Genomic DNA, 72,089 nt, shown 5'->3' on the forward strand with positions numbered 1-72,089 from the left:
GTAATACCTCAATCACAAAGTTGCCCAATTTTACCGCATACTAAAACATGTTATACATCTTATTGCTATGATTATGAAAATCCTAGGCGTCTGTGAGGTTTTAAAAGTAGGAGGTTAACGTCCCTCAGAACCGAGCTATAGATCCAAGCCTCGCAGTGGGAGGGGAAGGCAAAAAAATATAATATCTTCCTTCCTTTTAAGGGCTTCTCCATTCTTCAGCAGTTATCCTGTATTCCCATTCGCCAGCTTTTATGATCATGGCAGTCTTTCCGTTTCAGATCTCTCTTCCTCACCATTCCAATTACTCCCGCTCTCCATATTAATCTCGGCTGTCCACGAGTCCTCTTTTCTCGCAGCGACCATGCGAGGTGCCGGGGCTAGCAGTGTATTTAACACTACATTCTTCTAGAATCTTCATATGGAAATGATGCTATAAGCCCCCCTTTTCTAACTCCGGCTTTTGGTGTTGCGCATGGATTAAGAAGAAATGCGAACTGACTGTAATAGACCCTGCAAGTGGAGTAGAAAAGAGTTTGGCACCTGCAATAATTTAATTTGATAGAAATTAATTTGATAAAGGAAAGTTTCATTAACATAGTGAGAGATGAAAGGGTTGCTCTACCGATCAACAGAATGAAAGTTCTGTCCAAAATAACAATTTGATTTATTATGACTCAACTGAAAATAATAAACAAAACACATGAAACATTTACAATACGTCAAATTGAATACTCAAATAAATGCTGTGAAGGTGAAGTTGTCCATAAACTAGATTGTGACATTTATGACCAAGTGGTATGTGGAGCCAATTGGCTTGGTTCAAATGGCTCTGAGCACTATGGGACTCAACTGCTGTGGTCATAAGTCCCCTAGAACTTAGAACTACTTAAACCTAACTAACCTAAGGACAGCACACAACACCCAGCCATCACGAGGCAGAGAAAATCCCTGACCCCGCCGGGAATCGAACCCGGGAACCCGGGCGTGGGAAGCGAGAACGCTACCGCACGACCACGAGATGCGGGCTGTGGAGCCAATTCCTTGCAACTGAAACCTTAAGAGAAACACCCAGCCAACCCAACATTACTTGCTGCTACTGTAGTGAGAACTCAGACAATGAACACCCAAGACAGAACCACGTTAGAAAAGACGGGAACAGCCGCGCTCTGCTGATTGTCACGTAGCTAAATTCCCTAATCTGCCGGTGCTGCGGACATACATTACCAAGTTCTGTCCAAAATAACAATTTGATTTATTATGACTCAACTGAAAATAATAAACAAAACACATGAAACATTTACAATACGTCAAATTGAATACTCAAATAAATGCTGTGAAGGTGAAGTTGTCCATAAACTAGATTGTGACATTTATGACCAAGTGGTATGTGGAGCCAATTGGCTTGGTTCAAATGGCTCTGAGCACTATGGGACTCAACTGCTGTGGTCATAAGTCCCCTAGAACTTAGAACTACTTAAACCTAACTAACCTAAGGACAGCACACAACACCCAGCCATCACGAGGCAGAGAAAATCCCTGACCCCGCCGGGAATCGAACCCGGGAACCCGGGCGTGGGAAGCGAGAACGCTACCGCACGACCACGAGATGCGGGCTGTGGAGCGTTCTGCGTACAAGCGGCCTATGTTGTCCGTCTTGAACATTTTTGGCTAAAGTTGACAGTATCGGAGTTACTGTGTGACTTCACTTGTTAAAATCAATCACTGTACCGTCAGTGATTGTGTAGCAAACCTTCTTCCTCTCCCTCAGAAGCGCATTTGTGTTGCTAGGAAGTCTTCAGTCTGAAACAACCAGACCAGGATTTTCTGCAAGGACACGACATGGCATACCGGAGGCGATGGCTGGTTGCTTCGACATCCCGTTGTGATGATGATAATGTTGCGAGTATAGCCCGAAAATCCTGGTCTGGTTGTTTCAGACTGAAGACTTCCTAGCAACACAAATGCGCTTCTGAGGGAGAGGAAGAAGGTTTGCTACACAATCACTGACGGTACAGTGATTGATTTTAACAAGTGAAGTCACACAGTAACTCCGATACTGTCAACTTTAGCCAAAAATGTTCAAGACGGACAACATAGGCCGCTTGTACGCAGAACGCTCAATTTCCAACTGTACTCGGAAAGTTACGTTGAAGTCGAAACTTCAGCAACTTCGTCAAACAGTTACAGTTAAATGAAAGTATATTAGACAGCCAACAGAAGGCAGGTTGTCCAGAGCAGCAAGAGCCCAGTCTTGTAAACTACTCCCACAAAAAGTGAGAGCCGATTCTACCAAGAGCACCCATACAAGCCGAACACAGAACAATCCCGTCCCCACGACCGTGGCCGTGGTTAAACGTTCCAATCAGCAACTCGAAAAGCGGCGTAAAATTCCACTCTACTGCCGAAGCACTACTATTCCACCAATGGAGATACTTGGCGCCAATTTCTGCGCCGATTTTGCTACGTCACGGAGCTATCCCCTGAGAAAGCCAATCACAGTTATGATTTTGCAGAAAACGCGGGATTTTGCCCGCCAAGACTGCCTGGGAACACAAGTCATTCCCACGCCTCGCTGTATCCCGTCAGAAAGTGTTTTCACTAAGTTTCTGCGAAGTAACGGAATCTCTAGCCCCAGCCGCTACTTCAGGCCCCTGTGGGCGTGTCGCCCCCGCTCTTATGACAATGTTGGCGTCTGGACAGGATCCACTCGACTCCCTCATACCCGTCAGCATAACACTTTCAAGATCAGCAGTACCCGCCTGTCACCGGACCACCCCGGTGACGAGAGATGCTGCGTGGGAAGTCCGTGTGTGAAGTGAAGGAATAGCAACTTTCCACTGCATGCAATTAGAGAGGAAAATATTCATATCTTCTGAGTTCTCAATACTAGCATTGTAATGACAATACTCGGTCATACTTCCCAAAATCGAATTACTCAGAGTAAGATATAAATATGAGAGGGGGCAAGTCACTGTGCATTGTAAAGACATGCTACCTCTCAACCATTCCAGGATTGCTTTTGGCCATTGTCCTTGCTCTCTTCGGCGCACACGACCATTCCAATGCAGGGCTATGCTCTCAACTCTTTGCACGAGTTGTTATTCCATATCTATTGTCTCCCTAATTTCCTCATTTCGTCTCCACTCTGTTCTGGATATCCCGACCGCCCTCCTTATTCCATTTATTTCTACTGACTGTGCTCTGCTTCTCTGCTGCTCTCTCAGGGCCCATCCTTCTGCACTGTATGTTAGTATATTTTCCACTACTGTTTGCAGAATCCTCTTCTTTTTTTATCACAAAGCTCCACGTAACTCCATTTAGCATTTTAATTGCTCATCTACTGGATCCTACTGTATACATCTGCTTCACTGCTTTCCGAGTAACAGATATCTATCCTAAGTTTTTAAAATGCTTTACAGTTTTTATAGTTCCTTGCGGCGGTACTATATCAATTCCACCTCCTCCTACTACTAGACGTTCTGTTTTGCTCATATTTATCCTAAGCCCACCTCGTTCAAATACTTCCGTTAACATCTTTATCACGAAATTGAAGTCCTCTCTACTTTGTGCAAATAATTATGTGCAGGAATTCCCGAATTTCCGCGTGACTGATTCCACCTTTCCGATATATACTGCATTGTTATTTCATAGATCCTGAGAAATCAGTACCCAGAACAACTATCCCTGGCCGTAATAACGGCCTTGATACGCCTAGGCATTGAGTCAAACAGCGCTTGGATGGCATGTACAGGTACAGCTGCCCATGCAGCTTCAACACGATACCGCAGTTCATCAAGAGTAGTGAAATGCGTATTGTGAGGAGCCAGTTGTTCGGCCACCATTGACCAGACGTTTTCAATTGGTGAGAGATCTGGAGAATGTGCTGGCCAGGACAGCAGTCGAACATTTTCTGTATCCAGAAACGCCCGTACAGGAACTGCAACATGCGGTCGTGCATTATGCTGCTGAAATGTAGGGTTTCGCAGGGATCGAATGAAAGGTAAAGCCACGGGTAGTAACACATCTGAAAAGTAACGTCCACTGTTCAAAGTGCCGTCAATGCGAACAAGAGATGACCGAGACGTGTAACCAATGGCACCCCGTACCATAACGCCGGGTGATACGCCAGCATGGCGATGAAGAATACACGCTTCCAATGTGAGTTCACCGCGATGTCGCCAAACACGGATGCGACCATCATGATGCTGTTAACGGAACTTGGATTCATCCGAAAAAATGACGTTTTGCCATTCGTGCACCCAGGTTCGTCGTTGAGTACACCATAGAAGACGCTCCTGTGTGTGATGCAGCGTCAAGGGTAACCGCAGCCATGGTCTCCGAGCTGATAGTCCATGCTGCTGCAAACGTCGTCGTGCAGATGGTTGTTGTCTTGCAAACGTCCACATCTGTTGACTCAGGGATCGAGACGTGGCTGCACGATCCGTTACAGCCATTCGGATAAGATGCCTGTCATCTCGGCTGCTAGTGATACGAGGCCGTTGGGGTCCAGCACGGCGTTCCGTATTACCCTCCTGAACCCACCGATTCCATATTCTGCTAACAGTCATTGCATCTCGACCAGCGTGAGCAGCAATGTCGCGATAGGCTACAATCCGACCTTTATCAAAGTCGGAAACGTGATGGTACGCATTTCTCCTCCTTACACGAGGCATCACAACAACGTTTCACCAGGCAACGCCGGTGAACTGCTGTTTGTGTATGGGAAATCGGTTGGAAACTTTCCTCATGTCAGCACGTTGTAGATGTCGTGACCGGTGCCAACCTTGTGTGAATGCTCTGAAAAGCTAATCATTTGCATATGATAGCATTTTCTTCCTGTCGGATAAATTTCGCGTCTGTAGCACGTCATCTTCATGGTGTAGCAATTTTAATAGCCAGTAGTGTATATAAGTGTCACCAATCTGAGCGGGCCCATATTTCCACAGTTCCACCACAACTCGTCCCGGTCAATTTGCCCTTCCATTTCTTGCCTTTTTTAGCATCTCTTTTACTTCATCCTCTAGTATACGTTTTGTACTACCTAAGGTACTGTTTTTGTTGTAGACTTCCATGACGTGGTCTCTTCTTTTTTCTACTAGAACGTCTTCAAAGTATTTTTCCCACTGTCCAATGGCTGTATATTGTATTGAGGTTGCGAGATTACAAGCCATTTCTATTTTACTTATAATCGTCTATAACTCTGCCGGTCTCCTATATCCAACCGGATGCTCTATTTCCGCACACCCTCTTTCCCATTCCTCTTCATTACACTTCTCCGAGTGAAGTGGCAGAGTGGTTAGCACACTGAACTCGCATTCGGGTGGACGACGGCTCAAACCCGCGTCCTGCCATCCTGATTTAGGTTTCCCGTGATCTCCCTAAATCGCTTCAGGCAAATTCTAGGATGGTTCCTTTGAAAGGGCAGAGCCGACTTCCTTCCGCATCCTTTCTTAATCCGATGGGACCGATAACCTCTATGCCTGGTCCCCTCCTCCTAATTAACCGGCGAACCATACAGTTTCTCAATACAACAAAAAACCAGTCCAGGTCGCAAATATATTTTTCCTTCGATGACTAGTTTTGGGCCGAGACCCATTTTCAAGTCATACACAGTGGATACAGTTGTCTGTGTGCACTGTACATAAACATTTACACATTTTCTTCAGTTAAAACTTCCGGGCTGAGAGGCCGTGGTCGATGTATACAACTTCCACCTAACGTTTCGTCTCCATCTGCGGGAGACATATTCTGAGGACATCTTCAGAAATGCTATTTTCGACTTTGTTATATTGATTTGAAAATGGGCCTCGGCCCGAAACTAGTCACTAAATGAGAAAAAAAATATTTGCAACTTGGACTGGCTTTTCGTTCTATTAACAGAAGTTGCTGACCCAAGTTACTCCAGCATGCTGCAAGTTCATCCTTACTGTTTCTTGTGAATTTTTATTTTTTTTATTAGAGGTGGAGCCCCTCCACGCCCACACCGGCATGATGGCCAACACAAAAGGTCTACTGCCATCTCTGCATAAGGGTTAGTATTCACTAAAGTGAGGTGTCGCAGGATGTGGGTACTGCGATGTTTGCGTACGTCTGGTTAGGATTAACCATTAATACGCGCTCATCTGGAGATAGATTGGTCGAAGTCTGACGAAGGGTAGCGGTTTGAAGGGCAGAGGAAAAAAAGTGCCAAGGCAAGAGCCAAGGGAAAAAAACCTCTGCGAAAGTTAGGTCGGGCGGCAAGAGCAGTAGCGGTTGTCTTGCTGCCTGCGATAGGTTGTACAAGGATAGGATTTGTTAGTAGTGGGTATCATGCATGTCGATACCTTGATGTCGTGCGTTTGTGCTGCTCGGCGGCTGGTGCTGGTACAGAGTCCTCGTTCAGCGTCCTGCAACCTGCAACAGTTAGTTTTGTTATCGGTCTCGTGTCCGATGGTCATATACCGGAGGCACAGTGTGAGGGAGTGTTGGGAGATTGTTCGTGCGTCTGTGGGCGAGCTCGTCGGTGTCCCTGCTGTGGCCTGTTGGTCGGCTCTAATAGCAGCTGGTAGTTGCCAGTCAGTGTTGCTGATATGCAGGGGCTTACCGACGTTTGTCGCTGTTTGCGTATGTTAGTTTACCATAGGTGGTTATGCCCTAGCAAGCAGTGTCTTTGGCCGCTTGTGTTTCCACCTGTGGTTGTGATCGTAGTTTCCCAGAGTGAGGATGAACGGATTGTTCGAGTGTCTCGAGTTCCTGTATCCTTCTTAGCCCTCTTTTTATACACCTTCCACCTATTCCATTCGACTTCAGTCCCAGAGCTTAACCATAGGCGATGTAGTTCCTTCTTCCCCTCAACCACCTCCGAAGACACCGTGGTCATCTATTCAGTTCTGAAATAGTTGAAGTGGGTGGCAATTGCGTCTCATCTATTTTACTTGCGGCGATCACAAGAGGATGACGTCAAGGCGGTGTGTCAGGGACGTGGGAGAGGGCGTATTTGCGTCCGTGAGCCACGATCGGCGCCGTCGGCAGCTCCCACTCGCAGCCGGCCAGGTTCGGAGAAGAGCGGAAGCGGCGGGCGCATCCCACGGCAGCGCCAGCGGCGGGGAACAATCGCGGGCCCGCATCTGGCGAAGCGCCGTAGTGGAGAAAGCCGGCCGGGATTTATGTGCTGTGCCGTGCCGTGTGGCTGTGTGGCGGGGCAAGGCAGAGCCGCCTCCACGCGCCCGCGGCTCTGCTACCCCGCAGGCAGCCGACGGCCTTCAGCCACACCGGGCCCAGCTGCTCCACCCCAGTAATCGTCCGTACTGTGTCGCAAGTTCACATGCTGAGACGGGGGCTCGAAAGATTAAGGAAAGGCAAACCTACGTTTCTAGCATTTGTAGACTTAGAGAAAGCTTTTGAAAATGTTGATTGGAATACTCTCTTTCAAATTATGAAGGTGGCAGGGGTAAAATACAGGGAGCGAAAGGCTATTTACAATTTTTACAGAAAGCAGATGGCAGTTATAAGAGTCGAGGGGCATGAAAGGGAAGCAGTGGTTGGGAAGGGAGTGAGACAGGGTTGTAGCCTCTCCCCGATGTTATTCAATCTTTATATTGAGCAAGCAGTGAAGGAAACAAAAGAAAAATTTGGAGTAGGTATTAAAATCCATGGAGAACTAATAAAAAGTTTGAGATTTGCCTATGACATTGTAATTCTGTCAGAGGCGGCAAAGGACTTGAAAGAGCAGTTGAACGGAATGGATAGTGTCTTAAAAGGAGGATATAAGATGAACATCAACAGAAGCAAAACGAGGATAATGGAATGCAGTCGAATTAAGTCGGGTGATGCTGAGGGAATTAGATCAGGAAATGAGACACTTAAAGTAGTAAAGGAGTTTTGCTATTTGGGGAGCAAAATAACTGACGATGGTCGAAGTAGAGACGATATAAAATGTAGAATGGCAATGGCAAGGAAAGCGTTTCTGAAAAAGAAAAATTTGTTAACATCGAGTATAGATTTAAATGCCAGGAAAGTCGTTTCTGAAAGTACTTGTATGGAGTGTAGCCATATATGGAAGTGAAACGTGGACGATAAATAGTTTAGACAAGAAGAGAATAGAAGCTTTCGAAATGTTGTGCTACAGAAGAATGCTGAAGATTAGATGGGTAGATCACGTAAATAATGAGGAGGTATTGAACAGAATTGGGGAGAAGAGGAGCTTGAGGGAAAACTTGACTAGAAGAAGAAGGGATCGGTTGGTAGGACATGTGCTGAGGCATCAAGGGATCACCAATTTAGTATTGGGGGGAAGCGTGGAGGGTAAAAATCGTAGAGGGAGACCAAGAGATGAATACATTAAGCAAATTCAGAAGGATGTAGGCTGCAGTAGGTACTGGGAGATGAAGAAGCTTGCACAGGATAGAGTAGCATGGAGAGCTGCATCAAAACAGTCTCAGGACTGAAGACCACAACAACAACAACAACAATTCACAGTACATCGTACAAACTTAATCTGTTAAAATAAAAATGTAAACTGTGTTCGATGGCGCTGATACACATTCCTGCAGCATTTTTTCTAAGAATAAACCGCCACTTGACTGCATACTGCTGTACTTTTCTTCTGTAGTGTCTAGACTTCCCGCTTTTACTCCATTATTCTTAAGCCGTTAATGCATCAGTCTGGCAAACTACCCCAATGCAGAATGAGATTTTCACTCTGCAGCGGAGTGTGCGCTAATATGAAACTTCCAGGCAGATTAAAACTGTGTGATAGACCGAGACTCGAACTCGGGACATTTGCTTTTCGCGGGCAAGTCTCCTGAGTTCGAGTCTCGGTCCGTCACACAGTTTTAATCTATCAGGAAGTTTCATATCCTCGCACACTCCGCTGCAGAGTGAAAATCTCATTCTGGAAACATCCCCCAGGCTGTGGCTAAGCCATGTCTCCGCAATATCCTTTCTTTCAGGAGTGCTAGTTCTCCAAGGTTCGCAGAAGAGCTTCTGTAAAGTTTGGAAGGTAGGAGACGAGATACTGGCAGAAGTAAAGCTGTGAGGACGGGGCGTGAGTCGTGCTTGGGCAGCTCAGTTGGTAGAGCACTTGCCCGCGAAAGGCAAAAGGTCCCGAGTTCGAGTCTCGGTCCGGCACACAGCCAGGAAGTTTCATATTAGCCCAAAGCAAATAAACAAGACTTTACCAGACATGTTGTAATTGCCTAAGAACTTTTAGCATTGTTCAGGATAACGGTGTAAAAGGTGAAGTCCGAGAAGCTTAATTTTATTCAATCCGAAATCAAGATAGCAGAGAAGGAAAATACATCAATATCCAGTCAAATGGCTATTTATTGTTTTTTGACAAAAGGAAATGTTTGTTTGATCAAAATCGTATATCTCCGAAAGATTTTGAACGAGTGCTTTGAAATTTTGATACAACGTTGCATCGAAGTACGCGTGTCTTTTTGTATGCCTTTTTTTAAATATATGTAATACATATTATTATATATTTAATTATAAGGAAACGTTTTTACCAAAAATGTCAGATAGTTACATATATATGTATATTATGTACCATATGTTAAATAAATAAGTACCTAAAATCACGCCTATATGAGAATGCAACGTTGAATCAAAATTTCAAAACAGTCGGTGAAGAATATTTAGTGAAACACGCTTTTGAACAAACGAACATCTACATTTTTATTTATATAGATTATACATGCCACGTTTGTAAAAAAAAAAAACTAGGCATATGAGAACATATGCGGATTGGAGTTTTGCGATTAGGAAAATCTACATTTTCTGTATAAGTACAAACGTAGATGTTCGTTTCATCAAAATCTCAAAACTTCCACAGTTCTTCATGGATGGCTTGGAAATTTTGACACAACTTTGCATTCGAATACTCAAGTCCTTTTATGTACCTATTGGAATGCCGACTGATTTCCGTTCTTACCAAATGTTACGATGCGAGTCGGGAGCCGCTTTGTTACAAGGAGCCAAGTGCTACTTCCTCGCTACTAATGGTAAATGGGTGGGAGGTGACATAAGGACATGTCGCCGTAGGAATCTGGACAGGCAAGCAAGACATTAGTTGACCTAAGTGTACTTTAAATAAATACATTGTATTCAACTAGTGGGTGAAGAAATGTCACATTGCTGACAACTTGTGGTAACCGTGGCTAGCTATAAACGTCTATGTACACTAAATGTTTGCCGATAGAGAGTTGTCAACAAATCGGTATAACGTTCGGCACCAACCAGCGACTAGAATCTCGACTGGAGGAGTGGTGCACAGGTACCCGCCACTTACAACACCGTCCTGGCCGTCCTCATTGGTCGGTGGCCTGGAGATTCTTCATTGGTGGCGATGTTCAAACCACCACTCTCGGCGCCCGGTAGACTCTCCGAGGCGCCGGCTCAGGCCGTAACGATAAGCTGCAATACTTCAGCGAACGAGATAAGGAACCCTAAAAATAAATACAACAACTAACCAATGTTAATAACGCCACTTACTGAAAATATCTACCACCATTACCGATTTCTAGCTGACTATGCACGGAATCAATAAGAAATGTCTGGTCCCATGCGGTATAGCCCAAGTTCCTCGCAAATGCAACTTGTCCTCTAAGGTATTGTGATGCATTTCATGGTTCCATTCGATTCCAAGTCTCTGGCGAGTTCAATTATCCTCTCAGGTCACTACATCTCTCCTTCTTTTGCTTGTTCCTTTGTCCCGTATAGGTGCAGCGTCGACACCTTTATTTTCGGATTTGACACGGTTAGTTTGAAGGGCGGTCTGATACCAGTTCCGTTGCCCCGAACTGCTTGCGGTGTTCAACATGTAAATGTGAGCGAAAGTTTTCGAAATGTTTGCGAATTGTGTAACCGAGCCGGGACTTGGGTACCAGCGCAATATTTACCCAGGGAATGTGTGAAACCGCCTAAAAATTACATCCAAACTAGTTTGCAAACCTATCCTCCTCGCTAATCTGCCGCGCAGATTTGATGCGGGTCCAGAGCATCGCTTCCTATCGGAAGCCGAGTCTTAAGACATATGGCTATCTGGGAGACTGCACTAGCTGCTCACAAGCATCCGGACACGTCTTAATGGGCATTAACCTGAGGTGTGTCCATCCTTCGTCTTTAAGACGGCTTGAACTCTGCTGTCGACTCTTTCCGAGAGGTACCTGAATATCTGTGGAGGAATATCAGCTCATTCTTCCTCAAGAGCCGAAAGAAGAGAAGTTAGTGAAGTTGGACGCTGGGGTTGGGAGCGAAGTCCAGAGGTGTTCCAAAGGTTTCATTCGGAGCTCTGGGCACGTTATACCAATTATGAATGTTAATTTCCACAAAACATTGCATCAGAGATACTCCTTTATTAGAGGGTGCATGGTCATGCTGAGACAATCATCGTCTTCGAGCTGTTCCTCTGTTGTCCGCAGCACACAAAGCTGTAAGGGGACCAAACCTGAACAACGAACATTTGTAAAACTTGTGGGTCAACATTTGTAAAACTTACGTTGATCCAAATATTTGGGTCAACATTTGTGAAACTCTAATTCCTCTCTCCTTAGCCCCACCTTATGGGAAGAGAGGGAAGTAAATAATTATTTTTTATTTATCCGTAACAATTTTCCACGCAAAAATGAGGGCATGGATTTTCTTGAATTAATGCGCGAACTACCAAGAATCAAAGCAAATGATTAGGACATAATGTACGATTTTTTTTAATGTAGAGTCTGATTCTGCAACATGGTGGTTCCCATTTGAGATTTTAAAGTTGCCTCCCGAACCACTCCCAGGGACTAGGGTGGCGGGTTAATTTAGGTACCAGCAGATGTCCTCCTCGAAAATAATCAAGTTTGGATCCTACACTTTTTTTTTTTTGGGTGAAGCTTATTTTTCGAGTTATTCTGGTTTTTCAACTTAAAACTTACACCCTCTATATGCTTCATGCTTTACAAATACATGGTGTATCGAAAATAATGATTCGATTTGGCAAGTCTATATTTCTGAAACTAATAAACTTATGCAATGAATTTTGTTTTTTGATGAACGGCAGACTCAGTAAGTTTTTTTCATACCTTTTCATAGGCGTTCAATGTGCCCTCTTGAGATGTACGGCATACGTCAATGTGGTATTCAAATTGTTCCCACATTGCAGCTTCCACAACTGATGTTATGCGATGTCTCAATTCATTCATTGTTGTTGGTAACGGAGACACATAAATTGAATTTTTTTATTAACCTCCACAAGAAATAATCACATACAGTCAGGTCCGGTGACATTGGAGACCAGTAATGTAAGGCTGAAGCACTTGGTCCAGTGAGCCTGAACCATCGTGCAATAATCCTTTGATTTAAAAATTCCTGCACTTCCTGATGCCAGTGCTACTACCTTGCGAGAACTATGTGAAACTCGAGAGTTTTCTCTTTCCAACAGTACGTTTTTCACGCACATATCTCAAATAACATAACAGTTATGTTTTTTTTAAAAAAAACCGGATGATTTTTCTGATTCACCCTGTAGATTCCACATGATATAATTGTTTGGTAATGTGCGGCGAGATAGGTCTTACGTGTCGCGATTGACTGCTTCGGTAAGTTACATCATAAATATCATCCTCAGACGGCTTTTCATTTTATTTAGTTTAAGCAGTAATACGATTTTCGGTGCTCTTCATTGCAGCGGCGGTGTAGTGGTGCCATCGAAGATCTTGCATCATTACTTTCTTTCATGAGTCCCTTGACATTGATCCTCCAGGTGAAAAGAAATTACAAACATATTTAAAGAATCTTAAGTTAATTTAGGTGGAAACGTTAAGCACCACACCATATAAATTCCGCTCAGTCCTGTAGTTAAAACCCCAAAGTCGCACCGCTAAGTTTAAGTGCATCAGTAGTAAGAGAGCAAGCATACACTAATTATCAAATAAGGTACTTTATTAAGGAAATGTATCTGTAAGACAAAAAGATATTGTGTCAAAATTGACGTTTTAACAGCGACGACGAACTCCAGCTTTTAAATGCCGAGAAAACGCTGTTTAAAGTGATTTCTGTAACCGGCCCCGCATAAATTCAGAAATTAATTCCTTATCGCAACATATCTCAGCGGTACCCCTAATTAGTTACTAGAATTGATCACCTGGACCACTAAAAGCTGATCAGTACACGATTTCCGAACTGGTTCTAGCTGACTGTAGCAGCAATAGCTGGAAATACATTGCCATTTACGACTAGCGGCGAAATTTTATCTGTTTTACGTGAAGTGAATGACTCGATTCTTCGTAACCTCGGCAGTATCGGATATATTCGGTATACTAAGGAGCGAAATGGGAAGTAAATATGCTAATCATCCCAAATGACTTCAAAGAAGAGTTCATTTGAAATCAGAGACTTATTCATCATAAAACTGTTGCTCCGGTGTACAACGACTGTTCACATCTCTCTGATACCAGTTCTTCCTGGTACTGGGTGACACAGTAATTATATTACTCAGCACAAAAGATGCAGAAAGAATTGTGCGTCAAGCAAGAATGTCGATAGGTCGTGTAACGACAGAATGCGCTACAGTAATTTTCTTCGTATTACGTATAAAACAGTCGTAAGCCCGCGTAACAACTCACATCATCTGACTGAAATGGCAGCTGCTTCGTTGTACACACTGCTTAGTGCTGAAATGTACATATGGATTGATTTTTTCAAATACTTCAAGCTCTTCAGACATTTGAATAACTGTGAGTAGTGCATAACAGAGCACTGTAAACCAAGTAAACAAACAATAAAACTGTTGCTTTTTGTACAAAGGGCGACCAAAAAGTGTTGCAAAGTAATCTCTAATTTTTTTATTTTTTGCAGTAGGAGAATGAAATTTTTTAATGAACGTACTTGGAACATTTAGCTATAATATGGTACATCTTTTACTTATATGTAAGCCATAATGGACCGTGAAGTAGGTCTCAGGTTGCGACAACGGTCGGTGATGGAGTTCCTCTTCAAGACCGGCGATGACTCTCCACATCGATCCACAAGAAGTTGCTCCCTGCCTATGGGGAGGACACAGTGAATCACAGCAGTATCCAGCGCTTGTTGCAGAGGTTTAAAGAAGGTGATGACTCTCTACTGGACAATCCACGATGCCGTAGACCATCGACGGCAGTGAGTGATGTGAATAAGGAGACCATTATTCAAATCATCCAGAACGACAGATGTGTGACGACACGGTAGACTGCTGGGTAGTGTGGTATCACTGGTACAGTCACTAGATTGTTGACAAGAGAAATGAAAACGATTAGGCAGAACGTGTGCGAGGATCTCATGAAGACCTTTACTGAAGAGTGGGAACAGTGTTTTGACGGTGTCATTAACCAGGATGATACATGCTTGTTTTTGTCCGAACCTGAGAGTAAAACCCAGTCCATGGAGTGGCGTCACCGGGGTTCCCCGCGGAAGAAGATACCAACACTTTCACAAAACGCCCTCTGTATCACGAGAAATTTGATTCAATCAACACATCAAGAAAAATCCCCATCTGCATAGTAAATAAATTCTCCGAGAAAGGACTTAATAAGTTTTGTCTGTTCTACTGAAGCTATAAAACATGTATGTTACGTGTAAATATACTGGGTGTCCCAGCTATCTTGTCCACCCAAAATATCTCTGGAACAATAACAGCTATTGGAAAACGACTTTCACCGGAATCAATGTAGGGCGGGGGCCCATGAATGTACATATTTGGAAACATTCTAAAACGAAAGCATATGTGTTTTTTAACACAAACTTATGTTTTTTAAATGGACCTCGTATGTTTTTTCTTCAGCAATCCATAGCATGACAAAGCACATACACAATGGCGTTGATTGCATCGCAATATTCCCATTACATCCCGAGATATTAAGACGCGAAGTTGACGCTTGAAACACCCGACATGCGCTGCTAGCGCACGTTCTGAGGCTCAGGCGTGAACCCCATGCTGCCCGTAATCGCGATGTGATTGACATGTGTAATCACACCTCCATACTTATAACGAGGTCCGTAACGAATAATACGGTCTGCTGCCATCAAAACTTTTAGTCCACTTGCTCGTTTCACTAAAACCATCAACATGAATTTTACTATTACGGGTGAATGATTAACTGTCACTTGCGCTAGACCTACAGCAAAGTAAAGTGTTAACGTTGAACGGCATTACCTTTTTAGTAATGGATTAACGATAAGCGAAGTTAACTTTGTGACTAACTTTGCGGTACACAGATATGTTACAGAACCGCATCACCCCTAGGCTGTGGGATAAATACCTGCTGGAATGTACGACGTTAATGCAGGATGGCAGCAGACCGTATTATTCGTTTCGGACCTCTTGATAAGAATGGAAGTGTGATTACGCATGTCAATCACATCGCGATTACGGGCAGCATGGGGTTCACGCCTGAGCCTCAGGACGTGCGCTAGCAGCGCATGTCGGGTGTTTCAAGCGTCAACTTCGCGTCTTAATATCTCGGGATGTAATGGGAATATTGCGATGCAATCAACGCCATTGTGTATGTGCTTTGTCATGCTATGGATTGCTGAAGAAAAAATACAGGAGGTCCATTTAAAAAAAAAGTGTGTGATAAAAAACACATATGCTTTCGTTTTAGAATGGTGCCAAATATGTACATTCATGGGCCCCAGCCCTTCATTGATACCGGTAAAAGTCGTTTTCCAATAGCTGTTATTGTTCCGGAGATATTTTGGGTGGACAAGATAGCTGGGACACCCTGTATATTGTGTGTACCATATGTTTTCGCGTCAGCTTTTTAGCTATAAATACTTTACCAAAAAACTGTTAATAAAACAGTATACATCAACTAGGAAAAGAATATAAACTGAAGTCGAAAGTTCTGAGTTACTGCTCCGTTCACGCACATGTATGTAGGATAGACAGGATGACGCGTACTACGTCAGACCGTCATTTTATGCCACCGAATGTCCGTCAGGGAATGTAATTTACAGCGTGATGGTGCACCACCGCACTACTTCACGAACTGATCGGAGACATCTCAATAGACGATACGGTGAAAGAAGGACAGACCAAGGTAGTCCAAACGCATGGCCGCCGCGGTCGACGGGCTTAATTCTTATGGACTGCTTGTTGTGGGGTGGTATGACTGACTGCTGTTTTGTGTATTGAAATGTGATCCGATTACGAAAGATAACTCAATGTGAGGAAAAAGCGTGTTTTATTTAAACAGCGAATGTTAATAAGCGGCGATCTGCCATTTAAACATATAGTCACGCACCCGTCATTGTTGAGAGTGCAAAATCTGGGCCTACAATATTTAACCAGACCCATTGTGATACCGTTTCCTATTTGGAAACGGTTTCAAAATTTTACATCAAGCATTCTGCCATGAGACGACGAGTCGGAGTCGCAGGGTAACTTTCATTTTCCATTTTGTTAGTTAATTTTTCCACGGAAAAGCTAGCAACCACCATCCGACCCTGATCCAGCGATCGCCAAAACAGTTGCAGCTTGCCGACATCAAAGACCATCAGAGACTATCCAACACAGCGACGACACCAGCTGAGACAAATGTGTCTTCCAGCGATTTTTATAGCAAGCTTCGTTTTGTATCACCTGAGGACAACATCATAACAGAATATCACATAGACATTTAGAAAATCCTGTGAACCGTCATTTTGCATTCCTTAAGAAAAGCATATATTGCAAATTATTTTATAATCAGAATAAAACTTACTCGATTTAGTACCGGTAATGATACCACATAATAGTATTGGTACTTCTACAAAATGTAGCAAATTTGTATCCTAGTTGGACAACAAGTAACTTAGTTTTGTGTATATATCCACTGCAGTACAATAAAGTTCGACACAATGTTGTGTAGCGAGAACAAGATTATATGCTGGACATAACATGTTGTATCTGAAAAACTACCCAATATACTTTTAAGCAATGGCTTACGTTTATTGTATGTAGGATGTAACACCAGTATATCACAAACTTATTCAATATGACTATTACTTTACAATTAATCTTGAGTTTTGGATTTCATGTGGAACTCATTTCATCAGTTTCTACCTAAAGTGTCATTTCATATTATGAAAACTCAGTTCGTGTTAAGCTTTGCCCTTTCATACATGATAGATATTTTAATAGTCAGTGTTTATTACAAACTACTATCAGGATACCCTACAAAATCCACATTTACCCGTTTCATTTGCCCTTAGTTTCACATAATATGAGACATAGCCCTTACCCTTATCCACAAGCACGCTTTCAAGAGCAGGCAGCTAACCTTTCAAAAGTTATTAGAGCTCGGAATTTCATTCACTACCAAATCATAAAACATACATGTTTTCGTGCAGTCTTATGTCTTTAAACATGCACAATGAGGCAGCAAAACAATAAAAATATGTGGTCTCAAAATTCGTTTCTATTTTCTTCTGAAAGAGTACACAGCTACCACTTCCTTCGGATTTCCTTCACTTAGTCATGCATCTGTCAGACAGAAGATTTTTGTACATATAAAATAACCTTTCTACATAAAAAGAGGCGACAGGTGCACACATAAGTAAAGAAATTTCGAAGTCATGTCAAGTTTAAAGTCTTCCATGAAGTTTCACGAATTGCAGCCAGATGATGTCAACTTCTTGCCACGATATTTCGGCTGCCGACCTTTCAACCATATTCAAGTCAGTGTTTTATTACTGGAGACTGCTAGTTTTTTTCTATATTGTAATTTCATTCCCTGCCCCATATGGGCAGGGGAGGCCTGGCAGTGGCACAATCCACCTCTCTTCAGCCGAGTGGCATTACAAAAAATAAAAATGAGAACCTATACATAAAAAGGGGTTGGAAAAGAGGGATTTAAAAACACAGTAAATGGAGACAATGGAAGTTAAAATACACGCTAACTTGGGGATGGTCATCGCGGGACAGTTCAAAAAGTCGATGTAAAGTGGAAATAACACAGCTGACGAGTTGTGGGGCACTTAAAGTACACTGAAGGCACACACACAAGTTAAAAGTCGGCCACAGTATAAAAACACACAGAGCGAGGGACACTTAAAAAACCACTGGAAGCGACGGAGCACACACAAAGAATAAAAACCGCTGTTAGGGACCTGCCAAACTGCTGGTAGGGACCTGCCGAGGGACTGGAGGCCTGAGAGGAGGGTGCCGGTCAGGGTGGCCGAGTGGTTCTAGACGCTACAGTCTGGAACCACGCGACTACTACGGTCGCAGGTTCGAATCCTGCCTCAGCCATGGATGTGTGTGATGTCCTTAGGTTAGTTAGGTTTAAGTAGTTCTAAGTTCTAGAGGACTGATGACCTCCGAAGTTAAGTCCCTTAGTGCTCAGAGCCATTTGAACCATTTGAGAGGAGGTAAAAAAGAGAGGAGGAAGGTGCAGTAGGGGGGCTGGTTGGAAGGGGGGCAGAAAAAGAAAAAAAAGGGGGACAGAAGAAGCACCTAGAGGCAGGAGACTGGCAGGGTGGAAAATGAAGAGGGAAGGCAAGTCAGGAGGGAGTGCAGAGACACAGAAAGGGGCACAGACAGCAGAGAGGGAAACCACTCTGTGGAACAAAAGGGGAGGGAAAGGGCTCTCTGAGGAGTAGGAGGGGGAAGGTGAGGTTAGAGTTGGTAGGAGGGGTAGTGATCAGGATGAAATTCATCATCTGGGAGGGGTAGGTGCTGAAAGTTGCATTGGGAAAGGAGGTGGAGGGTGTGGAGATGGGGAGAGGGCGGGACATGATGGTAAAGGTGCAGCAACGGGCTGGGGGTGTAGCCGCCAGGGGGTGTGGGGAATCGATTTGGCTTTTGACCTGTGAGGCAATGGATTACCAGTAAGCATCCCAGTTGGTGTGGTAGTAGTCGTGGACAGACTTTGGAGGGGCAGCAAGGCAAGGGGCAGGAGGAGGTGGTGAGAAGGAAAGAGGGATGGGGAGCTGGTCACTGTCATTGGGATTGAGGACGTCTGCAGCAATACAATGAAGGAGGTTGGGGAAGTGAGGATGACATCTGGACATCTGGGGTGGAGTTACTTTCAGGACAGGTGGGCTGTGGGAGAGGAACAAGGTCACTATGGAGGGAGCCAGGTAATTGATGGCACAACCAAAGGGTGGCAGGGTCACAGCTGTGGATGGAGAAGATATGGTCAACTTGGGAATCGTAGTCATAGCAGAGAGGAGCTGCAGCACAGACATAGATAGTGACACAGCTGATGGTGAGGAAGGGAACAAAGGTGCTGAGGAGTCATTCAGCAGGGGTTGTCGCCAGACAGGGACACGCTTGAGGTGGCCAATAGCAACCTCACCTTGTTAGAGGGGAAGGGGGTTGTCAGTGTGGTGAAGGAGACAGGAAGAGGTGTGGACGACATGGTAGGTTGGACTAAGGTTTCATTGAGGATGGAGTCGACCTGGTGCTGGGGCAGGGTATGCGTGAAGATGTATTTGTTGGCATGGAGGGAGTGAATATTTAGGTGTAGGAGACGATACTGTCGATGTGCCAGGAGCAGGAAGGATGGAAGAGAGTGGGGGGGGGGAGGAGAGAAGGGTTTAAATGAGGATGACAAGGAGGGTGAAGGTAAAGTGGGCCTGGTGGTGGGAGTAGGTGGAATATGTATCTAGATGGAGCAGGTGGCAAGGGGGTTCTGCTGTAGAGTTGGGTACATTGGAAGGGGTGGATATTCTGCAGGACTATGGTGAGGAACCAGATGATGTCCTCTGCCACAGGGGTAGGACAGACGGAATTGCTGGGGTTGATGGGGCAAATGGGGACAATGAGCTCAGAGTTGTTGGGAGAGGGTTTGGCTTTGCATTTGGAGGAGTAGGTGGGATGGGGTTCATTGCAGGTGTTGCAAGAAGCAGGAGAGATGAGGTTAGGATACTATTTGAGGAAGTGGGAGGCTTTCCAATGGGGACAGGTGGGCTTTTTTTGCAGTTTTGTGTAAGGTGGTTGTTGTAGAGGAGACAGCATTGGCAACAGTAGGATTGAGGAGGTGAACAGGATCTGTCAACGAGGTCGTGATGGTTGAAAATCGTGGCTCCCTGATCAATGGAGGAGGTGGACTTAGTAAATACACACATAAGAAAAGTAGGGCTGGAGTTGTAAATATGTGAGCCGAACAGATTTCCTGTGCAGGGTGGGCATTCAGTTCTGCCAACACCTCCACCTCCAGACCACAGGGCTAAGTTTTATAATCACAGTGGTGAGAGTTGACAGATGACAAGGGGGTTGGGGCTGATGAGGAGAGGAGGAAGTAAGGAAATGGGTGAGGGATGCATGTGGGCCAAAGGTGACGTGGGGAAGTTGCTGGAGGAGATCAGTGTGGAAAGAGGGTGAGGGGTATTTGATAAGGACAGAGTCTCTGCTGGGGATAAGTTGGATAATGTTGGCACTGGGGATGTATATACAGATTTTGAGGGTGAGGGTCTGGGCATCTACGAATTTAGGATTGGGGTTGGCAAGGATGAAGGTATACAGGGCAGGCATTGGGGATGTGGGCAGATCAGAAGGGAGAGGGGTGGGTGGTGGTATTTTGGAGGAGGGGTTGGAGGTGAGGTCGCTGTGGTGTCACTGCCAGACACCACACTTGCTAGGTGGTAGCTTAAATCGGCCGCGGTCCATTAGTACATGTCGGACCCGCGTGTCGCCACTGTGTGATCGCAAACCGAGCGCCACCACACGGCAGGTCTCGAGAGACGTACGAGAACTCGCCCCAGTTGTACGACGACGTTGCTAGCGACTATACGGACGAAGCCATTTCTCTCATTTGCCGAGAGACAGTTAGAATAGCCTTCAGCTAAGTTAATGGCTACGACTTAGCAAGGCGCCATTAGCCTTAAATAGCTTGTATATAAAGAGTCACTTGTATCGCCACAATCTCCAGATGTCTCATCAAGAACGATGTATACCAGGATGTATTAAAAGTTAAGTATATTCCAAAGATACGTATTTTCTTTATCACATTCATTAAGTCTCCTGTTTCAGACCTCACTCCATCCTTCGTGAGTTAGCGCGTGCATCTTGGCCGCCTCTTTCAATTAGTGTGCTTAGTGTTGGCAAGTCTGCCGACACAACTATTTTGGCGACGAGCGTAAAAAACGGTCTTCGTTCTTCTTGCTTTGCTTACATTACTTGTGTCATGGCTTCGCCAGATGTACTGTCCGAATTTTATCGTTTGCAGAATCAGCAGACGCAGGCCTTATTGGATGCCCTTGGACAGCTCGTCCAGGGTCAACGTGCGCTGCAAACCGATGCGGCCGCCGCCGCTTCCTCGCTACCGCAGCCAACACACGCGGTTGCACCTCAGTTTCGTAGCTTTGACGCAGCTCACGAGTCGTGGACTGAGTGGTCCCGACAATTCGGATTCCATCTAGCTGCCTACAGAATTCAAGGTAATGAGCGGCAGCCGTTTTTGCTTTCTTGTGTCGATGTGTCCACCTACCATGTGATAGTGAAATTGTTTCCCCGACGCGACATAGCAACTCTGTCCTACGACGAAATTTTGTCTGCTTTAGATGCCTATTTCAAAGAAACAGTTAATGTAGTTGCAAAAAGGTATACGTTCTTTCGTACCAAACGTACGGCCGGTCAGACTAATAGGGAGTGGGTTGCAACATTGCAAGGACTTACTAGGGATTGTGATTTTGCATGTGAATGTGGACTTCCGTATTCAGATACTATGGTGCGTGATGCAATAGCACAGAACGTTTCTGATGTTCGCATACGGGAACAGATTTTGAAACTAGTTAATCCCTCCCTTCAACAAGTGATAGACATATTGGATAGGCAAGACACACTTGACTTTGCTCAGGAATCATTTGAAACTTCGCCAGCAGTGTGTCGCATTGACCGGCCCGCCGGGCGCGCAGCACGGGACTCTAAACGGCCCTCGCGCACGTCAGCGCAGCTGCAGCCTAGCTCGCAAACGCGAGTCCAGCCGCGTAAGCATGCCAATGCAGTTCTAAAATCATGCCCGCGGTGTGCAACTAGACATTCACGTGACAATTGCCCGTCACGCCAAGCTATTTGCTTTTACTGTCATAAGAAAGGACATGTTCAAAGTGTTTGCCAGAAAAAGCTAAGATCAGACAATCAAAACCATTCCAGGCCTTTTGCTACGCGCCAGAATCGAACCAGGGACAATCAGGCTCGTGGACCTTCGCCCATGGACATTCATGTCGTTACTTCCACCCCGTCCAGTGCCACTTTATCTAACAGTGACTGTGTTCGTCCCACAAAAAGTGTGCGTCGATGTCGCCGGAAATCCCGTAAAGTTGCAAGTGCTTCTGTACCTGTATCAGTTCACATTGCACGAGACAGTCGCTCTTGTCGTCAGCAGGACAATAAACTTTTTGTAGACTTAGACTTTGGAGGCAAAGTGGTACCATTCCAGCTCGATACCGGAGCTGCAGTTTCATTGCTCAATCACGCCACGTACAAACAACTGGGCAAACCTCCGTTGCGTACCGCAAATGTTCAGCTCAATAGTTATTTAGGACAGCAGATACATCTACATCTACATCTACATTCATACTCCGCAAGCCACCCAACGGTGTGTGGCGGAGGGCACTTTACGTGCCACTGTCATTACCTCCCTTTCCTGTTCCAGTCGCGTATGGTTCGCGGGAAGAACGACTGTCTGAAAGCCTCCGTGCGCGCTCTAATCTCTCTAATTTTACATTCGTGATCTCCTCGGGAGGTATAAGTAGGGGGAAGCAATATACTCGATACCTCATCCAGAAACGCACCCTCTCGAAACCTGGCGAGCAAGCTACACCGCGATGCAGAGCGCCTCTCTTGCAGAGTCTGCCACTTGAGTTTATTAAACATCTCCGTAACGCTATCACGGTTACCAAATAACCCTGTGACGAAACGCGCCGCTCTTCTTTGGATCTTCTCTATCTCCTCCGTCAACCCGATCTGGTACGGATCCCACACTGATGAGCAATACTCAAGTATAGGTCGAACGAGTGTTTTGTAAGCCACCTCCTTTGTTGCTGGACTACATTTTCTAAGCACTCTCCCAATGAATCTCAACCTGGTACCCGCCTTACCAACAATTAATTTTATATGATCATTCCACTTCAAATCGTTCCGCACACATACTCCCAGATATTTTACAGAAGTAACTGCTACCAGTGTTTGTTCCGCTATCATATAATCATACAATAAAGGATCCTTCTTTCTATGTATTCGCAATACATTACATTTGTCTATATTAAGGGACAGTTGCCACTCCCTGCACCAAGTGCCTATCCGCTGCAGATCTTCCTGCATTTCGCTACAATTTTCTAATGCTGCAACTTCTCTGTATACTACAGCATCATCCGCGAAAAGCCGCATGGAACTTCCGACACTATCTACTAGGTCATTTATATATATTGTGAAAAGCAATGGTCCCATAACACTCCCCTGTGGCACGCCAGAGGTTACCTTAACGTCTGTAGACGTCTCTCCATTGATAACAACATGCTGTGTTCTGTTTGCTAAAAAATCTTCAATCCAGCCACACAGCTGGTCTGATATTCCGTAGGCTCTTACTTTGTTTATCAGGCGACAGTGCGGAACTGTATCGAACGCCTTCCGGAAGTCAAGAAAAATAGCATCTACCTGGGAGCCTGTATCTAATATTTTCTGGGTCTCATGAACAAATAACGCGAGTTGGGTCTCACACGATCGCTGTTTCCGGAATCCATGTTGATTCCTACATAGTAGATTCTGGGTTTCCAAAAACGACATGATACTCGAGCAAAAAACATGTTCTAAAATTCTACAACAGATCAACGTCAGAGATATAGGTCTATAGTTTTGCGCATCTGCTCGACGACCCTTCTTGAAGACTGGGACTACATGTGCCCTTTTCCAATCATTTGGAACCCTCCGTTCCTCTAGAGACTTGCGGTACACGGCTGTTGGAAGGGGGGCAAGTTCTTTCGCGTACTCTGTGTAGAATCGAATTGGTATCCCGTCAGGTCCAGTGGACTTTCCTCTGTTGAGTGATTCCAGTTGCTTTTCTATTCCTTGGACACTTATTTCGATGTCAGCCATTTTTTCGTTTGTGCGAGGATTTAGAGAAGGAACTGCAGTGCGGTCTTCCTCTGTGAAACAGCTTTGGAAAAAGGTGTTTAGTATTTCAGCTTTACGCGTGTCATCCTCTGTTTCAATGCCATCATCATCCCGGAGTGTCTGGATATGCTGTTTCGAGCCACTTACTGATTTAACGTAAGACCAGAACTTCCTAGGATTTTCTGTCAAGTCTGTACATAGAATTTTACTTTCGAATTCACTGAACCCTTCTCGCATAGCCCTCCTTACGCTAACTTTGACATCGCTTAGCTTCTGTTTGTCTGAGAGGTTTTGGCTGCGTTTAAACTTGGAGTGAAGCTCTCTTTGCTTTCGCAGTAGTTTCCTAACTTTGTTGTTGTACCACGGTGGGTTTTTCCCGTCCCTCACAGTTTTACTCGGCACGTACCTGTCTAAAACCCATTTTACGATTGCCTTGAACTTTTTCCATAAACACTCAACATTATCAGTGTCGGAACAGAAATTTTCGTTTTGATCTGTTAGGTGGTCTGAAATCTGCCTTCTATTACTCTTGCTAAACAGATAAACCTTCCTCCCTTTTTTTATATTCCTATTAACTTCCATATTCAGGGATGCTACAACGGCCTTATGATCACTGATTCCCTGTTCTGCACTTACAGAGTCGAAAAGTTCGGGTCTGTTTGTTATCAGTAGGTCCAAGGTGTTATCTCCACGAGTCAGTTCTCTGTTTAATTGCTCGAGGTAATTTTCGGATAGTGCACTCAGTATAATGTCACTCGATGCTCTGTCCCTACCACCCGTCCTAAACATCTGAGTGTCCCAGTCTATATCTGGTAAATTGAAATCTCCACCTAAGACTATAACATGCTGAGGAAATTTATGTGAAATGTATTCCAAATTTTCTCTCAGTTGTTCTGCCACTAACGCTGCTGAGTCGGGAGGTCGGTAAAAGGAGCCAATTATTAACCTAGCTCGGTTGTTGAGTGTAACCTCCACCCATAATAATTCACAGGAACTATCCACTTCTACTTCACTACAGGATAAACTACTACTAACAGCGACGAACACTCCACCACCGGTTGCATGCAATCTATCCTTCCTAAACACCGTCTGTACCTCTGTAAAAATTTCGGCAGAATTTATCTCTGGCTTAAGCCAGCTCTCTGTACCTATAACGATTTCAGCTTCGGTGCTTTCTATCAGCGCTTAAAGTTCCGGTACTTTACCAACGCAGCTTCGACAGTTTACGATTACAATACCGATTGCTGCTTGGTCCCCGCATGTCCTGACTTTGCTCCGCACCCTTTGAGGCTGTTGCCCTTTCTGTACTTGCCCGAGGCCATCTAACCTAAAAAACCGCCCAGTCCACGCCACACAACCCCTGCTACCCGTGTAGCCGCTTGCTGCGTGTAGTGGACTCCTGACCTATCCAGCGGAACCCGAAACCCCACCACCCTATGGCGCAAGTCGAGGAATCTGCAGCCCACATGGTCGCAGAACCGTCTCAGCCTCTGATTCAGACCCTCCACTCGGCTCTGTACCAAAGGTCCGCAGTCAGTCCTGTCGACGATGCTGCAGATGGTGAGCTCTGCTTTCATCCCGCTAGCGAGACTGGCAGTCTTCACCAAATCAGATAGCCGCCGGAAGCCAGAGAGGATTTCCTCCGATCCATAGCGACACACATCATTGGTGCCGACATGAGCGACCACCTGCAGATGGGTGCACCCTGTACCCTTCATGGCATCCGGAAGGACCCTTTCCACATCTGGAATGACTCCCCCCGGTATGCACACGGAGTGCACATTGGTTTTCTTCCCCTCTCTTGCTGCCATTTCCCTAAGGGGCCCCATTACGCGCCTGACGTTGGAGCTCCCAACTACGAGTAAGCCCACCCTCTGCGACCGCCCGGATCTTGCAGACTGAGGGGCAACCTCTGGAACAGGACAAGCAGCCATTTCAGGCCGAAGATCAGTATCAGCCTGAGACAGAGCCTGAAACCGGTTCGTCAGACAAACTGGAGAGGCCTTCCGTTCAGCCCTCCGGAATGTCTTTCGCCCCCTGCCAAACCTTGAGACTACCTCCCACTCTACCACAGGTGAGGGATCAGCCTCAATGTGGGCAGTATCCCGGGCAACCACAGTCTTAGTCCGATCGGGGGATGCGTGGGACGAGCTGGCCGTCCCCGAAAAACCCCCATCCGGACCCCCACAGTGATGCCCATTGGCAACAGCCTCAAGCTGTGTGACCGAAGCCAACACTGCCTGAAGCTGGGAGCGAAGGGATGCCAACTCAGCCTGCATCCGAACACAGCAGTTGCAGTCCCTATCCATGCTAAAAACTGTTTTGCAAAGAACGTCTGAACTAATCTACAGAGAGCGCAAACAAATCGACAAAATTTAAACGGTTATTAAAATACAAGATTGCCTAGTAAATGCAGTAATGCTGCTACTAACGCACTGCTGACACACTGCTCGGCAGCGGAAGGAGACTACGCGATTTTACATTATTCAGGTACTAAAACGCGATGCTACAACTCGCAAATACTATAATACGCCCGAAATTTATGTATCAAACAATGCAAGTACCAAAAACACGCAAAGAAATTAAGAATTAAACTATGTAAGAAATGAGTGAGCTAGGAGTATACGACTTGCTGCTGCAGCTGCTTATCCAACGGCGGCAGGGAGCACACTGACTGTGACCAACCGACACTGGCCGTTCAAAACAAAAACAAAAGACAAACGACTACGCGAATTTACACTATTCAGGTACTAAAACGCGATGCTACAACTCTCAAATACTATAATACGCCAGAAATTTATGTATCAAACAATGCAAGTACCAAAAACACGCAAAGAAATTAAGAATTAAACTATGTAAGAAATGAGTGAGCTAGGAGTATACGACTTGCTGCTGCAGCTGCTTATCCAACGGCGGCAGGGAGCACACTGACTGTGACCAACCGACACTGGCCGTTCAAAACAAAAACAAAAGACAAACGACTACGCGAATTTACACTATTCAGGTACTAAAACGCGATGCTACAACTCTCAAATACTATAATACGCCCGAAATTTATGTATCAAACAATGCAAGTACCAAAAACACGCAAAGAAATTAAGAATTAAACTATGTAAGAAATGAGTGAGCTAGGAGTATACGACTTGCTGCTGCAGCTGCTTATCCAACGGCGGCAGGGAGCACACTGTGTTAGGACAGTGCAGCCTTCTTGCCACATACAAGGGACAAACAAGTGTCATTTTACGTTCTTCGATCTTCTACGGGCAGTGAACTTGTTTGGTTTCGATTTATTTCAGTTGTTTAACTTGTCTATCGTAAATCAGGTCCTTTCAGTGACCCAGACTGTGCCTTCCGCCAGTGCTTCTCGTCTATGTGACGAATTTGCAGACATTTTTGCACCGGGCCTTGGTTGCGCTAAGAACTATGAAGCACATTTGGAACTCAAAGTGGACGCGCAACCGAAATTTTTCAGAGCGCGCAATGTTCCCCACGCATTGCGTGATGAGGTCGCAAGAACATTACACGGTTTAGAATCTCAAGGTGTAATTGAACGTGTGCAGGCTTCTCTCTGGGCCTCGCCCTTAGTAATTTTGCAAAAACCTTCCGGGAAAATGAGACTTTGCGTGGACTTCAAGGCAACTGTGAATCCACAACTTGTGCCTGCAACTTTTCCTTTGCCCCGCCCGGAAGATCTTTTTGATAAACGTGCCCGGGTCAATACTTTTCGAAATTGGACCTAGCAGATGAGTACTTGCAAATACCAGTGGACGAAGAATCCCAGCGCGTCTTGGTGGTTAACACGCATCTTGGATTGTACCGATTCAAAAGACTGCCATTCGGGTGTGCATCCGCCCCTGCATTGTTTCAGCAATATTTACAAACTGTTTGTGCGTCGGTCCCTACTGCTGCGAACTATCTGGACGATATTGTGATCTCCGGAAAGACAGAAGACGAACATTTAGCCAACCTACGAACGTTATTTCAGGTCTTGCGACAACATGGTCTTCGCTTGAGGAAGGACAAATGTGTGTTTTTTGCTCGTGACTTACCATATCGGGCCATGTCATAAATGCACAAGGCATACATCCGAGTCCAGAGGACCTCCGTGCCATACAGGAGTTGCCTTCGCCACAGAACTTGAAACAGCTACAGAGTGTGTTGGGAAAAATTAACTACTATGCCAGGTTTGTGCCGTGCGCTTCTTCCATTTCAGCTCCGCTTCATCGCTTACGCCGTAAAGGTGTTCCGTTCGTCTGGACGACGGAATGCGAACGCGCCTTTCGCCAGTTGAAATCGGCGTTGCTTTCACATACTTGCCTTACGCCATTCGATCCCCAGAAACCCCTTTTGTTGATGGTAGATGCATCAGATTTCGGGATCGGTGCTGTGCTTGCGCACAAAGATGAATCGCATGATCGTCCTATTGCCTTTGCTTCAAAATTGCTCTCGTCTGCGCAACGCAATTATTCCCAGATAGAGAAAGAAGCTTTAGCTCTCGTGTTTGGTGTTACTAAGTTCCATGATTTCTTGTATGGTCGTCACTTTACCATCATCACAGACCACAAACCTTTGACATCGCTTTTTCATCCGAACAAGCCTGTACCTCCACGTACAGCGCAGAAATTCATTCGCTGGTCTCTTTTCCTCTCGCAGTACCGCTACGATATCTTGTATCGGTCCACTGCTAAGCACGGAAACGCTGATGCGTTGTCCCGTTTGCCTGTTGCTGAGGATAAAGCATTCGATTCTTCCATTGATGCGGAAACCGATGACGTGGTCGAATCGTTTCCGATTGATTTTCGTCGTGTGGCTACCGCCACCGCTGCTGATCCTGTCCTTGCTACTGTTTTGCGTTTTGTTGCTACGCAATGGCCCTTGTCAAAGTCACGGATCGAGGATCCGTTGGTTCGCCGATTTTTTGCTCACAAGGAGAGACTTTTTGTACGACGTGGTGTTTTGTTGTTGCGTTCGGATAATGATCACTCCAGCGTCGTGGTCCCACGTTCGTTACAGTCCTCTGTCTTACGGCTTCTTCACCAAGGACATTGGGGTATAGTGCGAACGAAACAACTTGCTCGTCAGCACTGTACTTGGTTCGGAATCGATGCTGCGATTACGAATATGTGCTCTTCTTGCGTGGCGTGTGCCGAACAACACTCCACCCCGCCGCGGAAATTCTTTGCATGGCCGACAGCCACCTCCCCTTGGCAACGCTTGCACATCGATTTTGCTGGTCCATTCTGGAATGCTCGATGGTTGGTTGTGGTGGATTCCTTCAGTAATTTTCCTTTTGTTGTCCGGATGTCTTCCACGACGTCATCTGCCACCATCCAAGCGTTGTCCGCTATTTTTTGCATTGAAGGTCTTCCCCAGACTATTGTTTCCGACAATGGCCCACAATTCATGTCCGCAGAATTTCGGTCATTCTGCAAGGCCAATGGTATTCAACATCTGACATCCGCGCCGTTTTCGCCTCAGTCAAACGGTGCCGCTGAACGATTGGTCCGGACTTTCAAGTCACAGATGTTGAAGTTGAAAGAGTCACATTCTAGGGAGGACGCATTGTTGCTCTTTTTGTCTTCGTATCGCTCTCAGCCCCGCGATGGTCGCTCGCCGGCTGAGTTGCTCCATGGTCGTCCTCATCGAACCTTGATGTCTTTGCTGCATCCGCCGCATCAGGTTCCAGTGCAGCGGCAGACTACTGCTTTTGCTCCTGGCGACGTTGTTTTCTATCGCAACTATCGCGGTTCACGGCGTTGGCTCGCAGGGCGCATTCTTCGCTGCCTCGGCCGCGCGATGTATTTGGTTTTGGGGGCCTCTGGTGAGGTGCGTCGGCATCTCAATCAGCTGCGCCTCTGTCGTCGCCTGGGTTCTGCCGCTCCCCGTCTGCTTTCAGCGACGGTGCCGTCCGGTCAGCGCCCTGGGGACCCATCTACTGGCTCGCCTCATCCCCAGGTGTTACCGACGCTGCCTTCCATTTTGCCCCATGGCGGCGCGCCGCTGCCGCCGCCGCCGCCGCCGCCTGTTCTCCCGCCGGCGCCGCCCGCAGTGGACGCTTCACTGCAGCCGCCCAGCGCCTCCCTGGGTCACGCGCCGCCGATCGCTTCCCGTGACCAGCTGTCCTCCGCCATGGAACTCTTGCCCGTTCCGGACCAGATGTCGTCATCGCGCGTCGGATCCCCCGACGCAATGGAGGTCGACCCTTCGGCCCCTCCTGTCTCATTACGGGCGCATACACCGCCTGTTGACGTGCACCCTGGACTAGGTTTTCAGGCGTTTCCTAGCTCCCCTCGGACCGAATGGCAGGGTGCGGGTGGCACGGCCTCGCCTGTTGTTAGGCTCCCCACCCCATCGCATACGTCAACATGGGGTCCTCCCCACGGCGGGCGGAAGCCTTATAACACGACCGTTCGCCGATTTGCGGGGGAGGAATGTGGTGTCACTGCCAGACACCACACTTGCTAGGTGGTAGCTTAAATCGGCCGCGGTCCATTAGTACATGTCGGACCCGCGTGTCGCCACTGTGTGATCGCAAACCGAGCGCCACCACATGGCGGGTCTCGAGAGACGTACGAGAACTCGCCCCAGTTGTACGACGACGTTGCTAGCGACTATACGGACGAAGCCATTTCTCTCATTTGCCGAGAGACAGTTAGAATAGCCTTCAGCTAAGTTAATGGCTACGACTTAGCAAGGCGCCATTAGCCTTAAATAGCTTGTATATAAAGAGTCACTTGTATCGCCACAATCTCCAGATGTCTCATCAAGAACGATGTATACCAGGATGTATTAAAAGTTAAGTATATTCCAAAGATACGTATTTTCTTTATCACATTCATTAAGTCTCCTGTTTCAGACCTCACTCCATCCTTCGTGAGTTAGCGCATGCATCTTGGCCGCCTCTTTCAATTAGTGTGCGTAGTGTTGGCAAGTCTGCCGACACAACAGTCGCTACTTGGGCGCTTGGGAGGCTTTTTTTCAGGTGTGGCCTGGGACGAGGGGTGAGGAACTGGCTGGATTGGGAGGTAGGAGGCAGGGCCCTCTTGTGAGGCAGCAGCACTGTGAATGGATGTGGGGCGCTCTGAGGTGACGACTGTGGCGCAGTAGGCAGTGACACTGGTAGGGGAAGCAGGAGCAGTTGCAGCAGGGTGGTGGGGAGTGGGTAAAGTCTAACTGACGGGCGATGGTTGCGGGACAGGGGGCAGGAGTAGGAGCAGGAGCAACATACAGGTGAATATACAGCAGGGATGCAGAGGAGATAGAAGGGGAGGAGACTGTAAGGAGGGGTAGTGGAGTAGGAGGGTTAAGCCCAGAGGAGGCACTCCACGAGATAACTGTGGGCACAGGGGAAGGGGAGGTGTAAATGATGGTGGTAGGGGGGAGGGTGTCCATGATGGAATGAATTTCCGCGCGGGATTAGCCGAGAAGTGTAAGGCGCTGCAGTCATGGACTGTGCGGCTGGTCCCAGCGGAGGTTCGAGTCCTCCCTCGTGCATGGGTGCGTGTGTGTTAGCATAATTTAGGTTAAGTAGGGTGTATGCTTAGGGACTGATGACCTTAGCAGTTAAGTCCCAAGGATTTCACACACATTTGAACATTTTTTTGGAATGCATTGTCCACTGGCGACGCAGATGGCAGACGGTGATGAGGCGGAGGGGGCTCTTCCAAAAAGCATCGATTACACCCTGAGAGTAGCCCAGGCGGCAGAATCTTCCGATTTGGAAGTTGAGGGGATCCAACCCTCTAGGTGGGAGACTGCTAGTTCACGTCACTAACTTTATACCAAAAATTGGTGCATAGACGAACGCACAAAAGCAGCTGCAACATGAGTGACCTCTGTCGAGTTACGCATCGTCTTCGAAATCCACTCCAGCTATGTCGCTAGTTCTGTCAGAATGCGGTTTTGTGAAGGAAAAATTCAGATGTCAAATTTATAAAATTAACTGTCAGTAGACATATCACTAGTCATAAAATGTTTCCTTTCTGTAATAATCCATGGAATGTCCTTTGGAGATACAGTGCTCGGCTATGGCAGACTTACTGGGCTGCGAAAGGCGGGTGTGGCGACCATGTTCAATGCTCTTCTCAGGCATTGTGCTAGTTGTCTGACCAATGTAGGCTTTGCAACACTGGAAAAGTAATCTGTAGACTCCCACCATCCAGAATCCCAGATCATCCTTTGCCGAACCGAGAAATGCACAAATCTTTGTAGGTAGGTGTGAGATTACTTTGGCATGATGTTTCCTTAAGATTCTGCCTAAACTCGACGAAATATTTCCGTAATGTGAGTAGAACGCCCTGGACTTGAACCACTCATTCTCCTCTTGATCTTGTGGCTGGTCACGTTTATTTCTCTTTGATGCTGTGCAGATCTGATGTGGAGAATATCCATTACTTTTCAACACATATTATAGGTGTTCCAGCTCCTTTGCAAGGCTGTCTCCATCCGACACAACATGTGAACGGTGCACCAACGTTTGAAGGATGCTGTGACGGGTGGTGGCAGTGTGACGCCTCCAAATACAGGTCTGCAAGTGCAGGTGGTAAACGAGTTCCTGAGTGACCAAGACGTACAGAGAAGGTAGACTACCGCCCTTCTGTACTTTCATCGTAAATCATGTACTCTCCTGGATTGAAATGAGGTGCTACACAAAGGTCAATAGTTCATGGATAACCTGTGCCCTCATTCGTTACCTCTCATTTTACTATACTGTGGTACCATTTTAGAACACGACAATGCACATACATTTGTAATGGTTGAGGGAACTTTGCCAGCAGAAAGGTACCTCATAGATAACCTGCACCTTCATTTGTTGCCACTCATTTGACTCTATCGTGGTACTGTTTTAGAACAGGACAATGCTCTCACACCGGTAATGATTGAGAGAACTCTGCTGGCACAACAGTTCTTCACGGATAACCTGCGCCCTTATTGGTTACCTTTCATTTTACTCTATTGTGGTACCATTTTAGAACAGGTCAACGGCAAGTGTCTCTAAGAGCTCTGCATGATGTTGAAGTACTCCTGTGGCCAGCAAGACCCCCGGAGCTGTCCCCAGAAGAACATGGGTGAGATCAGCTTGTACATCAACTCTGTCACATTGCCAGTATGCAAGATATCAAGGATCAGTTGCAATATTTGTGGGCCTATTTGTCTTAGAAGAGGATATAGCTTCTTTATGACTTCCCACCCATGCAATCAGAGTGTGGATCCAGAGTAGATGGGGTGCAACATCTTAGTCATAAGTGGACTCATTGTGGTAAGTTGTTTGTAAATTTGACTCGATTTTGTAATCACTGAAATAACAGTACACACCATCTCAACGTGTGAAGCTACGTAGCATTTCCTCCGCTGCTTCTGGATGCTTCGCCATATCTGGTATTGTATTAGGCTGGTGAATAAATTCGTATGGTCTTTGTCCTGCTTGTTAGTATTCCAGTTGCTATGGATTTATTTATCGATTGCCGTTTTTTAATTTGTAATTCACTGTTGCTTCCTGAGTTCACATATTGTCATTTTGCCGTCTGGAGATAGTTAAAAGAGCTGTGGACGCCAGAAGATGGAGTAACAAGTTGAAAAATCTCGACATCTCCTACATATTCCTCTGTTTGAGTTCAATAGAGTGGTGACAGCAGTGGAGGCATTGTGCCCTGTATGGACTACGGCAGGAACATGGTTTTCTCACTTTTAGGTGGATCGTTTTGACACTAGTGACTCTTCACGTCAGGAAGACCTCCTGTGTTTGATGAAGATCGTGTATAGGCTTTAACCCACAATGATCCAACTGACTGTACTCGAGAACTGGTAGATGTGATGAACTCTGTTCATTCCACCATCTTGCAACATTTGCAACAATTGGATAAGGTTAAAAAACCAGATGTCCTGGAACTGCATGCTCTAAGACAAAATCACAGAAATCGGCGGATGGCTGTATGTTCACCTCTGCTTGCTCGTCATCTTTTGGCTCGTGAACAATGCCGACCATTCCTATCCAGTACCTTCACTGGTGACCATAAATGGCATCATTATGGTAATGTAAGGGAAAGAGAGAAGTGGTTGATCCAAAAGAAGTAACCACACGAGGGCCTGGGCACATTCACAAAAAATAATGTCATGCACCTGGTGGAACAGCGACGGTGTGGCCTACAATAAATTGCTTCCCCCAGGTGTAACCATCATTGCTGGCTTATATAGTCAACAACTGAGACGTCCTGCAGACGCTTTCCAAGAACAGCGACCAGGAAGACTGCGTGAGGTGATGCCACTCAACGATAACGCGCGCCCGCATTCGGTTAGACTGATAACACACACCATGGGTTGGGTTGGGAAGCCATTCCGCACCCACCTAATTCACGTGATCTTATGCCCTCAGATTTTCATCTTTTCTGCTCTCTGTCGAACAACCTCCAATGAACTACATTTCCGTTTGAAATGAACTTCGAACGTGGCTCGATGAGTTCTTCGCTTCAAAACCACGTGATTTCTACAGCGGAATCGAAAAGTTACCCCAGGGTTGACAGATGCTGTAAACAGTGAAGAAGAATATGCTACTGATGACTAAAGTCTCCGTTGTGTTTATTAAACTTACGGAAAAACGCAACGAAATTGTGCACAAACCCAATATTAATCCCGCCACTTCGACAACTGGATACTGCAGTGGCTGGATTGCGGCATGCTGGGAGCGCGCGACCGCTACGGTCGCAGGTTCGAATCCTGCCTCGGGCATGTATGTGTGTGATGTCCTTAGGTTAGTTAGGTTTAAGTAGTTCTAAGTTCTAGGCGACTGATGACCTCAGAAGCTAAGTCCCATAGTGCTCAGAGCCATTTGAACCATTTGAACAAGCCTATCCGACGGGCAGCTCACCGTGTATGGTATATTCCTTGTGAGACATTGCGGAGAAGCATGTACTTGTGACATTTGTCCGTTTTCTGTTAAATAGAAACTTCATGCTTCCACTTCTCCTTCCCTTATAGGTCAAATAATGATTGTCAAGATTATCTCCATTGCGAAGTTTGAGGACGATTATCTCCTGTGCGCCACCACAGAAGCATTAGCGTTCCATGTATTGCGGCCGGCGAAAGTGCACACACGAAAATGGATCACAACATCGGAATAGGAACTAATTGTTGTAGATGCACCAGCACCCCTGCAACTACACAATACAAACACGTATGAAATGCATTTGCTATTTTGAATACGAACAACAATCACCTGCACGAGGGAACAACGACAATGAAAATCTGTGCCGGACCGGAACTCGAACGTGGATTTTTCGCTCTACGTCAGTGGTCGCCTTAGCCGCTTTGGCTTCCCGTGGGCGACTCTTGGCCAGACCTAAACTCCCATTTGTAATTGTTCCCGTGTGACAATCTATGCTCGCACAATACATTATATAATTCCCGTACAGGAGAGGCAATTTTAATGGAATGTCGCTGTTTCCGATATTGCAATGATTGTGTTTTTAAAAGGAACGTTGCCATGTTCCTTCGCACATAGATGCATTCTTAACAAAAATGGCTCTGAGCACTGTGGGACTTAACATCTCAGGTCATCAGTTCCCTAGAACTTAGAACTACTTAAACCTAACTAACCTAAGGACATCACACACATCCATGCCCGAGGCAGGATTCGAACCTGCGACCGTAGCGGTCGCGCAGTTCCAGACTGAAGCGCCTAGAACAGCTCGGCCACACCGGCCGGCTCTTAACAACACAGCCACTGCAGTACCGTAAAAAGCATCTATGCATGGACGTACGCACACAACACTGATTAATTACATAGGATTTTTTGAGGTACAGCAGGAACCAGACACAACGGTGTGGTATAATGAATTTTATCTATAATGGATGCAGTTGCATTCCGTGACTGCTCCATTATAGGGTGTAAAATAATAACCGATATCACTCACAACAGAAGATGATTTTATTTAGTGCACGACTGGTTTCGGGCTTGTGCCCATCTTGAGGTGGTTTAGTTTAGGTACATGTTTCCATGCGCTTCAGACTAATTTTGTTTCGATTTAGTTTATAGAAAAATCACCGTTACCGGTCTCACATTTATACATTCATCGAAATACCAGTTGTACGTTTAACCAAAACATACATTACTTTAATTTAGAGGCAATTTGCACTGAATTTACCGCATGAAATATTTTTTTAGTCAATAACATTCGTGTCGTTCACAAAGATTCCTCATTCACTCACAATGGCTTCATTCTTATTCACATTCGTTGAGTAAAAACATAAATCATTGAGACAAACCATGTGTTCTGACGTACTTGTATATTTTTTTTCTTAATTTCACACACGTCATTCAAAACACATGGTCCACCTCGATAATTTGTGTTGTTGTCCTGTGAACGCTAGTAAAATTGAAGAGCTCTGTAAATGAACGTGTAAACTCCAAGTATACGAACTTTATTCGCTGGAGAAAGACAATGGAAACAAATGAAGCGCGGAAATGTCAAAGGTCCTGCCATTTTTTTACAAAACGCGTTTTCTGTGCATTTGTTTTGTCGGTACTTTTCTACATGTCGTTATACTTGTTTTAAGTGTGAAATCTTGGAGGAAATGTTTCAATCATTAAGTACTGCATGGCGCATGGTATTTGTGCTAAGCAGTGCTTCGTTCTGGAGTTCCGAGCGCAATGCGTCAACGTCTCCTCTACTTAGCCTGGGATGGTTGTAAGAGATGACACACAAGTTTTTGCTGAGTGAGCACTGTTTTTTGAGCTGTGACAGAGAGTTTGCAATTATAGAGAAACGAAGAAAGGTGAGCGAGATCTTTCTTTTGCAGGACTTACGCAAGATCATTGCGTCATATATGGCTATTAATCCATTCCATGCTGTCAACATAGGCGTGTACGTTGTCTCCTATTCACCACCTCAAACAGCAGTTACAAATTCTTACTCTGAAAGAGACGAATGAAAAATTGTCGATGTGATCAAAAGAAGAAAGACAATTTCAGATATATGCCAACTTCATCTGAAAATTCAGCCACATTTATCAGTGGCAAAACAGAAAGACTTGTTGACGATGTTGCCGTTTGTTCCTCAACAGCACAGGGAGCTCTACAATGAAGTTTGGATAATCTAATCCGAAGAATGGAGTTGTGTAAGAAGACAGCACTGAGAAATTATTTCCTTGAATTTAGTTTTGTTATTTTCGTGTAAAAATTGAAAGAAATAGGAAACGTTTTTGTTATCTACAGTTCTACTAGTAAAACATTGCTCCTGGCTTCTGTGTTTGTATTATCACATCAAAACGTAGTTCCTTTGTATTAATGGCACCTTAAGCAAAGTCTTTCTTGTTGGCGCACAGAATCAGTCAGTTCCCTGGCGTGGCCCTTAGAACTTTCTTAATAATTTGTTCACTTTCTAATTTGTGTCATTATTCTTTGCAGTGTTGCATTGTACCACAATACTTTCTCAGTTTTTACGATACAAATAAGCTATGTACAAGAAGAGATGCATTATTTTTTTACTTCTCGAGACAAACGTGAAATGTAGCTCTTAGAAAATTTGAGCTTTCTATTCTTCAAATGTTCCATGTGGTCATTTCAAGGGCACTCATATTTAAACCAATGTAGTGCGTGCTTTGACAGAAACATCGTCTAACGATGAATGTACAAGTTCGAAACTAGCAACGATGCTTTTTCGATAAAGTGAAAGAAAATCAACTTGTGAGCGGTCGATACCGCACTTTATATACGTTCTGTTTAAGATAACAGCCACGGTTCTCCATATAACGTCATTTTTAGGGTTTCTTACTCCAAAACGAACCGTTGCAGGAGCACTTTGTTGTTCTTCTGTCTGTCCGTCAGACTGTTAAAAACTCTTTTCATCAGGAGTAGGTAGATGCATCAAGTTGAAATTTATATCACATATCTATGTCTACGATTCGTTGGCGATGTGAAAAATTGAAGCTTCCAGGTCAATGAGATCAAAAGATACGATTATTTATCTCACATATTTTGATGCTCACAAACTCACTCATCAAAGTCTATAGGGTACTTCCAGTTGACCTAGAATCAAGAAAAGTGACAAGAAGCAAGGTTTCGCAGCACAACTAAAGAAAAAATTTCGCAAATTGTTAATTTGTAGTTGTATCAGGCGGAAAAAATATGTCTTTTGTTAACCGACTGTTTGTCTATCCGTCCACCTGTTAAGACCCCTTTTTCTCTGTAACGGGTAGATATATCGTGTTAAAATGTAGGATTCTAAGTTAATGCAATGAAAAGATACAGCCTTTTATGTCACATACTTTGATTCTGGCAAACTCACTCATCGAAATCTACAAGGTTCAAAAAATGGTTCAAATGGCTCTGAGCACTATGTGACTTAATTTCTGAGGTCATCAGTCCCCTAGAACTTAGAACTACTTAAACCTAACTAACCTAAGGACCTAACACACATCCATGCCCGAGGCTGGATTCGAACCTGTGACCGCAGCGGTGGCGCGGTTACAGCCTGTATCGCCTAGAACCCCTCGGCCACAGCGGCTGGCGAAATCTACAAGGTAATTCCCGTTGACCTAGCATCGGGAATTCGGCAAGAAGTCAGCTACAAGTAAGGGAGAAAATTCGAAATTTGTTAATTTATAATTATGTCATATGAAATAGTATTTTTTGTCATTTGTTATGCAACTGTTTGTCTAACCATGTGTTAAGATCCATTTCTCTCAGTATCGGGTAGATGTATACCTTGTCAGCATCGATATCAATAAGAGGTTCAAATGGTTCAAATGGCTCTGAGCACTATGGGACTCAACATCTTAGGTCATAAGTCCCCTAGAACTTAGAACTACTTAAACCTAACTAAACTAAGGACATCACACACATCCATGCCCGAGGCAGGATTCGAACCTGCGACCGTAGCAGTCCCGCGGTTTCGAACTGCAGCGCCAGAACCGCTAGACCACCGCGGCCGGCAATAAGAGGCAAAAATCGTCGTGATTCTCTATTCCCGGGACGAACTGTCAATGCACATGATTAAGTCTGTACGGAATCCTCGGTCACGAGTCGTATTCGCATGTATCCCGATTTTTTGACAAAATAGCACTACTTAAATATAGCTGATCTCAGGCTTCCCCGCACTCAAAAGCTGTGGAACCTTGTTTTCTATATATCAACATCGTTAACACGCGCCAGAAGAAAACGAGATGGTTCGCGGGCGCTAATAGCTTTTGGAAGAACAGCTATCAGCGAGAATTGTTTCAAGTGCAAAGTGGTTACGACTGAAGCGGTGTAGCTCTCTAGCTGCCGTGCAAGAAGCGGACCCACCTGGCTGTAAGGCCCGAGGAGACCCGGCTGACAGCCTTCGTGGGGCTCTAAATGTCAGTTAGGATCGTGACTCGCCTGCTGAAAGCGGGCGCGGTCCGCTGGCTGTGCAGGTCTGAGAGGCTACTGCTTAGACAAGCGGCTCCCAGGTGCTCTCACCGCCTGTCCAGCACTCCAGACTGCCTCACCAGCTGGACAGCTTCTTCTCATCCGCTGACGATACGAATACAAAAACAAGTAGTGACTGTTGGGGACAGGACCTTAGGTGGCATTCTTCATTTGTCAAGGTTTTATATTCTTACCATCTTATTATTCGCAGCTAAATAAAAGAGCTCTACTAAAATTCTTCATTCACTACAACGTGTAGCTTATAAGGAGCCTACAACTGTATAATTCTGAGGTACGGGGTGGTTATAATTAAACTTTCCTTATTTAATATGTTATAACACGGAAACTAATTACCGTACTAGTACCAAACTCGGCAGCATTAATGTCAAGGACATGGGGAAGAGAAATAATATACACTCCTGGAAATGGAAAAAAGAACACATTGACACCGGTGTGTCAGACCCACCATACTTGCTCCGGACACTGCGAGAGGGCTGTACAAGCAATGATCACACGCACGGCACAGCGGACACACCAGGAACCGCGGTGTTGGCCGTCGAATGGCGCTAGCTGCGCAGCATTTGTGCACCGCCGCCGTCAGTGTCAGCCAGTTTGCCGTGGCATACGGAGCTCCATCGCAGTCTTTAACACTGGTAGCATGCCGCGACAGCGTGGACGTGAACCGTATGTGCAGTTGACGGACTTTGAGCGAGGGCGTATAGTGGGCATGCGGGAGGCCGGATGGACGTACCGCCGAAATGCTCAACACGTGGGGCGTGAGGTCTCCGCAGTACATCGATGTTGTCGCCAGTGGTCGGCGGAAGGTGCACGTGCCCGTAGACCTGGGACCGGACCGCAGCGACGCACGGATGCACGCCAAGACCGTAGGATCCTACGCAGTGCCGTAGGGGACCGCACCGCCACTTCCCAGCAAATTAGGGACACTGTTGCTCCTGGGGTATCGGCGAGGACCATTCGCAACCGTCTCCATGAAGCTGGGCTACGGTCCCGCACACCGTTAGGCCGTCTTCCGCTCACGCCCCAACATCGTGCAGCCCGCCTCCAGTGGTGTCGCGAAAGGCGTGAATGGAGGGACGAATGGAGACGTGTCGTCTTCAGCGATGAGAGTCGCTTCTGCCTTGGTGCCAATGATGGTCGTATGCGTGTTTGGCGCCGTGCAGGTGAGCGCCACAATCAGGACTGCATACGACCGAGGCACACAGGGCCAACACCCGGCATCATGGTGTGGGGAGCGATCTCCTACACTGGCCGTACACCACTGGTGATCGTCGAGGGGACACTGAATAGTGCACGGTACATCCAAACCGTCATCGAACCCATCGTTCTACCATTCCTAGACCGGCAAGGGAACTTGCTGTTCCAACAGGACAATGCACGTCCGCATGTATCCCGTGCCACCCAACGTGCTCTAGAAGGTGTAAGTCAACTACCCTGGCCAGCAAGATCTCCGGATCTGTCCCCCATTGAGCATGTTTGGGACTGGATGAAGCGTCGTCTCACGCGGTCTGCACGTCCAGCACGAACGCTGGTGCAACTGAGGCGCCAGGTGGAAATGGCATGGCAAGCCGTTCCACAGGACTACATCCAGCATCTCTACGATCGTCTCCATGGGAGAATAGCAGCCTGCATTGCTGCGAAAGGTGGATATACACTGTACTAGTGCCGACATTGTGCATGCTCTGTTGCCTGTGTCTATGTGCCTGTGGTTCTGTCAGTGTGATCATGTAATGTATCTGACCCCAGGAATGTGTCAATAAAGTTTCCCCTTCCTGGGACAATGAATTCACGGTGTTCTTATTTCAATTTCCAGGAGTGTAGATTCAAGAATTTTTAACGCTGTGCAGCCCTGTTAGCAACTGTGGTAACTGAAAATGTAACACGTCAGCCTTAGTTGCAAATAGAAAACAATCTTTAACCATGTTTCAGCCAAAATAATTTGACCTTCTTCAGAAGCTAGTGACACTAAACTATTGCATGCCAAAATTTGGCCATGTCAGGTATAAAACTGTAGCACCGTTGTAACCAGTCATAAATCTACAATACTTGGCCTGGACAGAACCATTAGGCACCACTGCGCAGACGTGGTCGGTAGGCCGCGAGAGCAGCTGAGACTTGACATGGCAAAATTTTGGCATGCAATAGTTTAGTGTCACTGGCTTCTGAAGAAGGCCAAATTATTTTGGCTGGAACCTGGGTAAAGATTGGTTTCTATTTGCAACTGAGACTGACGTGTTACATGTTCAATGCAGTATCACTTCAGTTTAATGTGCTGCTACGGTACATGATACCATTACATACCGTTACCATTACGCTACAAAAGGGACTTGATATGGCATTCATCAGTGTCCAGCAGAACGAAGCATGTCCGTAGGTATGCTGGCTACCTCTTTTGATATGGTGCGCTTCAGATCAGCACATGTGTGGTAAACCCTGTCCTTGAGGTAGCCCCACAACCAGAAATCACAGAGAGTGATGCCAGGTCATCGAGACGGCCAAGCATTTGGAAACGATCGGCTGATCATTCGATCGTTTCCAAATGTGTTTCGGAGAAGCAGGTGAACATCACGAGCGCTGCGAGGTGGGGCCCCATCATGACATACTGGTGAAGCGTATCGCAGTAACGCCCGCCAGTCAGACCGCACGTACTTGGTCCTTGAGCTCCAACCTGCTCAAAAAAATGGGACAATGATGAACATAGCCGTGAAGCCACACCATGCGGTGACACGTTCACAATGCAGAGGAATTCGTTCGCAGGGCCCAAGGCCAAGCCCTCGTTAACTTCAGTCCTTCTGAGAAAGTGGAGAGCGAAGTCAAGACGTCGTTGTTCGTCCCGTGATGCAAGCTGCCGTCTGATATGCATCTTGTACGGATACCAGAACGCGCACTTTCTGACGATGAGGAGTTCTGCACAGTGTTGTCTGCCATAACAACAGTTATTTCATCAACGACCTGTGGCGCAACTAGTCGCCGGCCTCTTCCCGGAGCGACTCCCAGTTCTCCACTTGATTTGGACTTCTTCATCATGCTCCGCACAGCAGGTGGAGAAAGAGGACCTCTCCATAATCCTTTCAACCGGTGATATTCTCGAAGTATAGCTGGAGCATTGCTGTTGTTTCGATAGTAGAGCTACGCCAATAATGCCGTGCTCCTTTTGTCCAAGCTCATGTTGACACATCACCAAGTGCACTGTGACTGGTCCGGTGTGTGAGACTATGAATCACGATAACTGATCACGTCACCTGGTAGCCATAGTTGGAACTGGACAGTGGCGCTGTGGCACATGGATACCATGCACCCCATACTGTGGACACGAGTACTATCAAGTTCGGTGCTCGTACGGCAATAAGGTTCCGTGTTATAACGTGTTAAATAGGGAAAGTTTAATTATAACCACCCGGTATAGAGGATGGCGGTACGGCTGTAACTAATGTGCCACACGATCATCTTTGTTTTCTTATAATATTTTGCATTGGCTAAGCATATCTTATCAGTGTAAGTTAATAGATTTATTTCGATATTTGGGGACCCATATTTCTTATGTCATGTTTATTTACCTTCCTTCGTTTCTGAAGCCTATGTGTTTACTATAGATATACAGACTAAAGCGACGAATGAAAATTCGTACTAAGGCCGGGATTAGAAGCCAGGTATCCTGCTGACTAGGCAGATGCGCTAATCATCACGCCACCCTGGCACAGTGGCTTTGCACAACTGCAAGGGCTACCATAGCACGCCTCCTTCCTTAATCAAAATTCCCATTCAAGCCTCAGCCCACTCGGTATTCTACATAAACTCTAAGAGTATTGCAGAGGCACTCCAGTTTATTGGAAGACCACCTCAGCATCGAACGAAATAGGTGATCCTACCGGAAACCCAGGCATTGGTGCTTAAATCAGATGAAACTACACTGAAGAGCCAAAGAAACTGGCTCATATGCTTAATTTCCTTGAGGGCTCCCGCGAGCACGGACAGGTGCTGCAACACGAGGTACCATGGAGTCTGAAGTAGTGCTGGAGGGAATTGACACCATTAATCCGGAATGGCTGTCCTTAAATCCATAAGAGTACGAGAGCGTGGAGATCTCTTCTGAGCAGCACGTTGCAAGGCATCCCTAATATGCTCAATAATGTTCATGCCAGCGGAAGTGTCTAAGCTCAGTAGAATGTTCCTGGAGCCACTCTGTAGCATTGTCGTGCTAGAATTGCCCAAGTCCGTCGGAATGCACAATGGAAATGAATTGATGCAGGTGGTCAGATAGGATACATATATACGTACCACCTGTCAGAGTCGTATCTAAGCATATTGGGGGTTCCATATCACTCCAACTGCACACGCCCCACAACATTACACTGCCTCCACCAGCCTGAAGTGTCCCCTGCTGACATGCAGGATCCATGAATTCATGCGGTTGTCTCCATACCCGTACACGTCCATCCGCTCGACACGATTTGAAGCGAGACCCGTCCGACCAGACAACATATTTCCACTCATCAACAGTGCATTGTCGGTGTTGACGGGCCCAGGCGAGGCGTAAAGCTTTGTTTCGTTCAGTCATCAAGGGTACACGAGTGAGCCTTCGGTTGTGAAACCCATATCGATGATGTTTCATTGGCCCAGGATTGAAATTTGCAGCAATTTGTGGAAGGGTTGCAGTTCTGTCACGCTGAACGATTCTCTTCAGTCGTCGTTGGTTCCGTTCTTGCAGGATCTTCTTCCGGCCGCTGCGATGTCGGGGATTTAATGTTTTACCAGATTCCTGATATTCACGATACATACGTGAAATGATTGTTCGGGAGAATCCCCACTCGAGCGCTACCTCGCAGCTGCTGTGTCCTATCGCTCGTGCACCGACTGTAGTACCACGTTCAAACTCACTTAACCTCGATAACCTGCCATTGAAGCAGCAGTAACCGATATAACTACTGCACCAGACACTTGCTGTCTTATATAGGCGCTGCCGACCGCAGTACCGTATTCTGCCTGTTTACATATCTCCGTATTTGAATACGCATTCCTGTACCAGCTTGTTCTTTGTGTGTGTATGGTAACTGTGGTGTCACCGCCAGACACCACACTTGCTAGGTGGTAGCCTTTAAATCGGCCGCGGCCCGTTGGTATACATCGGACCGCGTGTCGCCACTATCAGTGATTGCAGACCGAGCGCCGCCACACGGCGGGTCTAGTCTAGAGAGACTCCCTAGCACTCGCCCCAGTTGTACAGCCGACTTTGCTAGCAATGGTTCACTGTCTACATACGCTCTCATTTGCAGAGACGACAGTTTAGCGTAGCCTTCAGCTACGCCATTTGCTATGACCTAGCAAGGCGCCATATTCAGTTACTATAATTACTTCAAGAATGTATTCTGAACAGATAATATTGTGAATCATGTACCGTCAAGAGCGACGTTCATCATTAATGGGTTAAAGTTAAGTATCAAACTAATTAGGTCCGCTTTCTGAATTCTCATTCCTTGTCATTTTACAGAGCTCACGTCAGTATAGTTCTTCCCTCTTCACGCCAGCCTGCGTGAGCTAAATCGCGTGCATTTCGGCCTCCACTCGTAACACGGTTTTGGCTCTTCTGCTAACACAAAAGTAACAGAGACCTTCTCAAATCCCAAATGTCTATGATGTGGATATGCAGACTGAAATGAAAATTTTGTGCAAAGCCATAACGCCAGGTTCTGTCGACCCCATGCGACAGTTACGGTACACCCATGCACGTGCTTTGCACATGCTGAACCTGTGTATCATGTCTTTCACCGCGGCAACTCCCAACAAATGGAATAAAAATGTGCTAAATAGGACGGTACGCTTTTAATGCTCGCGTTGGCTGCGACATTCTCAGCAGAGCGTTCAAAACGCTACTGAACGCTCATGCCGGCCGGAGTGGCCGAGCGGTTCTAGGCGCTTCAGTCTGGAACTGCGCGACCGCTGCGGTCGCAGCTGCGAATCCTGCCTCGGGCATGGATGTGTATGATGTCCTTAGGTTAGTTAGGTTTAAGTAGTTCTAAGTTCTAGGGGACTGATGACCTCAGAAGTTGAATCCCATAGTTCTCAGAGCCATTTGAACCATTTTTGAACGCTCATCGGCTGTCGGAGACGGAAGTGCAGAGAATAAGCCTAAACTCCACCGCCGTCTTCGTGGCTCCAGTTATAGCAGCAATCGGAAAATACCGTCCCATGGACAGGCTGCCGTTAACACCACAATACAAATGGCTCCGTCAGGAGTGATGCCGTTTCCCGGAAGCATGACGTGCTGGTGAACGTCATTGCATTGTGTTCAGCGCTGATTCTAGCTTCTGCACTATTCTGGCTGGTAGTCGATTATGGAGGCCACCTGGGAAAATGTTTTGGAGAGACACTTTGGTATTACTATTGGCGTCATCGTGTATGACTTCAGGTCACGCTGGTAGTGATTGAGGGAGATCACTGCTCAATGGTACATCACGGACATCCTGCATCCTCATGTGTTACCTTTCATGTGACAGCCTCGTAGTCAGTTTTCAACAGAACGCTGCTGGTCGACACGTGGCACATGGCACCATGAACCACGTGCTTGATGTTGAGGTACTCCCAACGCCAGCAAGATCCCCAGAAATTTCCGCAGCAGAACTTGTGTGAGACCTGTTCGGTCGTCAAATCCGTGCCACTGCCGCTATCCAGTACGCTTACAGCTATTTACAACAGTTGTGGTCCATAGGTTGTGCACCTCGTAGCGATAAATGGACTCAGTGTCAAACTCTTTATAAATTTGACTCGACTTTGTTCTGCCTGGAATAGCATCACATACGTTCTCAGCCCCTGAAGTTCGTTTCCCGCTCGCCTTCTGGGGGCTCAATTTTTCTTGTCAGTCAGTACACATGTACCTGCTTCCGATGCTAGTAAAAAAATCCGGTATAGCATGTTGCTTTCTGATGAACTGTTGCCTTAATATTATTTTAAATGGTCAAGCATCGGTACTGATACTACATATCGCTAATACACATTGTGCAACTAAATGCGGGTGTGTCCATTATGATAACGTGTATTAGTGACATGTAATATCAACACTAATGCTTGCCTGTTGACAATAATACTAATGCAACAATTTTTAATGCATCAGAAACCAAAAAGCTATAAAGAATTTTTGACGTGTGCCAGAATGTGGTCCATGTATATGACCAAAAACAGTAGCAACTTCAAGTTTTTAACAACAGTTTATGGTGTAACTATATAAAACTTTCATGAAAAGTACATGCCTCGTTGACAGAAGTCAAAACTGGACAGTGTACGAGTTCCCATTTCACATCAAGAGAGTACTTTTGATGATTACATTTACCAAAATCTCTCAAGGTGATATCAAATTTCAACAATTCAGGCATTCTTTGGTTACTTACCACAATGCTTAAAGGATGTGAATCGACTACTTTAAGCGGACCTTCCATACCGCAGTAAACTGTCCAAGTTAGAGATTATGCACAATTCAGTAATCTGTCATTTGTGTATTAATTTGTACCTATAATGTGAATCAGTCATCTCAGACTTATAAGGATTGGTGTTAGCGTCTGCCAGTGGAGTCTGATGATCTCAGACGCTTTCACGTGTACTAAACTAACCTCTGACGAAACGCGTTGCTCTTCACTTTACTCTATCAGTCTTACGAGGTAGTTACTTTCTTGTTACCTATTAGTGGAGGAGGAGATTAGCGTTTAACGTCCGTCGACAACGAGGTCATTAGAGACGGAACACCAGCTCGGATTAGGAAAGGATGGGGAAGGAAATCGGCCGTGCCTTTTCAAAGAAACCATTCCAGCATTTGCCTGAAGCGATTTAGGGGAATCACGGAAAACCTAAATCTGGAAGTTCGGACGCGGGTTTGAACCGTCGTCCTCCCGAATGCGAGTCCAGTGTGCTAACCATTGCGCCACTTCGCTCGGTACCTGTTAGTGTTCCCAGACTGTATAGCAATACTCAAGCATCGATCGAGCGAGGGTGTCGCAAGTTATCTGCTTCGTCGGCAAGCTTCACTTCCTGAGGATTCTTCGAGTCAGTTTCAGTGTGGGCTCTACCTTTTATACTATTGGTATGAAGTGGTCAGTCCACTTTAAATCGCTCCGTACGCGTACTCACAGATAGGTAAAGGTCGTGACTGTTTCCCGTGACTGTACAGCAACTGCGTAATAAAACCGTAAAGGATCTTTCTTTCTATTTTCACGAAACACGTTACGTTTGTTAATGTAGAGGGCCAACTGCCAGTCCCTTCATCAACTGTCGATCCCCTCCAGGTAGTCATGCATTGTCTACGTTTCCCTAACTTTGCGACTTGTCTATAATGGGTGTAAAAATTCTGCGTATTCAGAATTTCGGTGTTTGTAAGAGATAGGAGAAAAATGAACAGGTGCATCCTCTAAGTCGAAGTTTTGAGCTAATGATGTTCAAAGACGATGTTCCAACTTCTCTGTAATGAACCTTTTTGTGGAGTTGTTACTGAAAATGCGAGCCATCCTGACAGCCGTGCGTGTTATGCTGACGTGACAAAATTCATGGAATAGCGATATACACACATGCAGGTGGCGGTAATATCGCGTACTCGAGGTACAAAGGGCAGTGCATTGGTGGAGGTGCCATTTGTACTCAAGTGATTCATGTGAACAACAGACTTCGATGCGGAATGGGACATTCCATTTTGTAAATCGTTAGGGAATTCAATGTTCCGAGATCCAAAGCCTCGAGAGTGCGCCGATATCAAATTTCAGGCATTACCTCTCACCACTGACGAGGTAATGGCCGACGACTTTCAGTTAACGACCGAGAGCAGCGGCGTTTGCGTGTAGTCGTCAGTGCTAACAGATAGGCAATACCGGGTGAAATAATCGCAGGCATTAATGTGGGGCGTATGACGAACGTACCGTTTAGGACAGTGAGGCGAAATTTGTCATTATTGGGCTATTGCAGCAGACTCGCGACTAACAGCACGAAACAGCCTGCAGCACCTCTCCTGGGCTCGTGACCATATCAGCTGGAAACTAGACGACTGGAAAACAGTGACCTGCTCAAGTGAGTCCTCATTTCACTTGGTAAGACCGAGCGAGGTGGCGCAGTGGTTAGACACTGGACTCGCATTCGGGAGGACGACGGTTCAATCCCGCGTCCGGCCATCCTGATTTAGGTTTTCCGTGATTTCCCTAAATCACTCCAGGCAAATGCCGGGATGGTTCCTCTGAAAGGGCACGGCCGACTTCCTTCCCCATCCTTCCCTAATCCGATGAGACCGATGACCACGCTGTTTGGTCTCCTTTCCCAAATAAACCAACCAACCAATCAGTTGGTAAGAGATGAATGTAGGGTTCAAGTATGGTGGAGACCCCACGAAACCATGGATCCAAGTTGCCAAGAAGACACTGTGGCAGCTCGTGGTGGCTCCATAATGGTATTGGCTGTACCTGCATGCAATAGGCTGGGTCCTCTGGTCCACTTAAAACGATCACTCAATGGTAATGGTTGTAGAATGAGATTTTCTCCTTGCAGCAGAGTGTGCGCTGATATGAAACTTTCTGGCTAATTAAAACAGTGTGCCGGACCGAGACTCGAACAAGGATCCTTTGCCTGTCGCGGGAAGTGTTCTACCATCTGAGTTACCCAAGCACGACTCAAGACCTCTCCTGACAGCCTCAATTGTGCCAGTACCTCGTTTCCTACTTTCCAAACTTCACAGAAGCTCTTCTGCGAAACTTGCAGAACTTGCACTCTTGGAAGAAAGGATATTGCGGAGACATGGCTTATCCACAGCCTGAGGGATGTTTCCAGAAAGAGATTTTCACTCTGCAGCGGAGTGTGCGCTGATATGAAACTTCCTGGCAGATTAAAACTGTGTGCCGCAACGAGACTCGAGGTCGGGACCTTTGCATTTCGCGGGCAAGTGCTCTACCAGCTGAGCCACCGAAGCACGACTCACGACCCGTCTCCGCAATATCCTTTCTTCCAGGAGTGCTAGTTCTGCAAGTTTCGCAGAAGAGCTTCTCTGAAATCTGGAAAGTAGGAGACAAGGTACTGGCAGAATTGAGGTTGTGAGGACGGGTCGTGAGTCGTGCTTGGGTAGCTCAGATCGTAGAGTACTTGGCAGCGTAAGGTAAAGGTCCCGAGTTCGAGTCTCGGTCAGGCGCACGGAAATTGTTATCTTCGGTTACTTCAAGACTATTTGTAGACATTCATGGACTTCATGTACCCCCAAAAAACGATGCAAATATTACACAAAAGCGCCATGTCGCCGGGCCACAATTGTTCGTGATTGTTCTGGACCATTCGAACGAATGATAATACAACGAATATCGCCCGATATGAATTTCATCATGAGTTTGTGGGACATAATTGAGAGTTCAGTTCGTGCACAAAAGCCTGCTCCGGCAACACTTTCGCTATTATGGACGGCTACAGAAGCAGCATGGCGCAATATTTCTGCAGCGGACTTCCAGTCCTTGCCATGTCGAGTTGCTCCGCTACGTCTGGCAAAAGGAGATCAGACAGGATGTTAGGAGGCGCCCCATGACTTTTGTCACATCTCTGAGACGGGCCCCAGATCGAATCCGCCCAAAGTATTATCGACCGAGGGCCGGCCGTTTCCAACATTCCAATAAATACCGGGATTATGACCGAGTCCCGCCTCAGTTACACGATTCATAAAAACTTAGTAAACATTCGCTTAGTTCCATATAAATAACACTTCACGCAAACAGTTAGTGTACACGTGATCCGCCCCTGACGGTAACGAAGTCTCGACAGCAATGGCATTCGGCCACCTCTTACAAATAACCATACCAAATCCGTAAATAACCATGCCGATCCTGCGCCGACGCGGTACAGAGGCACAAGAGAAAGCTGATGTAACTGAAATTGTCGTCTGTTTACATCAATGCACAACTGACACGAGCATGTTAATGATTGCATAACATGACCATCTGATTGGGTCGCATGTACTGCCTAATACGATGGCTGGAGGAAATTTTAGTATTTTTTTTCTTTTCATGAAGTGCTATTAGAATATACAGAATATCCCGCTGCCATTGTGGCAACTCTATAGTTCCAGCATGACGAGGTTACTGATGTCGAGAACCATTTAGACAAATATTTCCCCAATCTTTGGATTGAGAGGCGTAGATCAGTACCGTCGCCACAACGTTCTCTCGACTTCACCCTTACGGATTCGTTTTTGTAGAGATGAAACGTTAGGTATACGAGGCGCAGACAGACAATCCAGAAGAGCTGTTTGCCCATTTGGCTGGAGCTGCAGTCATTATTCATGAAGCACCTCGACACGTATATATTTGAGTGGTGTCTGTTCTGTCGGACAAAAGAGACACTTCTCGTGATGACATGTCTGGTGCTACATTACGAAATAAACAACGGGGAAAGATGGGAAAGGTTGTTGTTGTTGTTGTTGTTGTTGTTGTTGTGGTCTTCAGTCCTGAGACTGGTTTGATGCAGCTCTCCATGCTACTCTATCCTGTGCAAGCTTCTTCATCTCCCAGTACTTACTGCAACCTACATCCTTCTGAATCTGCTTAGTGTATTCATCTCTTGGTCTCCCTCTACGATTTTTACCCTCCACGCTGCCCTCCAAATTTGTGTTCCCCTGATGCCTCAGAATATGCCCTACCAACCGGTCCCTTCTTCTTGTCAAGTAGTGCCACAAACTCTTCTCCCCTTTTCTATTCAATACCTCCTCATTAGTTACGTGATCTACCCATCTAATCTTCAGCATTCTTCTGTAGCATCACAATTCGAAAGCTTCTATTCTCTTCTTGTCCAAACTATTTATCGTCCATGTTTCATTTCCATACATGGCTACACTCCATATAAATACTTTCAGAAACGACTTCCTGACCCTTAAATCTATACTCGATGTTAACAAATGTTTCTCCATCAGAAACACTTTCCTTGCCATTGACAGTCTACATTTTATATCCTCTCTACTTCTACCATCATCAGTTATTTTGCTCCCCAAATAGCAAAACTCCTTTACTACTTTAAGGAATTCGTGGTTCGTTGGTTGGTTGGTTGGTTGATCGGTGGGAGGGAACGAAACAGCGAGGTAATTAGGGAAGGATGGGGAAGGAAGTCGGCCGTGCCCTTTCAAAGGAACCATTCCTGCATTTGCATTCCACGACACCCTAAGCAGCTAGAAGTAGCACCACTCAAATTTATTCTATCATAAAAATTCCAAAAAACAAAAGCTCTTGTGGGGTTGGTGGAATTTCAAACAGAATTCTGAAAGTTTATTAAATGTTAACACTTATCATGTATACTTCTCTTGTAAACTGACTCGTTCGACATAATTTCCATAAAAGAATCGTTCAAATAATCTATGGAACAGTTAAGTAATTAACTAACTAACTGATTTTAATTTTCATGGCAAATTAAATTTGTGTATCGGTCCGGGATTCGAACCGGTCTTGGCACAAAATTTAAATCTGCCAGGACGTTTCGTATTCTAATATTACCAAGGCTTTCTCTGTGTTAACAAATGACTTGTCTGATAACTCGACGTCTTACAAGCCAGAATTGATGTTCGAGTACCGTACTTCATCAGCTTTTATTTCTGCAGTTCTCTGCATTATCCATTCAGCAATCATGGCACCTCCGTTAGTGTAATAATTGTAAGTTTTCTTTTTGCATGAAATCGTTTTTCACATGAGGTTGCTTTGTTTTAAAATCAAAAAGTATTTATTCAGTTTTGAATAAAATAATTTTGGATATTGGCAGTGTCACTGTAACTACAAAAACAGCTAATTTGTCGACGTTTCGATCGACTTACTGCGGTCTTCTTCAGGACGTTTATTAGAACTGACACTGCCCGTGATAACCTTCGCGCTTACATTAACTCTTCTATTTCGAAAACTTCATTTTTTAAGGAGAATATCAGCATCTCTGAGTTGATTGAAAGCAAAATTAAACTCTCATAAAACATTGACAGGGCGTAGAACCTTCACAGACGTAACGACGTCGATTGACGTACAGTATACAGTGTTGCAATGCAGTAGAAAAGTAATGCAGTACCATAAACTACGGTGAGACACTAAAATGGTGTGAGAGTAGCACTTCAGTGTAGCTGAGAGTTGTCGGATAGGAGTGAACAGCACAGACGTGGAACGTTTTTACTCGTGCTCGCCCTGGAAGCAAAGGCAGCATATCTTCCTGACGCTTACTGCGCAACTTACTGCTGGAGTGATAAACAGGCTCCATCAAGAGAGTCAAAATGTGCTTGTTTATGCAAACGAGCTGTATTATGTTAGTAAGTGCTAATAGATGGCACTATGTTCTTGTCCAAGCTTGACGGTAAGGAGGCGTAAGAGAAATCTTCTCACTTTGTAATCATTTACTGCCGTGAACAGGAGGTGAGGAAGTGTTGACGTACGTATACAGGGAACAGTTTCCCGGGCAGCGTATCACCTAATGCACACAGGTTTTTTTCTGTATAGCACTTCTTCATTCTCCTGCATTCTCTTGCGACGAAAGAAAGGCGCGACATTTCTAATGAGACGGAGAATGTCTATTGGTGATAATCAGGCCATGTAGACGTTAACTACCACATAGGTACGGTGTACCACGCCGAAGTTAGTCGTAGTAAATCTTTCAGCGGTAATTTACTGAAGCTCGAATCTACGAGAAAGAGCGTTGTTATATTACTAGCGAAATGGCGTAATCCACCTCCATCATAGCGACTCACAGAGGGTTCAGTTCGCCTTTATCAGGGAAGTTACGCAGTACAATACAGTTTCTACCCTGCATTTTCAGTCTCCCACCTCTTAATCGAAAAATAATTTGCTCACCGCTGTTTAAAAAAAAATGGCCAAGTGCAAGTAGGTCACGCGCACTGAGGATTCCGTACAAACTTAATTATGTGTATAGACAGTTTAGTCACTCCATGATACTGGCAAGATATCGATCCCAGGGATCCTAAAATTTTCGAGACCGTTTCAGTTTCAAGTTTGAAGTCGGATAACAAATGACAAATGAAATATATTTTTGTGTTATATAATTGCAAACCAACAATTACCGGATTTTTTATTTTACTTGTACTGTAAAACCTTGCTTCTTGCCAAATTTCGTGATTTTTGGTCAACGGGAAATACCCTATACCTCTTGCTAATTGAGTTTTTGAGTATCAATATATGTGACATAAATGGTCATATCTGCCTAACACGTTAACTTAGAAGCTTAAAATTTTTACACAGCCAAGGGACCGTAGACCTTAGTATATGCCTTAAATTTGAACTTGCTACGCCCAACTGTTCCACAGAAAAAAGGGTCTTAAAACAGACAGGCAGACAAGCAGACAGACTGATAAAAATGACAAAAAATATTTTTCTTGTTATATAATTACAAATTAAGAATTCTTTAAATTTTTATTTACTTGTACTGTGAAAACCTTGCGTCTTGCCAAATTCCATGATTCTGGGTCAATGGAAAGCACCCTATAGGTTTTGATGTGTCAATTTTCGAATTTCTAAATACGTGACATAAATGACCGTATCTTTTGAATGAACTGCCTTACAATCGTAAAACTTTTATACCGCCAAGAGACCATAGACCTTAATTTATAATAGAAATTTGAACTGCACACGTCTACTCATTCCTGACAAAAAATGCTCTCAACTGTCGGGCAGACAGACTGGCAAGCAGACGGACGAACGCACAACAAAGCTATCCTATTAAGGGTTCCGTTTTTACAGAACCCTAAAAACATCGCACCGAATTCGTCTCTTCAAATCAATAAATTAATACATAGTTTCACAACTCTCTTAGATCAGATCCAACGCTACGGTACGATCATTCCACGTGGCGCCCCTATTACGTGGAGTATACTAAATTATATGTTAGAAAAAAGGGGCAAATGTTTTTAACTTTCTTTCTCAAGTAATTGACTATATTGATGAATTTTCCAAAGTTTGATTAACTAAAATATATTATTAAATAATCTTGGTGTATTGACGCTAAAGACATAGTGGATCTAAGTACATCAGTAGTCTACACCAGAAAACAACATAAACAGTAGAGCATGAAAAAGACACAAGTATCTATTACTTTGACCTAAATATCACATGATGGGCTTATTTCAATAGTGGTACAAGTCCGTTTTTGTTCATCTTCAGATACAGAGTCCTACAGTTAATTGAGCGCTGAAAAATCTGCAGTTGAGATACCAGAAATATTCAAGCATATGGCTTCTTGCTAGAGATGAACCTTTCTTTTTGTTTGTTTGGATCATTAGCATTATAGGCAGAAAAGTGGAGGTAATGGACTTGTACCACTATTGAAATAAGCCCTTCACACGACAGAACACTACATACGCATTTTTAATTTATAGGAAATATACAGTTGCCACAATTCTTGCTTTTCGTGTCACCCAAACGTTCACAGACAAGCAGCATACATATCAGTGCTGCGTACGGTAAGTAAAATACCCTGAAAGCAAGTAAACATACAACAAGAAATAACCGGTGAAACTGATTTTAGTTGTTAATGACTAGCTATTCCATGCTTGACTTAGTTCTGGGCAAAGTCAATGTAGATCCAGACCACACTGTAGAAGAAATAATAAACGAATGTCTATCATTCCATACTTTGTCAATATACCACAAATGCTTGCAAATGTCCTTAAAACTTACTGGATTCTCTACACGTAATACACTACAACAGAAGTGTAATTCGCGATCATGATCCATACTCAGCTTCTGGAATATCGGAATGTAGAGACAAATGTCAAAGTACTCCATCGATTAAGTAAGGGTCATGAAATAGGTCTGGTGGAAGTACTGGAGATACTTTCACAATATAAAAAGAAGAAGGTAAAATATTAACTGGAAATCTGGAAAGTCACTCACAGAATTTTGACAGATGCTTCTTTAGTATACTTAAAAAACAAATAAAATAGTGATACGAGAAATAAGTACGCTTGTACCTAATACGCAAATCAGTAATGATTCAGATTACATACGAAAAATATCGTCATCACTAAGAATAGCCTACGAGAGTGAGTCAAATGAAAACCTTGAATTTGTAATAACAAATCGAAATTTCGCGCCGTTATCTTGTATGTTGGTAAGAGTGCTACAAACAGCATGCAGAATGGCCTGTAGGTGGCAGCGTAATGCAGATGCACACATGCCGTCGGAGTATCAGTATAAAGATGGTCGCCCCACCTGCGACTTGCACCAGGGAAGAACAGCGTTCTGTTATTCGGTTTTTGCGTAGTGAAGGTGCGAAACCAATTGAAATTCATCGACGAATGAAGGTTCAGTACGGTGATGCATGTTTGGCACAGCAGAAAGTCTGCAAATGGAGTAGGAAGTTCGCAAATGGTGTGACTTCAGTGGAAGATGCTCCTCGTCTAGGTCAGGCACAACGAGTTCTGACTCCACAGAACATTGCAGCAGTTGAAGCCATACTAAAGGAAAACCGCCGAGTGACACTGAATGACATTGCAATATGTTTACAGATTAGTCATGTTTCAGCACATGACATTGTGCATGATGTGCTCCAGTTTCACAGAGTATCTGCAAGATGGGTGCCACGGCAGCAGACTCCTGAAATGAAGGAACGACGTGTTGATGCTTGTGAATAACTTCTTCGGTGCTTTGAACGAGGAGGTGATGGCTTCCTTGCAAGAATCGTTACTGGGGACGAAACCTGGGTTCACCTCCACCAACCGGAAACGAGTGTCTTCCTCATCTACCATACTCACCAGTCCTTGCCCCAAGTGATTTCCATATGTTTGGACCACTCAAAGACGCAATGGGAGGAAAGAAGTTCCGTTCTCATGAAGAGGTAGGCCACGCGATGCACGAGTGGTTGCGCGGACTACTAAAAGAATTTTTTTCTAAAGGAATTTATGCACTTCGTAAGCCCTGGAGGACTTGCATTGAGCGTGGGGGAGATTATGTTGAAAAGTGATACAGCTTTGTACCACTTCTGCACAATAAATAATATTTTTTAAAAAAATTTGGGTTTCATTTGACTCACCCTCGTACATACTCTGTGGACGATCTGTAGCTTCACAAATCTGCAAAATTTGTTATTATACCTTTCTCTTTTTATCATGTACCGTGCACTTTGAAATGTGTAAGTTATAAAATGTGTGACTTCCTGCATGAGAAGACTAGAAGAAAAACGCAAGTAAAAGAATTTTTCCCCAAATTCACCACAAACTGTAAAGAAAGATTCATCGTTAATTACAAAATAGCGCATGTTTTTATGCATTATAGAAAGGCACCATAATGAGGAAACAGGTATTACACCGCAAACATCAGGCATAAATGCCATAATACAAAAAACCGCGCTTGATGATGGGAACTATTTCCAGAAACACGTCGCGCAGAATAAATAAAAAAGGCCGTCACTGGCTGCAGCAAAAGTTATTTTATAAAAAACAAATGTAATAATGTTAAGAACTGTATTAAAGAAATTTTTTCACCTAATTCCTGGTAGTATGAACCATGGGATGGAGGCTGATCGTCAATCGCCTCTTGATTTACCATGTACCGAAATAGTCCCCTTAGAGATTTTCAACAACCATCTGCTAGAGAACTAGTACTCTACAAGTTGTACGTGATCTCTATCTACTCCATCTTTCACGTGAATTTCAGCCATCTTAAAATTGCTTTTAAAATTTTAAAAACTACAATATTATCGAGGGCATTCAAGTACGTAGTTACATAAACTTTTCAAAGCAGAAACGTTTAATTCAAAGAGTTAATCCTCGTAGATTACTTGTATTACAAATGATATCCTTACGGTGTCACGATCTAAATGTGTTTTTCATCTTGCTTTGTGGAGCTTACCCATTGCCCATGAGAGGCTGTAAAATTCTGATGGCATGAAAATGAAATTTTACAGAGTAAATAAATAGAAGTATACCATTTTCATTTTTACTTTTTTGTTCCAGGAATGAAATTTCGCTACCAGTAAAACTCGATGCACACACAAAACGGGCAGTAGTTCAATCATCTAAGCGTGATCAGTACTGTCAAATATCCTAGCGAGACTATTTTTGTCCAGTGAAAACGCAGTCAAAGTTACCAACGATACAGTGGACCCAGAGGTTCTTACAACTACTGCAAAGAAAACACTTGCCATATCTCCTCAAACGAAAATTAGCATTTTTTTCACCTTTAATGTATTGTGGGAACATATATTTAATGGGGAGTAAAATACAGAAACGACAACAGAGAGAAAATTAACATCAGAATTGGGGATCACGGATTAGGTGAAGTTAAGGAATTCCGCAACCTAGGCAGCAAAATAAGCCATGACAAACGGAGCAAGGAGGACATAAAAAACAGACTAGCACGCAGTAGGTCATTCCTGGCCAAGAGAGGTGTACTAGTATCAAACATGGGCCTCAATTCGGAGAAGAAATTTCTGAGAATGTACGTCTGGAGCATGACACCGTATGGTAATGAACCATGAACTGTTGGGAAACCGGAAAAGAAGACAAAGGAAGCATCTGAGATGTGGTGCTACAGAATAATGTTGAAAACTAAGTGGACTAATAAAGTAAGGAATGAGGAGAGGAGGGATATATGGAAAACACTGACAATAAGAAGGGACAGGATGATAGGACATACGTTAACATATCATGGAATAATTTCCATGGTACTAGAACGAACTGTAGAGGTAAGAACTGTAGAGGAAAGCTGAGGCTGGCTACATCCAGAAAATAACTGATGAAATAAGTTACAAGTGCTACACTGAGATGAAGAGGGTGGCAAAGGAGAGACATTCATGGCGGACCGCATCGAATCAGTTTGAAGACTAATGGCTCGAAAAAAATATGCGTCATCTGTCACAGCTTCCCTGACGTTTTGCAAAGAGACCAGAAAAAGTACCATTTGTTTTATTTCAGAGGCTATGAAGAGTTTTCAGTTTTTCACATTGGGATTTTTTCTCACGAAAGTTAGTAGCCTCAAAGCTTTGATTACCTTCCTTTCGTCTCTGGATAAGGTGTTTTTGATGAGTCACCATGGATGTAATAACTTCCACATATACTGGGGAATCTAAACGTATTTCTGCACTGATGCTTACAAACAATAAAACATAAAGAACAGGGAAAATGTACAGTGGCTTATTTTTGCCAACGAAACATCTATACTTCCTATATTGACAAAAATAGTCAATAGTAAAACATAACAGGTAACTGATTATCCACGTTATACGCTCTGGCTAAATATCCCGCTGTAGGATTTGTTTTACTTACCCTTCATTTTCCATAATCATTCATTTGCACTGTGACTTTGAACAAAGGACAATAAAAAAAGTCTGTAAATAAAAAATGTGCAGTCTGTAAATTGCGTCCATTACAACAATCATGTCTCAAAAAATCACAAATGAAATTGTTAACATTAACAAGTGAGTGTCAGAAGTGTAGGAAGCGATAAGTGAAAAGAATGTGGAGCGGACTGACTACTGAACCCGAGATGTTTGGATTAGTAATATGGCAGTTGGCCAGTGAGCCATTAACTCATATGCTAAAATAAACCATCATTTATTGATGAGAAACAGTGTAAAACGCACGAAATAAATATTTTCAACGATGTCTGTAGACCTACTTCTAAAGTCAAAGTATTACAATTGTTTGCAGTAAAAATGTTCCTTTTCTTTCTACTCTTCTGACAGCAACATACGAATCGTACACTGCAATACAGACAAGTCTTTGAACAATAGTAGATACAACATAATGTCTTGACTAGAAGACGAATTGTACACCGAAACACATACAGTTTTTGAGTATTAGTAGATACAACGTAATGTTTGGTTAGACAGCAACAATTACACATAAAGTGTTTCCACAAGTCCTCATTAAGGTGCTCGCCTTCCTCGTTATCTTTCACTGCCGACTGTATTTGATTTTTCTTCATTTTCTGGAAATACTAGCATTATGAAGCCACCTTCACTACATTATTTACAGTCTCTAGGAGCACAGCATGGCACTGCTCTTGACTGTCCTTAATATTTACGTAAGCTATATTTGTTAGATTCAGTAAATCTTCATTAATCAAAATTTATGTCCATTATAATTATCCGGGCTGTTATGCCGTAGTTGGTTGATGAATTCTGTGTTAATTCCCAACATTTCGTCCCCGTCTGCGGGAGACATCTTCAAGGGGGTCTGTAGCTCGATGGAAGGTCCAACACACCCACTGGCTCGCTTCCGGCCGTGAAAGTCTACATTTTAGAATCAAAATTTAGTCAACAAAAATTGATGTGCAACTCTAATGCAAAAATTTTCGCGGAGGATCCGACTTAAAACAACATTCTTTTATCGATCTTAAATAAAATGAACCTACAAAACGTATGCCAGACGGTAACAAGACCCCTTGTTTCTACTTGAAAATAATTATGGGGTAGGTATTGGAAGTGTTAAGATCAGTCTACAAGAGCACATTTCTCCAGCATTAGTGAACGTGAGATGTATAAAACAAGTGACTCCCTGAATTCTCAGCCAGTCAGCATTGATATCACCACTGACCATTTTATACAGTTTATTTACAGACGAGATAGGCTCCACAAGAAATAGCGTAGCAAATTACGACAGTAAGTGTGTGTGGGCAAATGCAAATCCTCGAGCAGTGAAGAAGGTCAGGCGCCAGCGTCGCTTTAGTATCAGTGTATGGGCAGGAAATGTCAGTGACAGACTCGTGGTACTGTGCACTTTACGAAAAAGATCAGAAGATGCTGTGTATCATACATTTACGTGCAATGAATTGCCAGCAGTGTTGGAGAACGTTGCCTGTGGAGAAAGTCAACTTTAGTCTATGCTCGACGTGGTAGTAAACTATTTTTTACTGGTCGCGCGAAAGCACCTCACAGCAATTTTATCATGGCCGATGAACTGGTGGAGGAGGTCCAACAGCATGGCCTCTGCGTTAACTGGACCTCACTTTGTTGAATTACTATTTATGGGGACATTTAAAGGTATTGTCCAACCCCCTGGCAATGTATAGACGTTGCAGGAGCGTGTGACCAATGTATGTGGTGCAGTATGCAGCCCGATATAGGGATGGCGGTTTTAGGTGAAACAATCGGTTTCCAGTTAAATGGTTTTTTTCCCATGCCACTTTAACCTGGACGTTAAAACCTATCAAAATAATTTTCGACTTTTATTCCTATTATTACCCTTACTGAAAGTGGAGATCGAACAAAGTTATCTATTGAAGACATCATTTTATTTTTGGCACTTTTATTTTCACAAGTCCATCTTGATCACACAGATTTCTTTACACTTTATTACCGGTTTCGACTTACCGCCATCTTCAGATCTTTAAAATATTGTGATAAAAAATCGTCGTCAAGTTAAGCATGTGAGTATATGGTACGTGCATGTTAACGATCTGAAGATCACGGTAAGCCGAAACCGGTAATAAAGTTTAAAGAAATCTGTGTGATGAAGACGGACTTGTGAAAATGAAAGATTGAACAAAGATTGAAAACTTTTGACTCTCTCTCAGTTACAACATACGTCGCATTAAAATATTAAATTAATTGGGCAGTTAGAGAAAATATAGTTCGTCCACCGTTCACAGTTTTTCTCAAAAAGTGATAAGTGATTGAATACTATCAAAAAGTCACCAGTATTCTCCTACTGATTCCAATTTTTTGAAACTGTGCTCAAAACTCTTTTTATAATCGGCGATCATATCACTATTTGGACGTTACGAATAGTGAGTGCTAAAGGACGAAAACTAAGGCTGAAGAACTCTGTTTTTCGTCTTAGTTTGTCTGTTTTCAAAGGCTGCAAGGAGATAAAAGCACATTATGTAGACATATGCAGCAGATCAGCTACTTTCTGTTTTAATTGTATGGTCGAATATAATGTTGTTAAATTTTTAATTTATTACTATTACCATAGTTACCTTCGTCTTTTGTTCTTGCACAGAAATGGTAGACAAATCTTCAATCTGTTAAAAAAATGAAGCATTGTACATCACCGCTACGTCCTTTCGTAAAAATTTCAGACTATTGTTGGTGTCAGTGCGCAATACAACGGATCTCCGGCTTCGATAGCGAGAGACACCGTATAGACCTGTGCAGGTAAGTCTTGCACACGGCACGTGCACACGCGTAACTTAAGCCACGACAGACGGCAACACGAACATACTGTCTCGTCAGTGCTGTACCATTCATAGGTCACATGTCTGTTCCTCATTTCTACTTTCTATAATAGCGCAATATTTAAAACCAACGCAAATTTTATGAATATAAGTTACACATTTTTTAGAAAAAAATTTATTTAAAATAGAAAAATTTTAGCGCTGCTTCAATGGCTAACTGACATTTCGGTTTTTGTACACGGTTATTAGCAAAAAATAAAAATCTCTTACAACCGAGACCAAGCAAATACCGAATACGTGAAATTCAGTACTAAAATACCGGTATCGATTATAACGGTCGGTTTTGCCCATTCCTAGTTCGAAATGAACCAGATGTATTTGAAAGTGTGTATGATTCACTGTGAAAAAGGGCTGAGGGATGTATCAGGATGCACAGAAACCAAATGCAACACTGCCCATGGTAATTAAAAAACACAGTCTTGATCGCAAATTTCCTTTAATCGGAGTGACCGGTTTCAATCCTTAGGGATCATCTTCAGACTCTGAAGTAACACACGTACAAATAGAGGTATCCTTATAATAACGTATATACACTGAAATAAGATTACAAACTACATATACCCGGAACGGCAGGTGGACTTCCGTGGAGTATGCTGCGCCGATCTACGACGCTGAAGTGACTGCTACGTTTCATTTACTGCCCATAGTGTCTTCTTCTACGTAGCACGTAGATGTGAATGAGAGTAGAGTGTGGCCCTGATCTCAACAGTTATCGGTACCCGGACATACAGTTGTATAAACTTTTCTTACAGTTTTGATCAGTACTATCTCCTATAGGAAAACATGTCACACCGTGTATAGGAGTTGCATACTCATTTAGGTTAACTGACGACTGTGGTTCTTGAGGGTACTATGGTGTCAGGAAGAGCATCCGGCAGAAAAACTGACACAAAAATAATTTTTAAAATTCAGTAAGTCGCGATCGCAAACGATCGCGATCGCAACCGATTTACTGAATTTTAACATTTTACACCGGTCTCTGTTAACGCTCCATTGGTAAGAACGCTTTGTAAAATTTTCAAAATAAATTTGCCAAATCGTGGAAAAAAGCGGATTCGGTGCGACGGGATAAACGCTTTAAAAGTGTGTGTGCGTGTGTGTGTGTGTGTGTGTGTGTGTGTGTGTGTGTGTGTGTGTGTATGTGTGTGTGTGTGTGTGTGTGTGAGTGAGTGAGTGTGTGTGTACCCCGAGAACTTGTGTAGGCGGATGAAGAATTAACTAATGAAAAGTTGGTCCGATATTAACAGTGATACAAAGAGACTCATATAAAAGCGACAGTATACAATTTTCATGCGGATGAGCTGGGGGAAAAAAAGGGAATATCGCCCTCACACTAGCCATTTGACGACCACAATTTTTTCCTTTAAAAAATAATGACCGCATTAATGGTTCCAATATTTACCAGAGCTAGCCTTTTTATTCCCGCGCGGTCCGCGGCGGAGTCCACACGCGGTTTCGAAATGCACGTAATTGTCCGCCGGGGTTGCATCTTATCATTAGGGCGCCACCCCCGGCGGTAATCACAGGACGGGCGTCGCAGGGGTGGCGTTTCGTCACGGCGAGCGCCGCGGCGCTGCATTAGTGATGTGGCGGGCGCCGCTGCGCCGCCAGCCGAGCCGTCCCCATCAAACTCGGCCCGGCGGACGGTGCGCGCCGGAATTTCGAAACCACCTGTCGGCCGAGTACCGGCTACGCTTCTCTCGTGCCACCAGACTTTTGTCCCCGTCTTCAAAATTAATGCCCAAATAGTTCGCCACGCACGGTTTACTTTCTGACAGGTGATCAAACAGCCACCTTTCGAAATTTTGCTCCCACGGACGACAATGCACCGCACAGGCTGCGAACGAAGTTGGTTCCCGTGTTCCGAGGCCGTTACTCGAGGTTCGACACCAAATTCCAACGTTCCAGATCTGTCATTGTCCAAAATTGGCGGTCAGGTCCCTCATAAAAGAAACGTTCCTCTTACGAGGAATTATTTTGCCGTTATTTGAAAATAAATGCTATTCAGATCACTGGGTAGTTCATTATTAATGCGACTAGCTCGGTAGAAATACGCGTTTGGAATGGATGTTACGTTAGGACGCTGGCGGTGCTTGCAAGCACTCTGGCAAATAAATGGGTGAAATGAGCTTTGTTATCTGGAAAACAGCTCGTTTCGTCCCTTCTCTTTTCTCAGACTGGTGTCGGGAAGGCTGTAATAATGTTAGCACTGAATGCGTAAGGGCACGACTGGATTCGATCCTGATTTATTGATGCTAACAACGATAAAAGTTTACTTCACAATTCGTACTGCTTGCGTGTATAACATTACAATCAAAGGCTCGGACATCTATAGAGAATTTACTTGAACAACACAGTGAGACCCTTTAACAATGCTGTCCTGCTATCGTGTTTACAGGCTGTTAAGAGAAAAAGGTATTCCTCATTTTGAGAGGGGTACTATGGGCCGACGACTGCCTTGCCACAGTGGTAACAGCGGTTCCCGTCAGATAATCGAACTTAAAAAGCGCTGTTGGGCTTGGCTAACACGTGGATGGTTACCATCCGGTCTACAGAGCGCTGTTGGCCAGCGGGGTGCACTCAGTCCTCGTGAGGCAAACTGAGCTGCTAGCCGTGCGGTTCTAGGCGCTTCAGTCTGGAACCGCGTGACCGCTACGGTCGCAGGTTCGAATCCTGCCTCGTGCATGGATGTGTGTAATGTCCTTAGGTTAGTTAGTTCTAAGTTCTAGGGACTGATGACCACAGATGTTAAGTCCCAGAGTGCTCAGAGCCATTTGAACAAATTTGAGGTGCTAGTTGACTGAGAAGTAACGGCTCCGGTCACGAAGACTGACAACGGCCGGGAGAGCAGTGTGCTGGCCACATGCCCTTCATATCCGCATCCAGCGACGCCTATTTGTGAGGATGACACGGCGGTCGGTCGGTGTCTTTGAGCCTTTCGAAGCGCGTTCGGATGGAGTTTAATTAAGTTTTAGGTAGTGTGGACCAAAACAAGATGAAAATGTTCAGTAAACATCGGCTCTAAGACGCACATCTAAAGAACTATCAGCGCTTGTTCATCTTTGCTACTGTGAAACACATCTCTTCCACTGGATGCTCTTTGCTATCACAAAAGACCCACTGAATGAAGTAAACAAACATGAATACATTATTCTCTTAATGTGAAAACGTAGAATTAATGTAATCTGCATTTTATTTCATACGATCTCCATAACAGAAGATCATGTTTGCCATTTCTCGTGTGGAATAATAACCTTCCATCATGCTGGCAACTACAAAGATCAAACCATAATGTAAATGCATTTCAGAAACTTTTAAAAATCCGAAACCGATTCAATTAGAACTAATATGTGCACTGCACTAACCCAGAACAATCAACACGATTTACAGAAATAACACTAACACGTATTAAATGGTTCAAATGGCTCTGAGCACTATGCGACGTAATTTCTGAGGTCATCAGTCGACTAGAACTTACAACTTATTAAACCTAACTAACCCAAGGACATCACACACATTCATGCCCGAGGCAGGATTCGAACCTGAAACCATAGCGGTCGCTCGGTTCCAGACTGTAGCGCCTAGAACCGCACGGCCACTCCGGCCGGCTAACGCGTATTAAAGATACGGCTATGTTGAAAGAAGCCTGTAAACTCCATAATCTCTGTGGTTTCACACCTGAACTAGTGATCTCTGTACTACTTACATGTAGATCTCTGAGCATAGAACTTCAGCGTGCCTGTAAATTTCTGTAATATGCGTGGCCGGCGGCTGTAACCGAGAGGTTCTAGGCGCTTCGGTCTGGAACCGCGCGACCGCTACGGTCGCAGATTCGAATCCTGCCTAGGGCATGGATGTCCTTAGGTTAGTTAGGTTTAAGTAGTTCTAAGTTCTAGGGGACTAATGACCTCAGATGTTAAGTCCCATAGTGCTCAGAACCATTTGAACCATTTCTAATACGCCTAGTCCGCCATGTTGTAGTTTCAAAAACATTTCTACCTCTTTGAACGTGATAAGGAAATCTTAATTTATTTCTGACCTTGAATTTTATATAAATATGATGTATCAGGCGGTCATGTAAACCAACACACGGCCGGGAAATCGATGAGCTGACTACATGCCCTTCCGTATCCACATCCAGTGACGTCCGTGGACTGAGGATGCCACGGCGGCCGGTTTGTACCGTTGGGCCTTTATGACCTATTCAGGAGGAGTTTATTTAGTTTTATGATGTAATAGGCTGATGTGGGAGCAGAATCGAAAATGATTTTCATTTTGCGTTCTGATGACATTTCGTGGTAGCCATGTTGTCATTAGGCAAGAAATGAAAAACGATCATCTATGGCCAGCACGTTCGGACAGCTACAATTAGTCATCCATGTTGAACGCATATGTGATACACATCTCTTTGGATAACGGAGTTACTGTTACGAACAGGTCTCATCACTGTCAGGTTATGGTTGTTCGTACTGGGTTTGATAGTGTGCATTATGTTGTGTGGACGCTCGTCTCACACTTACTGTAACTTCATAGATGATTAACAGTTAGCGTTTGCTCTTGCAGTGAGGTAATATGTATCAGGATTTATAAATCTGCTGCGAGAAGTGATCGTAATACTAGCGTAAACTGCTTGGGTATCATTATTCAGTTCGCGAATTATTATTATAGTGACGATAAAATTCCGATCGACAACTCTGTCTTAGTATCCACTTAATGATTATCAGTCATATGTTCAGTGATTAGAATATGTTTCTTACGTCTTTCTAAGTGGTCAGGGATTAGAATATGTTTCTTAACGTCTTTAGAATGCATTTAAAGAGTAAGGAGTAAATCTTATAAAAATCGTGTACTGACGTCTACTTTATGCTTGCATCGCTCTCAGTATTCGTAACAATGCTTAATGAAAGCCGACAGTTGTCATACTGACGTAACTGAAATAATTTTGTAGTTTTGGATTCCAATATAACTGTCCTTTAAAACAACTGGTTTTCAATTACTTAATCTCGGGCTGCCGCCTTCCATCTTACTGCTTGTGAGTAAACTTAACATAAAAGTGCTGACACGCATTGTATTGTAGCATGGCCAGATAGCTGTATTCTTCACCAATATTTTGAGTTTTGGCAAACACATTAATTTCAAGCACAGATCCACTACAGTGAGTTCTTAGAGCTGCTTGTAGCTCAGTGATTTATTCCGGGTATTTGATCAGAGCAGAGTAAAGCTGCGTTTCCGTTGTTTAGGTAAAGATAAACTTTGGGGCCAAAACGAACTATTTTGTGTTGCAATTAGGGAATGGTAATCATTTCTAATTTTTCCATATAATTCTGAAGTTGCATTAATAACCATATCGTAGGCTTATAAAGGAAACCTCGTATCTCAGAAAAAACTATGCATGGTTTTCTCACTTAATATGGTTGCCTAGCGATATACGTGATTTCTATATTTCCTCAGCAGAGCGCATCAATAAGGTCATTACCTGTCATTGGCTTATTAATAGTTGAGACACGAGGTTTTCTATCTAATAAAGCAATAAAAAAAATTGTGCAATTTTTGAGTCACGGGGTTTTCATTCTAAGCCGACGATATGCAGATTTAACATACGACAGTTAACCGTTTCAAATTTACATTGTTGGTGTGGAAGCTGTTGAGGGTATGAAAGATATTTCTCGTGTTCAATTACTAATCATTGCAGTCAGATTACCCGTTTTTTCTTTTTTGAAACATTACGCAAGAAGAGGAGCATACTGAAGTATTACACACATAAGTATGCAACCAAAGATCACGCATCTGCTTAGAATACAGGCTATGCAATAATTATAATAAAAAGTATATTATAATAGGAATTTTACGCCAAGTCACAGTGATACACTTCAGTCGAGAACCTTCCCCAGGGGTTTAAAAACAACACGTTTGCAATGTGTACTGCATGCTGCATCCATGGATAGTAACATTGTAACGTGTCTCCATTTGTTTACTGTATTCTGTAGGTCATTCGTAACAGCAAACATTTTGTTTCATACTGCTACCTCTCAAAACGTGGAACTCATTTTTAGCACCATGTATAGTCAATGATAAGTGCCTGATTTGATCTTTGGAGTTGTCGAAACTGGCTAAGAAGCGCATGATGCAGCAGTCACTGGACCAAAATCCCAAGACATTTCGGTGTTACTTTAAGGTTGTAAGCGGCACAAAAATCACGTACACGAGACAGAAACCCAAACAAAAAGTAGCGGATCAAATACTGTTTTTTTTTTTTTTAATTCTCCTTCTATATGGCTAAATGTGTTTTATTTACTACGAAAAGTTTTGGATAGTGTCATCTTAAGAACCGTAACTTACAACACGTGAAATAAAAGTTAGTATCAATTAGTCGGTCTTATTCGCAAAAATGTATGTTAATGGTACTTTCTTAGTTGTTGTTGTGGTCTTCAGTCCTGAGACTGGTTTGATGCAGCTCTCCATGCTACTCTATCCTGTGCAAGCTTCTTCATCTCCCAGTACCTACTGCAACCAACATCCTTCTGAATCTTCTGAGCGTATTCATCTCTTGGTCTCCCTCTACAATTTTTACCCTCCACGCTGCCCTCCAATACTAAATTGGTGATCCCTTTATGCCTCAAAACATATCCTACCAACCGATCCTTCTTCTAGTCAAGTTGCGCCACAAACTTCTACTCTCCCCAATCCTATTCAATACCTCCTCATTAGTTATATGATCTACCCATCTAATCTTCAGCGTTCTTCTGTAGCACCACATTTCGAAAGCTTCTATTCTCTTCTTGTCCAAACTATTTATCGTCCATGTTTCACTTCCATACATGGCTACACTCCATACAAATACTTTCAGAAACGATTTCCTGACACTTAAATCTATACTCGATGTTAACAAATTTCTCTTCTTCAAAAAACGCTTTCCTTCCCATTGCCAGTCTACATTTTATATCCTCTCTACTTCGACCATCATCAGTTATTTTGCTCCCCAAGTAGCAAAACTCCTTTACTACTTAAAGGTCTCATTTCCTAATCTGATTCCCTCAGCATCATCCGACTTAATTCGACTACATTCCATTATCCTCGTTTTGCTTTTGTTGATGTTCATCTTATATCCTCCTTTCAAGACACCATCCATTCCGTTCAACTGCTCTTCTAAGTTCTTTGCTGTCTCTGACAGAATTACAGTGTCATCGGCGAACCTCAAAGTTTTTATTTCTTCTCCATGGATTTTAATACCTACTCAGAATTTTTCTTTTGTTTCCTTCACTGCTTGCTCAATATACAGATTGAATAACATCGGGGAGAGGCTACAACCCTGTCTTACTCCCTTCCCAACCCCTGCTTCCCTTTCATGCCCCTCGACTCTTATAACTGCCATCTGGTTTCTGTACAAATTGTAAATACCCTTTCGCTCCCTGTATTTTAGTCCTGCCACCTTCAGAATTTGAAAGAGAGTATTCCGGTCAACATTGTCAAAAGCTTTCTCTAAGTCTACAAATGCTAGAAACGTAGGTTTGCCTTTTCTTAATCTAGCTTCTAAAATAAGTCGTAGGGTCAGTATTGCCTCACGTGTCCCCATATTTCTACGGAATCCAAAGTGATCTTCCCCGAGGTCGTCTTATACCAGTTTTTCCATTCGTCTGTAAGGAATTCGCGTTATTATTTTGCAGCCGTGACTTATTAAACTGATAGTTCGGTAATTTTCACATCTGTCAACGCCTGCTTTCTTTGGGATTGGAATTATTATATTCTTCTTGAAGTCTGACGGTATTTCGCCTTTTTCATACATCTTGCTCACCAGATGGTAGAGTTTTGTCAGGACTGGCTCTCCCAAGGCCGTCAGTAGATCTAATGGAATGTTGTCTACTCCTGAGGCCTTGTTTCGACTCGGGTCCTATAGTACTCTGTCAATCTCTTCACGCAGTATCGTATCTCCCATTTCATCTTCATCTACATCCTCTTCCATTTCCATAATATTGTCCTCAGGTACATCACCCTTGTATAGACCCTCTATACTCCTTCCACCTTTCTGCTTTCCCCTCTTTGCTTAGAACTGGGTTTCCATCCGAGCTCTTGATATTCATACAAGTGGCTCTCTTTTCTCCAAAGGTCTCTTTAATTTTCCTGTAGGCAGTATCTATCTTACCCCTAGTGAGATAAGCCTCTTCATCCTTACATTTCTCCTCTAGCCATCCCTGCTTAGCCATTTTGCACTTCCTGGCGATCTCATTATTGAGACGTTTGTATTCCTTTTTGCCTGCTTCATTTACTGCATTTTTATATTTTCTCCTTTCATCAATTAAATTCAATGTTTCTTGTGTTACCCAAGGATTTCTACTAGTCCTCGTCTTTTTACCTACTTGATCCTCTGCTGCCTTCACTACTTCATCCCTCAGAGCTACCCATTCTTCTTCTAATGTATTTCTTTCCCCCATTCGTGACAATTGTTCCCGTATGCTCTCCCTGAAACTCTGTACAACCTCTGGTTTAGTCAGTTTCTCCAGATCCCATCTCCTTAAATTCCCACCTTTTTGCAGTTTCTTCAGTTTTAATCTACAGTCTTGTGGTCAGAGTCCACATCTGTCCCAGGAAATGTCTTACAATTTAAAACCTGGTTCCTAAATCTCTTTCTTACCATTATATAATCTATCTGAAACCTGTCAGTATCTCCAGGCTGCTTCCATGTATACAACCTTCTTTTATGATTCTTGAACCAAGTGTTAGCTATGATTAAGTTATGCTCACTGCAAAATTCTACCAGGCGGCTTCCTCTCTCATTTCTTACCCCCGATCCATATTCACCTACTACGTTTCCTTCTCTCCCTTTTCCTACTACCGAATTACAGTCACCCATGACTATTAAATTTTCGTCTCCCTTCATTATCTGAATAATTTCTTTTATTTCATCATACATTTCTTCAATTTCTTTGTCACCTGCAGAGCTGAGGCACGCAAGCCTCCCCAACAACGGCAAGGTCCATGGTTCTTGGGGGGAGGACATTCTTAGTAACAAAAAGTAATAATTCACAAAGAATAGATAATGAATGTTGCCATCATTCAATAACCGTATCCACGCTGAGTTAAGAAATAATCAGAACTGATGATGCTGAAATCCATTTTAAATCGATAAACCTTTATAACTGCACGAGTGCGGAAATACACTGACGGAAAAAAAAAAATCGTAACACCAAGAAGAAATTGGGCGACATAAAAGAGAGTTGGCAGCCGTGTTTCATCATCTGAAAAACGATATCTTTACAAATTTCGTACCAGTCGCTTAAGAGTGATGTTAGTAGCGCCACTATGAGGACACAAATCAGATTTGCTTTAAATACGTGCTGTAACTATCGTGGTCGTTAGTTACGTTTGATATTGCTCGTGGTGAGTTGATGTTAGTCAATAATGTCTTTAAGGCAAGAAAGATTCCATTATCAGCACCTCCTTGCGCTTGACCGAGGTCGTGTAATAAGGCTATGAGAAGCTGGATGTTCCTTTTGCGATACTGCAGGAAGACTTGGCAGGGATGTAGCGACTGTAAACGATTGCAGCGGTGGTCACGAGAATATGCGGTGACACGAAGACCGGGATCCGGACGGCCACGAGAGGGAAGACAATGGCTCTGGAGCATCACACTGCATCTGCAGCAAAAATCTGAAAAGCGGTGGGCTCCACAGTGACACAATGAACTGTTACAAATCGTTTACTTCAAGGACACTTCCGAGCCAGGTGCCCTGTAGCGTGCATTACAATAACCCCAAACCATCGTCATTTGTGACTTCATGTGGTGTCAAGCGAGAGCTTATTGGATGCGAAGATGAAGGTCTGTTGTGTTTTCTGACGATAGCTGGTTCTGGCGGTGTGCTGGTTCCAAGGAGACCAGCAGAGTGCCTGCAACCAACCTGTCTACGTGCTAGGCGCCCTGAACCTGCACCTGGAGTTACGGTCTGGGATGCGATTTCGACTTGCAGCAGGAACGCAGGAATACTCTCGTGGCTATCCTATGCACCCTGACTGCAAACATGTATGTGATTCGGCCTGTTGGGCTGCCACTCATGACAACATCATAGGTTATATTTTCCAACAGGATAACACTCGCCCACATACCGCTCTTGTAGCGCAACATGCTTCGCAGTGTCGGTATGTTACCTTGGCCTGCTCGATAATCAGATCAGTCCCCAATCGAGCACATATGGGACATCATTCCAGCGTCATCCACAAACAGCATTAACCGTCCGTTAATTGGCCGATAAAGTGCAACAGGTATGAAACTTCAACCCACGAACTGATATCCGGCACCTGTTCAACACAACTGATGCATGTTTACACGCTTGCATTCAATATTCTGGCAGTTATACCGACTGCTAATGTGCCAGCGCCGGCCGGGATGGCCGAGTGGTTCTAGGCGCTACAGTCCCGAACCGCGCGACTGCTACGGTCGCAGGTTCGAATCCTGCCTGGGCCATGGATGTGCGTGATGTCCTTAGGTTAGTTAGGTTTAAGTAGTTCT

The sequence above is a fragment of the Schistocerca nitens genome, chromosome 7 (assembly GCF_023898315.1).
Source record: "Schistocerca nitens isolate TAMUIC-IGC-003100 chromosome 7, iqSchNite1.1, whole genome shotgun sequence".
Lineage (NCBI taxonomy): Eukaryota > Metazoa > Arthropoda > Insecta > Orthoptera > Acrididae > Schistocerca > Schistocerca nitens.